At 36.4% G+C, this 72,089-nt stretch overlaps 1 pseudogene; it reads left to right on the top strand.

Moving 5' to 3' along the window:
* Positions 1 to 42,652: 42,652 nt before the first annotated feature.
* LOC101123525 (palmitoyltransferase ZDHHC16-like) lies at positions 42,653 to 44,315 on the top strand (annotated as a pseudogene).
* Positions 44,316 to 72,089: the final 27,774 nt, after the last annotated feature.

The raw sequence follows: 72,089 nt of genomic DNA, 5'->3' as shown, positions 1-72,089 counted from the left end.
GTTTACAAACACACACAAATGCACACAAATATTGTATTGCCAGTATCAGTACTTGGCACTTATCATAAGAAAATGGAATGCCTTTAACAAAACAATTTTTGGTATCTCAAGAATGGATAATAAAATAATTTTTACTATGTTAACAGAAGAATTATGTATTTAGAAGACAATTTTATATGGAGATTTTAAGTCCCATTTTAATTATTAATTATCTATAATATTAAGCAATTCAGACTCTAGAAGAGCTCCTTTATTGGCAAAATGAGTATGCTGAGTGAGGAAGAAACAGATTAATTAAAATTAGTATAGGGTAACTGCCTAATTATTTTTAAGAAAATAAACCTGTACAACAAAGTTATTCTCTCTTTAAATTCTAAGTGCTTAAGGATTTAACTGTATATATCAAAACCATTAAAAAAAACTATAAGTTTATTTTATTTTAGTTGCTTATTTTAGAATTCTGGAAAACATAACAGAACTCAAAAGCCACACAACAAAAATATAGTTGATAAATTTTAAGTATCCAACTTCTAGCAAAATACAAACAATTATAAAGGCCACAGAATAAATTAGATAAAATATACAGAAAACAATGTGAGCGATAAATGGGTAATGTCCTTAATGTACCAAAATTTCTTTAAATCAATAAAAATTTAAAACAATAAAAATTAAAACAAGATTAATAAAAGTTCAGAGAGAGGAAGAAAAGTGTGTTAAAAAGATGCTTTTCTGATTTCTGGATATGAATCATTTGGCAAAAATCTTGCCCATAAAAGCATCTGAAAATTGAAGATAAAATTGTAGAATTATAACTTAGTTTATAAGGTAGAAACAAAGGAGGGAGGAGGAGGAGGTGGGGCAGGTGGGAAGAGGACAAAGAGAGAAAGAAAACAGAAAAGTAGAATGGTAAGAACGAAAGCAGATAAATTAGAGGATTAGCTTTTAACTTCACAAGGATAGAGAACTAGGCCATAAATCTGTGAAAGGTCAAGAATTAGAAATGTAGCCAACTCTTGAAAAGTTCCCAAGTCAAAGAACAGTTGGATTAAAAAGAAATACACAGACGGGAAAGGAGACACCAAAGAACCTTGTTTCTTTTTGTTGGAAATCCAAAAACCTGTACCTCTGTGAATGCTACTTACAGAGAGGGGATAAAATTTCATAATAATTTGCGTTGCCTGAAAATTCCAAGCTAAGAAATCAATGTAAAATTCTAGTCAGATGGTGATGACTAATTTCATGTGTCAACTTGATTAAGCACCCAAATGTCTTGGTACCCAGATATTTAAACAAATTTCACAAAAGACTCTGAAGGTATATTTCGAGTGGGGTTAACATTTTAGTCTTTGAGTAGAGACGATTGCCTACCATGATGTGAGTGGGCCTATCCAATCAGTTGGAGACCTCTAAAAAAAGAATGGCATCTCTTAAAGAAGAAATAAATCTGTCCATAGCCTACCTTAGGTCTTGAACTGCAGCAACTCTTTCCAGAGTCTCTAGCCTGATGGCCTATCCTGGATATTCTGGCCTTACCAGTTTCCACTATCTCATTCCTTAAAATAAACTCTCTGTATATGCACATCTTATTGGTTCTGTTTCTCTGGAGAACCCTCATACAGCAGGTGAAATATTTGGAAATACTACAAGACAGAACCACTCTGAGGGATGCACCATGATCAAGGCCAGAGATACAGAAGATAAAACAACCAAATAATAAAAGTCCTCTAAGAACTCAGTTTACCCACACACACAAAAAATAAAACACACTAGCTTACAAAAACCCACTTTGAGGTACATAAAAAGTCAGTCTCATAGTAATGTTTTTCCATTCCATATAACATTATATTGAATACTAAGATGAAACAGAACATAAAATAGGTATATTAGCATTAATATATATATAATATATTATTATTCAGTCATGAAAGAATGACTGAATGATAAGGAAGGTAAAAACTATCAGGCAGATTTGAGACAGACCCAAATATACAATTAAAAATGAAAGCATATAGACAGTAAAGTTAAAAAATGTAAAATTGCTAATATCTATAGATTAGGAATAGTTGGAGAGAGGACTGGAGAACTGGGTCACTGCGTTCATTAGCTATAATGCAGAGAAGAGAGATGAAAAAATATGAGAGTAGTGAAGAGACAGTGAGGCTAAAATGAGAGAATATAACATACAGTTGAGTTCTCAAAGTAAAGTATGAAAGCGAGGTAACTTTTGAAGATTCCATGAGGATATGCACATCCCTTGTTTACATCATATGTCTTGTCACATCATGGTAAAACTGCTGCTGCTGCTGCTAAGTCGCTTCAGTAGTGTCCGACTCTGTGAGACCTCATAGATGGCAGCTCACCAGGCTCTGCCATCCCTGGGATTCTCCAGGCAAGAACACTGGAGTGGGTTGTCATTTCCTTCTCCAATGCATGAAAGTGAAAAGTGACAGTGAAGTTGCTCAGTCATGTCTGACTCTTAGCGACCCCATGGACTGTAGCTTACCCATCTCCTCAATCCACGGGATTTTCTAGGCAAGAGTACTGGAGTGGGGTGCCATTGCCTTCTCCAATGGTAACACTACATAATCATAAAACAAAAAATACTGAAGCCACTAGAGAGGAAGATAGCTTATTTGCAAAGGAACCTTGGACTCAAACTTGAATTCTCAGTCCTAGCATTCAAAGAACATGACAAATGAAAATAACTTCAACATTTTGAATGAAAGTGCATATAAATCTAGAAGGCTATATTCTGGCAAATTACTACTGAAACTTAAGTTGAGAGTTCTAATGGAAACTGAACAGTTTCTGCTGTTTCTGGATCCTGGCCTATTATTCAGCTAGTATTCATCAGAATAGCCACAGGAGTTGTTAGAATATTGAGATAATTCCATCAGTTGGAAAACAGCTGATGCTCTAAGACTTCTGATTGTCTCTCTGAATAACAGAGTGGAATAACAGAAACAATGGTAGTCAGACAAATCACTAAGCATTTGGTTAAAAATAAGGCAAGAAATGACAGCATAAAATAGGACAATTATACCAACTAATATTTAAATTACAAAAATAAGATGGAATTAAAATGCTGTAAGATGGAAGGAAATGTATTTTCAGTAACAGAATTGGTCAATAATAATTGAAAATATCAATAGTAGTATGCCATTTGAAAATCAAATCATTAGCTAAATATCTTCGATCTTCCTAATCCACATTTGAAAAATACATTTCAAAAATATCTAGGCCCAATTATTTATAAGATAATATATTAATTTTTTAAACACAGGTATTTGTCTTATTCAAACTATTTGCATTAGGGGCAAAAGGAATAATATGCCAAATAATTGTAGCTCTGAGATAAAAAACTAAGTAAGGACCTAGGAGTAAAATTGTGTTTCACTTAAAATATAAGTGTAAAAATTCTAAAACGTAATTTTAAATGAGTAAAATATTCACAAAGCATCAAGTCACAATTATTTAAAGGATATAAAATTCAAGATTTATATTTAAAATCTTTATAAGGAAAAGAACTAACTCAATAGGTGAAGAAAAGCTATTTTATAACACTATTTTAATAAAAAGTAACACAAACTTCAGAAGAATATACATAAATGAATTACCATTTTTCATATCTAGTGCTGATAAGAACTCAGAAGAGGAATAAATTGCTGTGTTCTTTGTGACTATTACTTACTAGAATCTATAAAATAGTGCATACTCTGACTTAACAATCCTTCCTCTAGTAATCTATACTAAAGGAATGATTCAAACACTAATCAACTTCTGTGAAGAAGAATGTTCATTTTGCATTATCCATAATAGCAAATGCTGGAAACAACCTAAATCAAAAAGTGATTATTTAAGTAAATTATGGTTTAGCAATGCAATCATATTATGTAGCTCTGGAATGAGATAATTCTCTAAGGACCAGCATAGAGTGCAACCATGATATAGTGCTGAGTGAGAAAGTAAGTACCAGAACCATATGAATAGTGTAAAGCAATATGTATTTTTAAAAAATCTATCTGTTTATGTATTCATAGAAAAACATCTAGAAGGATAGACACAAAACTATTTATAGTGGCTACCTCTGGGATATGGGATTGGAGTGAGTTTTTATGTGAATTTGTTTATTATGCCACACAGACCTTTGCATTGTTGCATTTTAAGCACCAATATTACTTTTAAATAATATTAGAATAAATGATCATTAAACGATTAAATTTACACCTGGGAAATAGATCACAAAACTTTAACTCTCTGCTCCTTTCATATTCATTTATTAAAACCTCATCTCTAGTTAAATAACCCTGTTTATTCCACACTTGCTCCCTATACCTGAACATGGCTAGAGAGAAACAATCCATCCTGGTGACCATTCTGACTTTAAGTTCATAATCACGAACATCAAGTGTGGTCTTTACTGATGCCAATAAATCAAAATTCATTTCCAAAATTCAGTCAATATCCCCATGCTCCCAAGAAAGCTATTTTCTTTCTTCTTTCTTTTTCAAACTTTTAACTCTATCTTCATGTCCTTGCTTTCTATTTGAATAAGGAAAAAAAATAAAAAAGAGAGAGCAATCAGGAAAGCCTTGCCACCAGCTGTAACTAAACTCCCTAACCCATCCATGACCCTTCCCTTCTGTTACTATGGATGAGTTATGTTCTAAAATTAATATTCCTCAAGTGCATTGCATTTTCTTCTTTCTCATCTACATGGAAACACAGCTTCTGCATTTCTCTTACTATGTCTAGTACCACACCAATGATAATTTCTCCCATTTTCAAAACAAAAAATCAAAATAAAAATTTCTTATATCCATCTCTTCTCCTGACAGTGATTTATTTCCCTGCCCTATTTTTACAACAAACATTTCAATATTTTGTTCCCTAACTACTTCTCTACTGCCCTGCCTCCATTTACTTTTGAACTCACTGCATTCAGCAGTGATACTGCTAGCGCTTTACTCAAGATTGCTCTTACCAAAATCAGCTATCAATAGTGAATCCTCATTTGCCATCTAACTTGGCATATCTAGACATATTCTTAACTTTGCTTCCATATTATCCTTCTAGTTTCTTCCTACCTTACTAGCTATTTCTTCCCATTACTATTCTTGGTTATCCTTTCCCATTCTCTTGTCTTGCCTATTTCAAGGGCCTTAGGGATTAGTTCTTCTCTGTCTTCACTCATCTCCTTGGTTGTACATTCAGTCCCATTGACTTAGGATCTGTTTCCATGCTGACAACTCCCAGATATGTATCCCTAGTTCAGACCTCTCCTCTGAACTCCATATTAAATGCTATAGTTGCCAATTCGATATTTTTTTAGAAGTCCCATAGTCTTCTCACACTTTCCCTTCCACATTTTCCTCCTCCAGTCTTTAACTGATTAAGCTAAAATCCTGTGGTCACATCCCACAGCCAGTCTGTCAGAAAATACTACTCTCTTTACTTTTAAGCATGCTCAGAAACTGATCACTGCACACTCTCTCTATCATGAACACCCCGGTTCCCACTATCATTATTATTTATCTAGATTATTTCAATAGATTCCAACTTAAATTTCTGTTTTTCTTTTCTCCCCTACTGCCTATTCTCAACACAGTTCAGTGTTCTTTAAAAATAGGTCAGATCATATTATTATTTTTTTTTGCCCCAAATCCCCCAATCACTTCCCATTTCACTTACAGTAAAAGTGAAGGTTCTTACAATGACCTAGGGGACCCTACATGATCTGTTTTTCTTTTTATTACTTTTCCGACCCTCATCACCTTCTATCTTCCCCCTCATTCAGTTCATGCCCTGCTACTTACTGAACATGCTAGACAAATTCCCTCCTGAGTGCGTTTGTGCTTGCTTTTTCTTCTGCCTGAAATATTTTTCCACTACATAGGCACAAAAATGGTTGTTTTCTTATCTACCAGCATTTTGTATAAATTCTACCTTTTGATTGGCAATTTCTTTGGCAGCCTCATTTAACGTTGTAAAGCTGTCTCTCACCCTAGTATTTCCTATTCTTCTCTGCTTTATCTCTCTCCAAGGCATTTATCACCATGAGAAATATTTATTTGCATGTTTATTTATTATAATGTGCCCAAAAACCCTTTTATAATATTTGTTGTTTAGTTGCTAAGTTGTGTCCAACTGTTTGCAACCCCATGAGATGTAACACACCAGGCTTCCCAGTCCTTCAATGTCTCCTGGAGTTTGCTTTGACTCATACCCATTGAGCCAGTGATGCCATCTATTTCATCTTTATAATATTAAGAAATTTTAAATTTATTGTATATGCTCAGCATCTAGGATATGCTTAGAAACAAAAGTTTTTCAAATATTTCAAATGAATGGATGAATGCTCCTGGTCTATCAGTCTCAAAACAAATTTTTTGAAATGCATTAAAGGACAGAAAATTAAATGACTTAAAAATCAATGTAAAGAAAGTTATAAATCCATTTGCTAAAATTTCCAATAAAATAATACCAGTTATTCTAAAAGTTGGTTACCTATTAAAATCAAACATTTAAAGTTCATAGCATTATTTCTTTTCAGTTAATAGCTCAATACAAAGAAATAGAGGAAGACTATAGAATGGAAAAGACTAGAGATCTCTTCACAGAGAAGGCAATGGCAACCCACTCCAGTACTCCTGCCTAGAAAATCCATGGACAGAAGAACCTGGTAGGCGCAGTCTATGGGGTCACGAAGAATCGGACACAACTGAGTGACTTCACTTTCACTTTTCACTTTCATGCATTGGAGATGGAAATGGAAACCCACTCCAGTGTTCTCGCCTGGAGAATCTCAGGGACAGTGGAGCCGGGTGGGCTGCCGTCTATGGGGTCGCAGAGTCGGACATGACTGAAGCGACAGCTGCAGCATCCAGCAGGATGATCACTCATCTATAGCTTCCTGGAATGTGATATCAACCTTAGGAAGCATCACCAAAGCTAGAGAATGGAATTCAGTTGAATTTCAAGATGGGTGAAATGCTGCACTAATATGCCAGCACTCAGCAACAGGACTGGTCAGTAAGGCACCTAAAACTAGACAGCAGCAAAGAATATTTCAAGAAGAGATATTGAGCAGAGGAAGAACACACTGAATCAACAAGAGTTCAGAAAAATATCTTCACTATAAAGCCAGATAAATTCAGAGATGAGTGTCTGATCAGAATTCTCATCAGGATACATGGAGACTGGACATCCTGTATATGTGATATGCAGAGTGGACACTTAGAAGACAGGATCAAACTGCCGGAAACAAGAGCTGAGAGGAGAGGAATGGAATTCCAGTTGAGCAATTTCAAATCCTAAAAGATGATGCTGTGAAAATGCTGCACTCAATATGCCAGCAAATTTGGAAAACTCAGCAGTGGCCACAGGACTGGAAAAAGTCACTTTTCATTCCAATCCCAAAGTAAGGCAATGCCAAGGAATGCTCAAACTACTGCACATTTGCACTCATCTCACACACTAGCAAAGCAATGCTCAAAATTCTCCAAGCCAGGCTTCAGCAATACGTGAACCATGAACTTCCAGATATTCAAGCTGGATTTAGAAGAGACAGAGGAACCAGAGTTCAGTTTGCCAACATCCACTGGATCATCAAAAAAAGCAAGAGTTCCAGAAAAATATCTACTTCTGCTTTATTGACTATGCTAAAGCCTTTGATTATGTGCACCACAACAAACTCTGGCAAATTCTTAAAGAGATGAGAATCGCAGACCACCTGACCTGCCTCCCGAGAATTCTGTATGCAGGTCAGGAAGCAACAATTAGAATTGGACACGGAACAACAGACTGATTCCAAATAGGGAAAGGAGTACATCAAGGCTGTATATTGTCACCCTGCTTATTTAACATATGCAGAGTACATCATGAGAAACACTGGGCTGGAAGAAGCACAAGTTGGAATCAAACTGCCGGAAGAAATATCAATAACCGGATAATAGCAGATGACAATAACTCTCAAGCTATGCTGGACATCAGAAAGAGACAGAAGAAAACTAAAGAGCCTCTTGATGAAAATGAAACAGGGAGTGGAAAAGTTGGCTTAAAACTCAACATTCAGAAACTAAGATCATGGCATCTGGTTCCATCATTTCAATGCAAATAAATGGGGATACATTTAAAACAGTGACAGACTTATTTTGGGGGGACTCCAAAATCACTGCAGATGGTGATGGCAGCCATGAAATTAAAAGAAATTTGCTCCTTGGAAGAAAAGTTATGACCAACCTAGAAAGCATATTAAAAAACAGAGATACTACTTTGCCAACAAAGGTCTGTCTAGTCAAAGCTATGGTTTTTCCAGTAGTCATGTATGGATGTGATAGCTGGACTATAAAGAAAGCCAAGTGTTGAGGAATTGATACTTTTGAACTGTGGTGTTGGAGGAGACTCTTGAGAGTCCCTTGGACTGCAAGGAAATCCAACTTGTCCATCCTAAAGGAAATCAGCCCTGAATATTCATTGGAAGAACTGATACTGAAGCTGAAACTCCAATACTTTGGCCACCTGATGTGAAGAAATGACTCATTAGAAAAGACCCTGATGCTGGAAAAGATTGAAGGCAGCATGAGAAGTGGATGACAGAGGAGGAGATGGTTGGATGGCATCACCAACAAATGGACATGAGTCAGTAAACTCCAGGAATTGGTGATGGAAGGGGAAGCCTGAGTGCTGCAGTCCATGTGGTCACAAGGAGTCAGAAACAGCTGAGTGACTGAACTGAACTGACTAATGCAAAAGGACTAATTTTATTCTTAAGACTAGATACTTTTGCTATATTATTAGATCAACATTTAATGAGAATTGCAACATGAAAATTCATAGATTTATGAAATTGAAAGTGGCTCAGTCATGTACAACTCTTTACAACCCCATGGACTATACAATCCATGGAACTCTGGTCCAGAACCCCATAGTGGGTAGCCTTTTCCTTCTCCACAGCATCTTCCCAACCCAAGGATCGAACCCAGGTCCCCTGCATTACAGGCAGATTTTTACCAGCTGAACCCCAAGGGAAGCCCTATGATCAATCATTTCAAGTCCAAAGCATAAATTTTCTCAGCTAATGGCAAATGGGCTAATTTTATTATTAAGACTAGATACTTTTGCTGTAGTTTTAAATCATTATTTAATGAGAGTTGCAACATGAATTTGTCTTTGACTGAAACACAAAATGCATTGAAGAAAATGATGTATGCAGTAAATATTTCTATCAGCATCTGACTGCAACACTATAACTTAAAAAGAAGACATTTTCTTATTTTTAGTTATCTAGAAATATGTCTTCTAGAAAAAGTTGTTTCCTGGTCAGAAACCTTTGCAAATCTCTATAGGTATATCCTCCTATCAGAATGTAGGCAAACCATCACATAGTAGACATGGAGAGTCAATATTAAAGTAGCCTATTTAACTGCATTTAACTGATGATTTTGTAAACTTACTTGAGCATCCATCCCTTTTTTCATAAAACACAAATTAATATGCTAAGAAACTAAAAGGCCATAAAGCACATACGGATATATTGTTTCATTTGGTATCCTGAGCTCTTTATAATCATTTTTTTTCCTCAACTGAGTATGGTTTTTGAGAAACAAATCTTTGAGAAAATTGTTTTAGTTGAATATATAATCAGTATCATATTCATAAAATGATGATCTGTAATATTTAGCATTTTATCATGAAGATTTTTCAATATCATGTTATTTATATGTTCCTAAATAATTTCTTAGAGGCTTAATACATCATTTCTGAATGGATGTGCATCCAATAAATCTATGCTCACACATATATGCATAAAAAGAATATATTAACTTACTTTTAAGTATTTAACATGTCAATAGAAGAACAAATGTAGTTTTCCAGACATCTTTTCTATAACCAAATAATATCTGAATGATCAAATATAATTTACTGATTAATATCTTAAAGGGTGGGACTGATAAGACTTTTTAAATAATAAGAGAAGATTCAGATATTTGAAAAAATGAAGAACCATTACTAACTTACTATAGACAAAATCAGAAATGAAGACAACTCTAACTATGGAAACCAAACTATGTTATAAAGAAACAGTTCCCCCAGGTCATGTCTATTCGGATGAATGCTGTGAATATCTTTTTCTGAGAGTAGTACCCCAGATAAGCCAAGGACCTGTTCAAACTGCAGTGATCTGCTGACTATACTCAGAATAGGGCAGTTTCATTTGTGAGGAATATTAATAAAATGGTGATTATAGTATAATGGAATTGATTTGCTTATGCACATCTAAGTTATTTTGATTAAAAATTGTTTGAAAAATAATATTCTGTTTTCTTTCCAACAGTAAATAAGGGTATTTAAATTAACATATTTCTCAACCCAAATCTTCTAGGTTTAGAATCATACTTTTTACATTCATGTACAATATCTATCTCCACTCACAGTCACTTCTCTTTTTAAAGCCTAAAGTTGAATTTGTAAATCCCCAGAGGCTTTAAATGATTCCCTAGCAAACTTGTAGATATCACAGTAAAATTATAATGTGGCAACAGCAACATTTCTCAAACAGGACCATCTCTAAACTAAGTCACAGAGAATTCACAGGTTCTATATCATGTTTTAAAATATTTTGTTTTCATTTTGACAGCATCTAAAACACTCAATATACCTGGACTATCTGAATCACCTGCCCTAAAACCAAGATCTGACAAAGGAATTCATTCCTTGTTTGTTTTTAAATTCACATTGACATCACTTTAAGCTATTTTAATTTGCAGGGTAACAAATGAAAGAATAATGGTGACTCAATATGATAAAGATACATTCACCCAAAGAAAATGAAAACACTAATTCAAAAAGATATATATCCCCATGTTCATTGTAGCAATATTTACAATAGTCAAGCTATGAAAACAATCTAAGCCATGAAAATTAATATCAATTGATAAAAATACATTTTAATTCAAATATATATATGTTCATTGTAATATTACGTAAGTATGTTCTAAGTGTCCATTCATGTGTGAGCATACATGTGTGAAGCTTAAAATTGAGAAATCACTACATTCATACTTGCACATACTTAAGTAGTAACCGTACAATAAATATAAAGCCAAAAAATAAAAAATAAAAATGGTTTGTCCATAATGGAAGACTCCTGACAATGTCTTTTAAAATGAACCTGGCAATGTCTTTTAAAATGAACTCTACATTACTCAGGGATTCCCTGGTGGCTCAGATAGTAAAGCGTCTGCCTGCAATGCCGGAGACCCGGGTTCGATCCGCAGGTCGGGAAGATCCCCTGGAGAAGGAAATGGCAACCCACTCCGGTGGTGGGCTACAGTCCATAGGCTCGCAAAGAGTCGCACACCACTGAGCGACTTCATTTTCACTTTCACTACATTACTCAAGGACCATGTCCTGCAACAGTCTAACTTTAGAAGTAAACCATCTGATAAAGTGACCACTCCCATCATGTGTCTGTGGCATGTGAAATGTGACTCCTCTGCACTGAGATGCAATGTAAGTATAGGTAACATTTCAAACTTTAATGACATTTTTTATATGTAAAATATTTCATTAATAATTTTATACCAATGCCATGTTCAAATGAAAATATCTGTAAAATGTCAGATGAATAAAACTTTAGTAAAACTGATTTTACCATTTCCTTTTACTATTTGAATATGGCTTCCCTAAAACTTATTATATATGTGGCCTGCATCATATTTCTATTGGGTTCTTGACAAGGTTACCTGCTTCCTTATGTCATGGGCACACTTGCTGTAGACACTTCTAGATTATCTTGAACATACTACTGCTTTTTATTCTTCTATATCTTTGCATATGATATTACTTCTTTTTGGATTGCCCTTCTTATGTTTCTGTTTTTTAAGAATTCATAATAACTCTTTGCTACTTAATTCAGGCTAATACCTCTGAAACCTTCTCTGATTTTTCTGTCAGATTTTTTTTTCCTCTCCTGAGCTCTTCTAGCCCTGCACATATCTATATTTTAGCACCTATCACATATTACAACTGTTTTTCTTCATGTTTGTTTCCCTGTGAGATCTTGTGTGTCAGGGTATTGCTTTAACTAGCTTTTAATTCACAACCATTAGGCCAGCATCTAGTGAATGCTCTGTACACAGTGAATGTTCAGTAGATAATAGTCAAATGAATTATTAAATGAATGAAAGATGAATGATTATAGTGGAAGCTGAAAATGTATACTTTAGATTCCTGTATAACTACCTCTTATGTTAATTGGCTTATCTTTGCCCTACCGTACTATCCAAAGTAAACTAAAGCCAAAGAAATTTAAAGTCTTCATTACAGCTGTGAATTTATCACCAAAGTTTCTGAGCTCTTGTTTTGTATAATTTATTTCATCTATGGATTGTCTCTCCTGTCCATAGATGCTATTTCTATCCCTCACTTTATCCACTCATATATGGAATTAGGTCATTTTCTAAATACCCCAAAATCACACAAAGAATTGTGTGTAGAATAGATCTTACTTAGGACTTGCTTTGGTAAAAAGAGTTTTGTTTACAATAATAAAACAATTTCAGAAGAAGCATCACACAGAACTACTTAAAAAGTTTTTCCTAGATTGTCCAACACTGGATTTTTTTTTTCTCCAGAAGGGATAGCAAACACATTTTTTTTGTTTTTTGTTTGTTTGTTTGTTTGTTTGCCTCCCTTATGTCTTCCCTTTAAAACTCCTGTCCTCTCTGTCATTCTTGAATGTCCAAGAGGTCTCCTATACATATTAGACACTTAACTTATTTCTCCTGACCTTACTTTCAGACTCAGCTTCAGATGTATTCCAGAGCTATCAAGAGAATCAGAAGGATAAAAAGATCTCTATTTGCTCATATATATGTCATGATTATACATTTATACTGGAAAATACAGTTTTATCCTCAAAAACACATAAAAAATACCACCACAAATATAATTATGTTTTTGCTATTGGATTTAGAACCATTGAAATAAATTCAATATTTGTGAAAATAAACATCTAGAAAAAGATTGTAATTTTTGTATTGTATTTTATGGTTTCTAAAACTAATTTGTTATATCCAATTTAATACATTTTGGGGATAAATATGAATTACCCCAGGTTTGGAATCTTTTGTTAGTCTGCAATATAGTCAACATTTTTTAAACTATCAAATGTATGAATATATAGTAAGCAAAGTCTGATAAATTAATCAGCAACAAGGTAAAATAAGAACTATCTTCTTAAAGTAACTGGCATTAAAAATTCCAGAACCACAATACATAAGTAAGTCTGCTACTTCAGCAGAAAATAACCAAGAGCTTAAAAAAATAAACATGAATATTTTGATAAAGTCCATTTAGTGTTAAGTCGGAGAAGGCAATGGCACCCCACTCCAGTACTCCTGCCTGGAAAATCGCATGGATGGAGAAGCCTGGAAGGCTGCAGTCCATGGGATAGCTGAGGGTCAGACACTACTGAGCAACTTCACTTTCACTTTTCACTTTCATGCTTTGAAGAAGGAAATGGCAACCCACTCCAGTGTTCTTGCCTGGAGAATCCCAGGGACGGAGGAGCCTGGTGAGCTGCTGTCTATGGGGTCACACAGAGTCGGACATGACTGAAGTTACTTAGCAGCAGCAGTGTTAAGTACTCCTTTGGGCTTCCTGGTGGCTCAGATAATAAACAGTCTGCCTGCAATGTGGGAAAATTGGGTTCGATCCCTTGGTTGGGAAGATCCCCTGGAGAAGGAAATAGCAATCCACTCCAGTATTCTTCCCTGGAAAATCCCATGGATGAAGGAGCCTGGAGGGCTACAGTCAGTGGGGTGTCAAAGAGTCAGACATGATTGAGCAAATAACACTTTAACTATAATCACACATTTAAGACAGATAAATATACAAATGTATTGAAAACAATTTTTTATTCAACTACAAAGTAATTTGAACAAACAAACAAACAAAAGTTCAGTTTTAAAGAGCAATTTACCCTCCCACTCCAGGCTTTCTATTCAGCATCAGCTCAATTTTAAGGTTGGTGTCTTACTATTGCCTTCTAGTAATAACAGGGGTCTAAACTAAATCAAGAACAGGAACCAAAGTGTTGAGGAAAAAAAAGAAGAAAATATTCCAAGTTATATTTAGAATGGAGAGTCAATAAGGTATAAAATGAATTGGATGTGGTAGTTGAAGGAGTAATATAGGAAGAGTCTCACCTTTTGAGATTCATGCAAATAAAAGACACACTGATACACAGGAGTGGCAGGAAACCAGAAAGTCTTCTTGGTGATCTCTATTTTATGTGAAAATTAGAAAGTAATTAAGAGATAAAAATAATACAACTTAAGGAAAAGAATGTGAAATCAGAATTGATCTGCTAGATTACAGAGAGAATGAAGGGATAAAGGTCCAGGGCATTTCCACACAGCTAAAGAAGAAGTGTGTATTGTTTTTACACCTAAACTTATTTATTTATCCTGATACAAAAACACAAGTTTTCTGGATCAAAACACAAACTGATTATTTACTCGCATGTCAATCATAGTGCTAATTTTCTATGCCCTAATTCCCCAGGTGGAATGCAGCACGAGTCAAATATATACTTCTTGTCCTTCTCATCAATACTACAGGAGAGCATCTCTAAAATTATGCATCTTAGAACTTAACAGAGGTCAGCTGGCCAATTTAACCCTCAACGTCTCTGGAGAGAGAATGACTTTTGGTTTGGAAAGCAAAATCACCCTATTTGGGAAAAGGAGGTAATGGTTACTAGATTTATTCTCATTTGATATGTAAATTAATGGTCCACTGGAGTTGTCTAAATCTCTCTCTCTGTAAGTCTTGTAGGCAGAGCAATATTTTTTCCCTACTATCTTGAGGTCTCAGGCTGAACTTGAGAATTAAGTTGACATAGACAGATTAATGGTTCCAAATAGGAAAAGGAGTACATCGAGGCTGTATATTGTCACCCTGCTTATTTAACTTATATGCAGAGTACATCATGAGAAATGCTAGGCTGGAAGAAACACAAGCTGGAATCAAGATTCCTGGGAGAAATATCAATAACCTCAGATATGCAGATGACACCACCCTTATGGCAGAAAGTGAAGAGGAACTACAAAGCCTCTTGATGAAAGTGAAAGAGGAGAGTGAAAAAGTTGGCTTAAAGCTCAACATTCAGAAAATGAAGATCATAGCATCCGGTCCCATCACTTCATGGGAAATAGATAGGGAAACAGTGGAAACAGTGTCAGACTTTATTTTGGGGGGCTCCAAAATCACTGCAGATGGTGATTGCAGCCATGAGATTAAAAGACTTACTCCTTGGAAGGAAAGTTATGACCAACCTAGATAGCATATTCAAAAGCAGAGACATTACTTGGCCCACTAAGGTCCGTCTCGTCAAGGCTATGGTTTTCCAGTAGTCATGTATGGATGTTGAGAGTTGGACTGTGAAGAAAGCTGAGCTCTGAAGAATTGATGCTTTTGAACTATAATGTTGGAGAAGACTCTTGAGAGTCCCATGGACGCAAGGAGATCCAACCAGTCCATTCTAAAGGAGATCAGTCCTGGGTGTTCTTTGGAAGGACTGATGCTAAAGCTGAAACTCCAATACTTTGGCCACCTTATGCGAAGAGTTGACTCATTGGAAAAGACTCTGATGCTGGGAGGGATTGGGAGTGGGAGGGATTGGGAGCAAGAGGAAAAGGGGACGACAGAGGATGAGATGGCTGGATGGCATCACCGACTCGATGGATGTGAGTTTGAGGGAATTCTGGGAGCTGGTAATGGACAAGGAGGCCTAATGTGCTGCGGTTCACGGGGTCGCAGCAAGTCAGACATGACTGAGCGACTGAATTGAACTGAACTAAACTGAGACAGATTAATAGGAGAAAAGCATACACAGTTTATTTTTACATGTACCTGGAAGACTTCACAGGAAAATGAAGACCCAAACAGCGCTTAGGTCCCCCAAGTTCTGATATACTAGATTGAAGAAAAAATAGTAATTGTGAAAAAAGTAAAATATTTAGGAAGACCGAAGGAGGATAAGGGTCATTTAACAAGATGTGTTTGTACAGCTGCTTCTCAGCCTCAACTCCCCTTCTCTGGTGATGAGAATGTCCTTTTCCTCCAGGTTCAGGGATAGCATCTTTTGGATAGGAATTATATCTCTTGTTTCAAGAAGAAACGTGAAGGTCAGATGCCTCTTTTGGTACCTGCTGCTTTTCTAAGTACCTTTAGATCAAAAAAGTCAATATATCAAATTGGCCTATTTTGTAATGGCGTGTTCTGAACACTTTCATTCTGTCTTTAACTTTCAAGACTTGTTTTCCACTCAAACCCTTCTTTAATCAAGGATCCAGCAATCTTTGTTCCAAAAGCCCCATTGGTGCAGAAACATGGAAATATTCATGAAGCATTGTTTTCTGACAATGGAGTAGTAATGTGGGTCAAGATGAATAATGCAGTTTATGGATCAGGTTCTTCAAGCAATGACTGAGGATGAGAAAAATTAGGGAGCTAGGTGGATTAACCCCACAGACTTCCTATATCTCATAAGAACAGAAATCAAAGATTTTCAAAGCCCTTTAAAACCTGTTGGAATGCCCTAGTATAAAGGAGTGTAGCATGTGTAGAGGCTATGAATCACAAAGAAAGAGGGCACTTTATAATCAGGCAAGAAATAGTTGAAAGCCCATAGAATTTTGATCACCATTCACTTTTGAATCACTGGAAAATAAGTAGCTTTTAAAAAAAAAAAAAAGAACCAAAATAAAAAATGCTATAGAGAGAGCTGGGTTTGAATTGAAGCAAAATGAGGCTGCATCTATTCTGTGATGCAGCTGAGTAAATATTGTTTACCACAAAACTAGCATTTCAGAGACCTCAGGAGAAGGGAAAGAGAAGAAAGCATCTTTAGGACAAGAAGTCAAGGTAGATAAATGGGAGAACCTCCTGTTTTCTTTATTCTACTACCCTTCACTTCTGACACCAGACATGTTGTTTTTTTCAAACCAAGCAATTTTTCCAGTTCTCTGTAGATACTAACTGGTGTCCCCAGTTCTGACACTGTTTGGAGTTAGGAAAGACTCCACAGTTGAAGGACTCAGTATCATAGTGAGGCAAGTAGTGGATGGGCCCCCCAGTGTAAAATAACTAGAGATCCATTCTCTGTGGACCAAAACTCCAAGACTAGAATAGCAGAACAATTGAGAGAGGAGGTTGGGTCCTCTCCAGATCACATATTTCTCCTTCTCCAAGCCAGGAGACTTCCCCAATCACACATGCACAGAAAGTCTCCTTGGAGGTCAAAGGGAAGTGATGCCAAGGGATGCTCTACCCATATGCCTTTTTGGTAGAACCCATCTTGGCTAAGAGATGCATGCGCATACATGGGAATATCCTAAGATATGGACTCTGAACCAGGCAAATCAACATGATTGGCCAAAGGAAACCCAGAAAAGTTGCCACATGAAAGTACTTCAAACTGCTATGAGGGTGCAACTCAGTAACTCTCTCTCTGAACCCACCTATGTGTCTATCCAAACATATTGTACCCTTTTCCTCCTAATAAATACTTTACTTGCTCCACTACTTTTTTATTATGTTTCCCCATTACTTTATGCTAATGTAAGCAAAGCTGAAAAGCCAGGGCCCTTGCCACTAACTACTGATCTAGTGGTTAGGACCTGTGCTCTCACCACTGTGACCTGTCTTCAGTCTCATGCCAGGGAACTGAAACCCTGCTTTAAGCCACTGCAGGCCAGCAGAGGCCACCTGATATCAGTAAGACTGCCCTACCCCAACCTCAGACACCAATCACAATTTTTAGGTTTCATCTGTATTTCTGATCAAGCAATTATAAATTGGAAGTTCCCACAACCCCTCTCCTGAGGTCCAATAATTTGCTGGAATGGCTCACTGAACTCAGGAAAGCACTTTACTTGGTATTAGAGATGTATAACCAAGAATATATTACAGGATAAAAATGAACAGGCAGGTAAAGAGATACATATGATAAGGTATGTAGGAAGGAGTGACTTGTTTTTATACCATCCCTGGCCAAGCAACTCTTCTCACATCTCCATCTGTACATCAACCCAGAAACTCCCTAAATCCCTTTGATGAGGGTTTTTAAATTGAGGTTTCATTATATCGGCATGGTTGATTAAATCATTGTCCATTAGTGATCACACTTAGGGGCTTTCAAAGAGTCTTATTGACATAAACTGAGGTCTGCATTGGTATTTGCTATGAATAACAAAAATATGTATTTCATGTCTATTTTCCTAGAGCTGCTTCAGGAACTCAAGACAGAAACCAAATATTTTGATAAAAGTACTTCCATTGCTCTTAGAAAATTAGGAAATTACAATTAGAAGTCATTTAGGAAATTACAAGAGTTTTAGAAACTCTGGTCAAGACCCCCAAGAGGGTAAAGCAACTAGAGATTCATTCCCCATAAACCAAAACTCCAAGATAAGAATCAGTTCAGTTCAGTCGATCAGTCATGTCTGACTCGTTGCGACCCCATGAATTGCAGCACGCCAGGCCTCCCTGTCCATCACCAACTCCCGGAGTTCACTCAGACTCACGTCCATCGAGTCAGTGATGCCATCCAGCCATCTCATCCTCTGTCGTCCCCTTCTCCTCCTGCCCCCATTCCCTCCCAGCATCAGAGTCTTTTCCAATGAGTCAACTCTTCGCATGAGGTGGCCAAAGTACTGGAGATAAAAATAGCAGGATAATTAAGGGAGTAAGCTGGGTCCTCCCAAGACCATGTATTTCTCATTCTCAGAGTCAGGAGACCTCCCGGACCACACAGGCATAGACAGGCTCCCTGGAGGTCAAAAGGGGGGTGATCTCAAGGGATGCTCTATGCATATGCCTTTTCAGTAGAATTCATCTTGGCTAAGATATGTGTGTACACACAAGTACACACCTGAGAGGATTCTGCTGCTGCTGCTGCTGCTAAGTCACTTCAGTCGTGTCCGACTCTGCACCACCCCATAGACGGCAGCCCACCAGGCTCCCCCGTCCCTGGGATTCTCCAGGCAAGAACACTGGAGTGGGTTGCCAATTCTTTCTCCAATGCATGAAAGTGAAAAGTGAAAGTGAAGTCGCTCAGTCATGTCTGACTCTTAGCGACCCCGTGGACTGCAGCCCACCATGCTCCTCCGTCCATGGGATTCTCCCGGCAAGAGTACTGGAGAGGATTCTAGGATGTACCAAATATGGATTGTGAACCAGACAAATAAAAATGACTGGCTAATTGAAACCTGGAAGAGATGCCTATAAAAGTAATTCAAATTGCCATGAGGGTGTGACTCAGTGACTCTGAGTCCACCCCTGTGTCTATCCACATGTACTCTACTTCATCCCCCCCCCTTAATAAACACTTCACTTGCTTCACTATTTTCTGTCTTTGTGGAAATTCTCTTCTGCAAAGCCAAAGGGCCAGGGCCCTTGTCACTAACCACTGGTCTGCTGGCTAGGATCTGGTGCTCTCAGGGCCACAACTTGGCCTCAGTCTCCAGCTGGGAACTAAACCCTGCTGCAAGCCATTGTAGGCCAACTCCACTCAAGATCAGAAAGAAACTGAACATATTTGCTATTATATAGCAATTTTACAGTAGAGAAAGTTCCAACCAATGCAATAACGGATTTGAAGAAGGGCCAATGAATTAAAGGTGCTTTTTAAACAGACTGAAGACTATAGGAATATTTTATCTCAATTCCTTAGGATAAGGGTCTTTAAAAAAATTCATTTATCTTCTAACATAAACATAGTACTTGAGTTAATTTTGTTAAGCAGTTATTTGCAATGCCTGTTATTTTTTTCAACTTCCTAATTTATTTGTAACTAAGCTTGAATTTGGAGAAGGCAATGGCAACCCACTCCAGTACTTTTGCCTGGAAAATCCCATGGATGGAGAAGCCTGGTAGGCTGCAGTCCATGGCATCGCTAAGAGTCGGACATGATTGATCAACTTCACTTTTACTTTTCACGTTCCTACATTTAAGAAGTAAATGGCAACCCACTACGGTGTTCTTGCCTGGAGAATCCCAGGGACGGGGGAGCCTGGTGGGCTGCCGTCTATGGGGTGGCACAGAGTCAGCCATGACTGAAGCGATTCAGCTGCAGCAGCAGCAGCAATCTTGAATTTATTGTTCACAAAGATGAAATAATGGTAGAAATTAGGTGTGAAGAGAATGTGGAAGCATCTCCACACGGTGATGTGTATGTGGCAGGGTGTACATAAAGGTTCTGAGAGAAACCATGCCCTACATGCCTGGAGGTGGAGAGTAAAGGAGCAGGGAGTTCTCAGATCAGCCTGAAATAGATACTAACAAAAAACAAAGGAAGCTTTGTAGAGATAAATCACCACTATTTATACCTTCTTCCTATTTCTCCCTCAATCTTCACTTGCTCTTTTTTTTCCCTTATTTTTTTTTCTTCTTACCTATCACTCTTTACCTGCTTGTTTCTCCTCATATCATCACCTTTCCACTCTTTTTCTTCTTCTTCCAACTTTTCCTTCATAGTCTTTGGGGTTAACATATACACACTACTATAAATAAAGTAGATAATCATAATGACCTACTATAGCACAGGAAACTTTTTACTCAATATGATAAGCTTTATGGGAAAATACTCTGAAAAAAAAAGATGTATATGTGTATATAAGAGAATCACTTTGCTGTACCCCTGAAATTAACACATTATAAATCAACTGCACCCCAATATAAAATATAAATAATTAAATAACATCTGCATTTCAATAACTGCTTATTTGTTTTAAATCATGTGACTCTATTGTGAGATATTAGTCAGTAGGTGAAAGAACACTAAATTGTCACGATCTGGCCTATACTTTATTACTCAGACCCAGCTAAAGAGAAATGTACTGCGAGTGCCAGTGTTAGAAAAATAATAATGATAGCTGCATTTTTCTGAGAATGCAAGGACATGTGGGAGGTATGATGCATCTAGAGTGTTTATCTGTGACTCTTATACTTTTGAGGATGCAATTTCTGACAATGTGTATCCTTAAAACACTTTCCTTTTCATTAATATTCTTCCCTACACTTTAATCCATACTGCACAATGCTGGGGCTAAGTTGCTTCAGTCGTGTCCGACTCTGTGTGACCCCATAGACGGCAGCCCACTAGGCTCCTCTGTCCCTGGGATTCTCTAGGCAAGAATACTGGAGTGCGTTGCCATTTCCTTCTCCAATGCATAAAAGTGAAAAGTGAAAGTGAAGTTGTTCAGTCACGCCCAACTCTTAGCGACCCCATGGACTGGAGTCTACCAGGCTCCTCCATCCATGGGATTTTCAGGCAAGAGTACTGGAGTGGGGGTGCCATTGCCTTCTCCAATACTGCTCAATGGACAGCTATAAATTTATTCAGTTTATTGAGTATTGTTGTTGTTTAGTCATTAAGTCATGTCTGACTCTTTGTGACTCCATGGACTACAGCATGTCAAACTGCCCTTCACTATCTCCCAAAGTTTGCTCATATTCATGTCCATTGAGTTGATGATGCCATACAACCATCTCATTGTCTGTCGCCCTCTCCTCCTTCTGCCTTCAATCTTTCAAAGCATCAGGGTCTTTTCCAGTGAGCCTGCTCTGGCATCAGGTGGCCAAAGCATTGGAGCTTCAGCTGCAGCATCAGTCTTTCCAATGAATATTCAGGGTCCATTTCCTTTAGGATTGACTGGTTTGATCTCCTTGTTGTCCAAGGGATGCTCAAGAGTCTTCTCTGGCACCACAATTCAAAAGCATCAATTGTTTGGTGTTCAGCTTTCCTTAAGGTCCAACCCTCACATCTGCACATGACTACTGGGAAAAAAACAAAAACAAAAACAAAAACACAGCTCTGATTGTACGGAACTTTGTCAGAAAAATGATGTCTCTGCTTCTTAGTATACTGTCTAGGTTTGTCATAACTTTCTTTCCAAGGAGTAAGTGTCTTTTAATTTCATGGCTGCAGTCACCATCTGCAGTGATTTTGGAGGCCGAGAAAATAAAATCTGTCATTATTTTCACCTTTTCCCTTTCTATTTGCCATGAAGTGATGAGACTGGATCCCAGGATCTTAGTTTTATGAATGGTGAATTTTAAGCCAGCATTTTCACTCTTCTCTTTCACCCTCCTTCAAGAGGCTCTATTTGGTTATTTTTATTTCAGAATTTCTTTTTTAACTTAATCAAGAAATAAGGTGATCCCGATCTTTCATTATAAAAACAGGACATGTGAAATTAGAAGGAAAAAAAAAAAAGAGATTTGGCAAAGTATTTTAACTTCTTTCAGAGTCATTTGAGTTCAAGCTTTGGGCAAAGATTCAGGCTAGTTCTTATTTTATCCAAACTAGTGCATTCCTAATCACAATGCTAGCAGCCAGCTGTGTTGATTCACTTGTTTCTAGTACATGTTTTTTTGTCCTACAGAGAAAAAGATCATTTCATTTTGTGCTCAGGCAAGGGTATTTTATCAAAAACATAAGACCGTATCTTATATTTGCTACATTCCACATGATATTTGTGAATAAGAACACATAAAAATTATTTTTTAAGTTAATATATGACTAATTTTAAGAAAACATTTTGCTTTCCTTGGATATAAAAATAGAAACACTTAATCTAATGTTTATTATATAGTCACTTATAATACAGAGTTAACAGTCTCTACTTAAAGTCCCTGGTTAATGGAATATGCCGAAAGATACCCCAAACCTCATCAGATGTTAATATAAAGCTGTCTGTCCTGTTATTTTTTTATTTATGTACATTCAAGAAAAGGTAGTATAAATATGGGTATTGGCAATGCCCTTACATATTATATTTGTTCACGTATATAAATGTATACATATAGGAATATTATTCAGCATTAATTTAGTATCAATTTGTTCCCATACTACTGTAAAGGGAAGTCACTTTTAAATTCACTTCAAGAATAAATTCAGCTGAATTTATGTCTTTATTTTTAAATGAATCAAAGTGTAGTGTGACTGAAAACTGCTAATATCCTAGAACATTATGCATTAGAATGCTATTTTAAGATACTATTTTTAAAATATCTAAGATCATGGACAAATTACCTGCTCGATTAAGTGTTCCATATAAAAATCATATGTAATCCTGATTATAATTACATTGTATTTTTCAAGTACTCTAAGATTGAAAATTACATAAAATATATCTAAAAGTAAATGCAAGTCATATTTATACACAGATGATTGCTATGCTCTGATATAAATGATCTGAAAAACATTAAGTTAGAACATATAATCTGTAGTAAACTCAAAAATCATCTACATTATATTTATAACAAAACGATTTCAATTACCTTGATATGTTAAACTACACTCCACAGAATATTTCAGTATTCCTCTAGAATTGTTTTACTTAAATACATTTCTGAAACATTGGAAACCTACATCTTATTTTTATAACAAAAGACATATTTGAATAATGTATGTGTGCTTAGTTGTTCAGTCCTGTCCGACTTTTTGCGACCCTATGGGACTGTGTCCATGTGGATTCTCCAGGCAAAAATACTGGAATGGGTTGCCATACCCTCCTCCAGGGGATCTTACCAACCCAGAGATAGAACCCAGATCTCCCGCTGTTGCAGGCAGACTCTTTCCCATCTGAGCCACTAGGGAAGCCTAAGTAATGTGTGGTTCAGCACTTTAATACAAAATAACACTATTTCTACTGAGCCCAATGATATGATTGGGCTTAGTAACTGAGAAAAATGTAAAATAATAAAGAGCAAAACAATGCATCCTGTTACTGAACAATCTAAACTGATGCTCGAATAAAATTACCTTTCTCATTTTTATAAGTACCATCCTATTAAATAAATCAGCAAAATTAAAACAGTATTGTCAGAGCTTGTACATAATTCCAGTTCCCCTTCTCTCATTTTTCATCAAGTCTCTGTCCCAGAAATTTGCGGTCAGTGAAGGGCAATTCCAGTAGGTGGAGTAATAGTAAAGCAAATACTATGTGTTGTACTATAACTTTCTGCTTCTATTATCATTTTGGGCAGAAAATAGCATAAATCAGATGAGGTTAATTTAGAAATAGAATATATAAGTATAGATATATGTATTACTGTTTAGAGTAAGTGTATTGCTATAGAACAAAAACATATTCACTTTAGTCTTCAATATTCTCTTTATTTTTCCTTTTCACTTTCAAAATTTCCTAGGGAACCTGTTTAATACAAAAGCCTGCTTATTATTAATAGCCTCAAATTTGACAGACAGCTCCTGAATAACGTATTGGGGAAAATCAGAGAGGACAGACTCAGGCGACGTCAAAGTTAATATCTGGGTATTTAGATTTTAGATAATTTTCTAATAAGCTCATAGCTTTTCCATCCCCCACATCTCTAGCCTGGTCAGGGCCTTCACTGTCCTGAGCAGAAGAATGGCAGAGAGATCTTTGCCAAGTGCAAAGAGAGACAGAGAGAGAAGGCAGATGTTGAGGTTCTCCATGCGTTTATCTATATTTCTCCTGGGGATTAAACTGCTGCTATGGGATCTCTCTCCTAGGGATGAAAGCTCAATATGTCTATCAAATATGACTACAGTCATCCACCAAATATGTATAAGTGAAGGAAAATAAATTCAACTTGCTGTATCTCCATATTTATACTGATATGTGTATCGCTATACATAAACTGGAAGAAAAAATGAATGTTTGTACTTTATTACCATCTCTCATGGGCTTCCCTGGTGGCTCAGAGGCTAAAGTGTCTGCCTGGAATGCAGGAGACCTGGGTTCAATCCCTGGGTCGGGAAGAACCCCTGGAGAAGGCAATGGCAACCCACTCCAGTACTCTTGCCTGGAGAATCCCATGGAGGGAGGAGCCTGGTGGGCTGCCGTCTATGGGGTCGCACAGAGTCGGACACGACCGAGCGATTTCACTTCACTTCACTTCACTTCACCATATTTTATAATTTATAATACAGGTCTTTCTCCCCCCTCCCCTGACTCTGGTCATAAATCCTGGGAAAAGCTCTACTTGAACAGTAAAAATGTCCCTGGTATCCAAAGGAAGGCCCTAGGTTTGCTTTCTGAATGGACATCAGTTCATAATGTCCCTACTGAGTGTTTTTCATCTTGCGTGGATTAATTTAGAGTCTATTTCAGGATGCCATGCTAGTCTAGTTTAGAATCTTGTCAACTGGAATTTGTTAGCCAATGCCTTGAAATCTAAGTAACATATAATATTGCCGTGATATACAGAAACATATAGCATCTTCAATGTTTTTTTTTTTTTTTACTTTATTTTACTTTACAATACACCTGTGGCTGATTCAATGTTTTTCTTATGTTCAAAGTAGTACAAATAAGCAATTAAAAACAATTCAAATAGGGATATATTTACTTGATCTATAACATTTGTTTTTGTTATATCTATCCTTGTTTTATCAACTGAATAGATAGTATTTTATCAAATGCTGAATGAGAAAATAGTAATATAAGCTATGAATTCCATATTCTACTGTATCATTTCCTATCAAACATTCTTCCTTAGTATAGTTTAATAACATTATAATTACATATTATCATAAAATTTAAAAAAATGAATCAAAGTTACTCAAACAAAACACATGTATTTAGATTCATCTTCTCATTTGTATTCCTTTTATATGTACTTAGCTTGGTTAATTTAGGAAAAATCTACAGAATGTGATCTGTACAGTTCTACATTCTATCTGAATTTGCCTTAGTGTGAATCATTAGATAATTGAGCACAAAATTCCAAAATTCTGAAAGTACTCCATAATAGGAATTTTTACTAACAAAATTAAATAGCATGGAAGTTAATAAAAAATAATATCTAAAATTAAGTGAATCTTTAGTCAAGACTAATCTTGATTCTTTTTTACAAATGTTAAACAGAGAGAAAAATCAGTACTCTCATGTAAATATTTTCCACCTAATAATCAACTCAATTTTTTATCATTTATCTTGTCCCTAGAAATCCATGGCCCTCATAAGTAGGTAACCATTTTTTTTCCTGCCTCACCGCTACAGAATCCCAGAGGACATGTTGACATTTTTCATTCATTTTGAGGGGATAAAAAATTAATGAGTCACTACTAGAGGGATAAAAGTATCTTATCAGGGAATAGTCAACCAATTAAGTGCAACAAATTTTATTAGAATATGTTATGTTAGTGGGAACACTCCTTGTCTCTGATGTCACATTTTCATATGAAGCTGCTGGTGTTAGAATACTTCTCTTTGGTATACTCCTCATCTTTTATATCTCTTCAGAATATGCTGTCAATAACTATCTGGTTCATATTTCTTGGCTTTGTAGAAATAAAGCTTTGAAAGTTTTAATTTCTAAACACTTGCTTTAATTCTCCCCTACCACAACCAGCGAGAGAGTTGAAACAAGCTGCTTTGTATTTAATAAACACAGCCTTTTCCTGGGATGGGTGCTTCCAAGGCATTTACAATTTAGGAAGAGGTGGTTGTGTGGAAGACGAAAAGAAAAGAACACATTTTAGATACAAATTGAAACTGAATTTTGTACTTTTTTCTAATAACAATTTTTATATCTCCTGTATCTTAGTTTTCACTCTGTTTCTAATTGAGGAAGGACAGAAAAGAGTGCTATATATTGACATCCTTAATCCCTAAAGATAGGTTTGACATTATGAGAACCTCTTAGCTGAATATAATTCAGTGTGAAATAAGGAGCAACAACAGCAACAACAACTATGGTCTGTTATTGTTTAGTTGCTAAGTCACGTTCCACTCTTTTGTGGCTCCATAGACTGTAGCCCACCAGGTTCCTCTGTCTATAGGATTTCCCAGGCAAGAATACTGGAATGGGTTGCCATTTCATTCTTCAGGAGATCTTCCCCATCCAGGGATCAAACCCACATTTCCTGCTTGGCAGGTGGATTTTTTTTTACCATTGAGCCATCCGAGAAGCCCGCTAAATATGGTGCCAACTTTGAAATATCTTAGACTTTATCTGAAAAGAGGATATCATATCAGAGAAATTTTGTATAATATCATATAATCATTAGTGTCTTCTGGGCTTCCCTGGTGACTCAGCTGGTAAAGAACCCACCTGTCGATGCAAGAGACACAAGAGATGTGAGTTCCATGCCTGGGTCAGGAAGGTTGCCTGGAGAAGGAAATGGCAACCTACTCCAATATTTTTGCCTGGAAAATTCCACGGACAGAGGAGCCTGGTAGGCTACATAGTTCATGGGGCTGCAAAGAATTTGACAGGACTAAGCGTATGCACACACACTGTCTTCTGAAATTACTTATGCCCAGGAGACAGTCATAAAATAACAATACACTCTGCTGAGGATATCATACTTTGTTCCTTGGTAAATGAGATTCTTAAATGTTTAGGCCTTCACTTAAACCTCTGTAACATTAACATAATATATTGGATATTTCCTATTAAGTTTTAGTTACTGAATCATGAAACGTACCACTTATATATAAGTGGAGGCTATGCAAATAGCAGAGTTCATTATGTCAGTATATATTGCCTTGCAGCTTCCTATATATGAAGCTTCAGTTTACTAACATATGTCAGTGAAAGCACAGATAACACAATATTACTTAAGAGTATGTCAACTGGACATAAGTCAAGATGATACTTTCAACAGAACTAAAAGTACTTTTTTAATAACTCGGTCAAACTTCTGCAATGTCTTTCACTTTAAACTGACATGAAACATAGATTATAGTATAATTTCCTTGAGAGAAAAATATGCAATTCCTATTAATTTTATAATTTTCATCTAAAGGCAACATCAGTTATCTTGAAGTTGAGGCAGAAATTAAAACAGGAAGAATAATTTGACCATATTGTCCTATTAATATATGAAGGCACAAAATCCAGGAGAAACAGATTAACAATAAAGCAAAAAAAAAAAAAAAAAAAGTCTTTATGCCGGCTATTGTTCAAGGACATAAAGTAGACTTTTTCCATAAAAATGTAAAAGATTAATGGATTTGTGGATAGGAATGTATTTTTAGAGACTCATTCCTAATCTCCCTGACATACAGACACAGACTTGTATGACTTTAAAGGCATTACATGATTTAAAGTAGAATATTATATATGGTACATTGTGACTCGAAAATGATGTTTCCAGTGTGAATGTAATATTAGCACAAAGAAGGTACACCCTGAAGAAGGAAAAAATAATTATGTGGTAAGTTCCATCTCATCTAGATGGCAAAAGAGGTCATGCCAGTTATAAAGGACAATTCCAAACTATTGCAGCTGAGCAAAATTCCATTATAAATCATTTCAATATACATAGATTCAATTTTACAAAGTCATCAAATCATGACCTCATTTTGCTGGTGATATATACCATAACTATAGAGCTAGTTTCGTTACTAACTAGTTGTGCAACTGCAGATCGACACTTCTCTTGTTTGAGGATTATTCTCTCCATCTATAAAATAAGAGGATTAGAACAGATGATCTCTAAGGGCCCCTGTAGAGTGAACATTCTGTATTTGCTTCCCTAAAAACACAGAAAATGTAGCAAGAATACTATTCTTGCTTCTCAGTGTCAAGACTCTGACGAGATTATCTTGCATTTTAAATGAACAAAAGAGTTTCAGGTTCAGTTAAGTTAGATGCATCAATTCCCCAGAAATGTGAGTGAATTCTTCACCAGCTCAGGGGAGAAGAGTCACCCATCATTGATTTGCTTATTATAAGGCGAATGTTTCTTGATATTTGGGAACTTTCCGATTCAGTTCTATATGAAGGACTAGTTCTCATTACACACACACACACACACACACACACACACACACACACACATTACATACTAAAAATATAGATACATAATGAAGAATGTAACATCCCCAATAGTAATACTTCAGCAGTCTCAAACTGTTAAATGTTTTAAATTAGAAAAGGAAGTTATATATTCATGAAATAGTCTATTGCAGGGTTTTTCAACTTCAGCACTATTTATATACTCGACTAGATAATTCTTTGGTATGGGGGCTGTTCTGTGAAAAGTAGGATATTTAACAACATACTTGGCTTCTAGATATTAATATAGAATTTTCCCAACAAATTGCAACAACCAGCTGTTTCCTGGGAGAAAGTGTTCTCTGATTGAGAACCACTGGCTCAATAGAATGCTATATATGTATGTATACTACCTTTAAAAAATCTAATTGTTCTCCAAGATGTTCTGATTTCAATACTTCAGGATGAATTATTTCATTTAGGTTTAAACATGTAGTAGTACATTTAGTGTGGACTTCTAGAAATATAAAAGTTAAGAAACAAAGATTATTTTAGCTTAGCTTTTCTAAAACTTAAAAATTATAGTGAAATTACATAGAAACCCAAAGAAGTTTCACAGTAGTCAAGATACTGATATAATCTAAATGTTCTCCATGGGATGAATGGATAGAGAAAATGTGTACATATAAAATGGAATATTATTCAGCAATAAAAATAGAAAATCCTGTTATTTGTGACAATATGGATGAAACTGGAGAGCATTATGGCTAAGTAAAATAAGCCAAACAGAGAAAGCTAAATATTGCATGGCATTGCTTATATATAAACAATGCTTCTTTGCTGGCTCACTGGTAAAGAGTTTTCCTGCAATGCAGGAGACACAAGAAACGCAGCACTGGGATGATCCAGAGGGATGGTATGGGGAGGGAAGTGGGAGGAGTTTATGATGGGGAACATGTGTACACCTGCAGCGGATTCATTTTGATGTATGGCAAAACCAATACAGTATTGTAAAGTAATTAGCCTCCAATTAAAATAAATAAATTTAAATTAAAAAAAAAAAAGAAATGCAGGTTTGATTCCTGGGTCTGGAAGATTCCTTGCAGAGGAAATGACAATCTGCTACAGTATTCTTGCCTAGAAAATTCCATGGACAGAAGAGCCTGGTGGGTTACAGTCCATGAGGTCACAAAGAATCAGACCTGACTGGGCACACACACACACAAACACACACACACACACACACACACACACACACACACACACACATGAATGACAACAGCAAGAAAAAGCCAAGTAATAGAAACTGAGAATAGAATAGATTGCCGGGAGATTGGAAGAGGGAGAAATGGGGAGATATAGCTTAAATGGCACAATCCTTCAGTTCTAAGAACAGTAAGTACTGAGGACCTAGTATATAGTATGGTGACTACTGCTAATAATATGCTATTATATACTTGAGAGAGGCTGAGAATAAACCTTAAGTATTCTCACCACAAAAAGAGAGATTTAACTGTGTGAGCTGATGGATATGTTAATTTTCTTGAGCCTGGTAATCATTCCACAGTGTATATGTATGTCAAATCATCGCAGTGTATGCTTTAAATATATATGATTATATTTGTCAATTATTCTTCAATAAAGTTGGGTGAAAAACACAAATGAGGCTTCTGCTGGGGAAATCAAGATCTGAAAACCTGCTTCTTTTAGCAAAGAATCTCATTACTGGCCATATACCCTAAGTTCCTGTGTGCTCTATGAGTAAGGAGCAGCTGATTGAATTCCGTGCCCTGTTCCATGACCTCTATGCTCAAAACGCTGTATTATGCTCACAAAAACAAAAATTCCCCTTAACGTTACTGGTCTTGAGCCAACAAGTTTGTTAGTTCCTAATGAAAAATCTTTATCGACTAAGAAGTGTGTTTTCGTTTTCCTTCTTTGTGGCTCTGTGACAATCCTATTATTATTCATTTGCATACATTGAGAATTATTTAATATTTTTAATATTTTAATAGTAGGCATGATTCAAGTCCCATGTATCTATGCTCTGGGGTATTCCACTGAGGCAAAATCACAACTGGCATTAAACCTAGAGAGAATTATGCATGGCCACAGAGAGAATGTTATTCACTTAGAGCACGGCCACATAGTGACTTCAATCAAGTTTGCTTTTCAAGTGTTAAATGGACTGAGTGACTCTAAAGGTTTTTGGACACTTTCCAAAATTGGAGTAGTGCAGTTTTTGTTTTAAGTTCAAGTTCTGTGGTTAAATTGGGAGAATCTTTAATATGAAGCAAATAAGTAGGATTCCAAAGAGAAAACGCATTCAGAAAAATGAGGTTCTAATTTATTGATATGCTAATTAGTAAAACATCATGCAAATCCGAAGAAGGCCATGGAGATTTTTCCTTCTAAGCATAAAAAATACATCTAATGTTACTTAAGCTGCAGTCAATTACAGTAGTGTGAGAGACTCAACCACATAGAGTCTAACTTCCTTAACAGAAATGATCCTTTTTCATCACTATTTGCTTATTACAAGTCTACTAATAAGTCTCCAAATAATATATTTTATTATCAAATACCTAAAACTTCTAGTGCATAAATTTACTTTCCATATTCACTCTTATAGGAAAAATCATAAAAATATAAAGAATATATATATTTTTTGCAAGAAAGATATTCCATGAAGAGAAGCAGCCTTATTAGCTCATCTAATACTGATAGTGAAAACCTATGCTTGAAGAGATATGAATTTTATGAGATGAGCTCAAGGGAACCTTAAAAATAATCTACTTGGTTTTAAATAAGAAGGAAGAAGGCCAAGATCACATGGTCAGATACCCAAAAAGTGAGGACCAAAATACTACCCTCCCTTCTTGTATGTATGTATGTGTGTATGTGATGTCACTCAGTCGTGTCCAACTCTTTGTGACCCATGGACTGTAGCTTACCACACTCCTTCGTCCATGGGATTTTATTTTTTCACAAAATAATCTGAGCTTCCAAAGCTATGTTCCTTTGAGTCACTGGGACTTTCATGCAAACAGCCTACCTTTCAGCATAACAGACATATTCCCTTAGTGTCACATATAGATGTATGGGCCATTTAAAATCTTTGCTGGTAATAACAGTGAGATATAAACACTCTGGCTGGTTTAATTCTCGAATCTAAAATCCACTGACAAGTAAAACTAGAGGTATCACAGTGTACAAAGCGTATTTTTTGTTTTTGTTTGGTAGAGCTCTATCAGTAGCCAATAATTTGCAAGTGCAGAGACTATATTTTGTGTATACACCACATTGATAAAGCAAATAGGATCATTTTTTTACACAATATGAACTTATCAGAGCAAATTAACACAAGTTTTCATGATCTTATTATTTTTTTTTCTTGACACCCTAGAACCAGATTCTTTAATAACTTGCATCAGAGTTAATCAGGGTAAAAAAAATTTCCTGTAGATATTTTCCTGTTGTTGTTGTTTTTTAGTTTTCCTAGGTTATTTTTGCAGAATTCAATTACCACTCTCTATGTTTAGTATAGGGCTTCCCTGATAGCTCAGTTGGTAAAGAATCCACCTGCAATGCAGGAAACATCGGTTTGATTCCAGGGTTGGGAAGATGTGCTGGAGAAGGGATAGGCTACCCACTCCAGTACTCATGAGCTTCTCTTGTGGCTTAGCTGGTCTTAATATAAGGTATACAGCAGAGGTTTTGTTGTCATTGTAGTTGTCAAACTAAGCATAGACTAATTCTGATAATTTGACCACGGTTTTGGTTCAATATGAATACACTGAATCTACAGTTACTTTTGGAAAATTTTACCCTAAAGCAAAGCAAAACAAAACAAAACTAAAGGCTGGCTGAGTGAGGACTATTGAGCAAACAAGAAGAAAGCCACATCAAAGTGGGTTGGGGAGGCTGGGACATAATTATGCCATAAATCCTACCCACAGCACAGAGACCCACGACTGGAAGAAGCTCAAAACCCAGAGCTATCTCTAAGAAGCAAAGCGTTCAAACTCTACATGGGAACTTCACCGGAGAGAAAAGCCACCAAAATATCCAATTTTGAAAACCAAAAGGGCTCACAAGATAGTGGCCATCTGGGAGATAGCTCTTAAAGGGTCCTTGCAATGCTCAGAGTAAGCTATCCCAGAGTGCAACTCAGACAACTAGACTTTAAGTGAAGGACGATGACCTGCTTATAAGTAAAGCATCAGCCAAGGGCAGGCATCTAATTTCACACACACATCTAGGAATCTGTTGAAACATTATCTAGGCATGGAGATATTTTCATGAGGATTGCATCTTCATGTGTTTACCTTCTTGTGCTCCAAAGCACCAGTATCTCCTGGGAGGGAGCTGTCCCATGTGTCTCGTGCTCTGAGCTCCATGGTTCCCATGCAGAGAATACCTCTTGGCTGCCTGACTATGGAGACCAGGGGGATTTTGGCCGCTGGTTCCAAGGGACTGTAATAATTAGTGTCACTCAGAAAGAAGCTCATATGCCTGTCTGGCACCCTAATTTTAGTGACTCTCTCAGGGGATACCTCTACATTACCTGGCTCTGTCGGCTAGTGGGGCTTCCATTTGTGAGTCCTACATGACTATAACAGAGAAAAAGTTTTTAAATAGCTACCACCCCCGAGGCACAACAAAAGGCAACAAATTCAGGGGCCCAGTCTTTCTGTGAATGAAGCCTATTAGCTAATCGTCATGGCTGTGGCCTGAGAGGAAGGACTCTAGCAGTTGGCTATCATCCTTTCCAGACACCTGTCTTTGTGCTCTTCCTATACTGTGATCCAAAGCATAGTGTGTCATGGAAGAGAGCTGTACATATAGCTGGTAACCTAGCTCTTATGTCAGGTTCCCCAGTTTGGGCAGCTGCCACCCAGAGGATGACTCTTGATAGCCTGGCACTGGTGGCCATAGCATTTGCATTCCTAGGTCCCAGCAGACTGTGGCTGCATCACCACCCCGCACACACACACAATACTTAGGTATTGCATAAACTAAGGCAAAGCCCCAGTCTTTCTCTGAAGGAAACTCCTTTATTTGTCCTGGAGCTCTGGCCTGAGAAAAGACTTCAGGTTTGACACACATTTAGTAGGCTATGAAGCTGCTCTCAAAAAGTGTAAGCTGTGGGCACCATCTTGACACTCTCCATTTGTCTCACTCCAGCTTTCTCTTATATCCCAGAAAAAAAAAAAAAATTTGATATGTTCATCTGGAGCCCTATTTTTTTGTGACTGCTCCTCAAGGGACACTGCCTGATCCTTTGGACAGTGCGGCTTATACTTACAGTCCCTGTACTAAGTTGCTTTACTTATGCCTGACTCTTTGTGACCTGATGGACTTAAAGCCCACCAGGTTCCTCTGTCCATGGGATTCTCCAGGCAAGAATACTGGAATGGGTTGTTGTGCCCTCCTCCAGGGGATTTCCCTGACCCAGGGATCAAACCCACATCACTTATGTCTCTTGCATTAGCATGCAGGTTTTTTACCACTAGCACCACCTGAGAAGCCCCATACTTGTAGTCCCACCTGGCTATAACTACTTGCATACTTTAAAAAGCTACTGCCTGAGAATCTGGTTTCCAAACCTGAATCTAAGTGCTGAGATCTCTTTTAGGGACACTGGTGGGCCTTCACACTTCCTCAACTATTGAAAGCTATTAAAAATATAATAGACTACATGGACAAGCATGAAGGTTTGAGAGATAATAAAGGGCTGAAGCAGGCTTGAATGGCAATGTTCATCTTCTGCACCAGGCCAGTCCTTTAAGACTGAGAGAGATGATTGTTTCGTCTACTGTCTAGAAACTAACAGAGATCAAGCAAAATGAAGAAATAGAGGACTGTGTTCCAACCGGAAGAACAAGATAAAACCTCAGTAAAAGCCTTAATGAAATGAAGATAAGTAATTCACACTATAAGCACTCAAAGTAATAGTCATAAAAGATGCTTACCAAACTGAGGAGGGAAGTGGGTGAACACAGTGAGAATTTCAGTGAAGAGATGAAAATACAAGAGTGCCAAACGGAAGAAAAATAACAAAAAGTGAAGACAGCATAAAAGATTTAAGGGTCATCAAACAAATTAACATTTGCATTATAAGGCCCCCAGAAGGAGAAGGGAGAAAGAAACAAGTATCTTATTAGAATGCATAATAGCTAAAACCTTCCCTAACCTGGGACTGAAAATAGACATCCAGAACAGGAAACCAAGAGAGCCCTAAATAACAATGATTCAGAGACTGACAACAAGATATATCATAATTAAAATGTCAAAACTTAAAGACAAGAAGAGAATATTAAAATCATTAACATTTTAATGATTTTACTACCTAACACTATCAGCAGAGTTTTCAACAGAAAGTTTGAAGATCAAAAGGGAGGGGTATGATATATTGAAAGGGAAAACAAAAATTCCAGCCAAGAATACTCTACTTGGCCAAGTTATCATTCTGAAATAAAGGAGAGAGAAAGATTTTTGTTTTCTTTTTTTTAAGATAAGCAAAATCTAAAGGAGTTTATCACAATTAAACCAGCCTTACAAAAAATGTTGATGTAAACTCTTTAAGCTGAAACAAAAGGATCCTAATTGGTAACAAGGAAAAGAATGAAAAAATAAATCTCATTAAACAGTTAAAAATATATTAAAAGCAATGAAATATTCTTTATGATATTAATATTAAGGTTACAAGAAAAGATAAGTAAAAGTAAGTATAATTATAATAATTAGTGAAGGGACACACAATGATAAAATGTGAAATGTAACATCAAAAACATAAAATATAGAGAGTAAAGTAAAAATACTGACTCTTAAAATAAGATCAAGCTTAAGTTGTCCTCAATTTAAAGCAGATTGATAGAGATGTAAATTGCTATTTGTAAGCCTCATAGTAACCACAAACAAACAAAAAACTGTACTAAACACATATAAGGGGCTTTCCTTGTGGCTCAGCTGGTAAACAATTCGCCTGCAATGAGCGAGGCCTGGGTTTGTTTCCTAGGTTATGAAGATCCCCTGGAGAAGGGAAGGGCTACCCACTCCAATATTCCAGCCTGGAGAATTCCATGGACTGTATTGTTCATGGGGTCAGAAAAAGTTGGGCACGATCGAGCAACTTTCTCTTCACAAATTTATATAAGAGAAAGGAATCTAAGCATACCACTAAAGAAAGTTATCAAACAACAAAGGAAAAAAAAAAAAAGAAGAAGAAGAAGAGGAGAGGAACTACAAAGACGCTGGATAAACAATTACCAAAATAATATGCATGCCTGCGTGCATGCTAATCTCCTCAGTTGTGGAGGACTCTTTGCAACCTTATGGACTGTAGCCCACCAGGTTCCCCTGTCCATAGGATTTTCCAGGCCAGAATACTAGAGTGGGTTGCCATGCCCTATTCCAGGGGATCTTCCTAACCCAGGGATTGAATCTAAATCTCATGTCTCCTGCATTGGCAGGCAGGTTCTTACCACTAGTGCCACCTGGGAAACTATAAACTGACATACCTATTAATAATTATCTAATTGTAAATAAATTCCTCAAAAGATTCAATAGATTAAGGGAAAAAAAAAAAACACCTCTATCCTGTGTAAAATAGACTCACTTTAGATATCACAGCCTTGGTGTGGCAAAGGGACTTAGGAAATGAAATGAAGCTATGAGACATGCCTTGTAGGGCCAACCAAGATGGACGGGTCATAGTGAAGAGTTCTGACACAGTGTGGTCCACTGGAGAAGGAAATTGCAATCCACTACAGGATTCTCGCCACTAGAACCCCATGAACAGTATGAAAAAAAAAGCAAAAAGGCATAACCTTGGCGATGAGCTCCTCAAGATGGCAGGTGTCCAATATACTATTAAGAAAGAAAAGAGAGTAATTACTAATAGCTCCAGAAAGAATGAAGTGACTGGGCTAAAGCAGAAATAGCACTCAGTTGTAGATGTGCCTGATGGTGAATGCATATTTCAATGCTGTAAAGAACACTACTGCATAGGAACCTGGTATTTAGGTCCATGAATCAAGGTAAATTGGATGTGGTCAAGCAGCAGATGGCAAGAGTGAATGCTAATGTTTTAGGAATCAGTGAACTAAAATGGATGGGAATGGGTGAATCTAATTCAGATGACCATTAAATCTATTACTGTGGACAAAATCCATTACAAGAAATGTAGTAACGCTCATAGTCAACAAAAGAGTCTGAAATGCAGTACTTGGGAGCAATCTCAAAAATGACACAATGACCTCGGTTCTTTCCAAGACAAACCATTCAACATCACATTGAAAATATGCCTCACCCACTAATGCCAAAGAAGTGGAAATTGGTGAGTGGAATGGGAAATCTGTGAAGACCGACAACACTTTCTAGAGTAAACACCAAAAAAAAAAAAAAAAAAAAAAAGGACTCCTTTTCCTCATAAGTAATTGGAATACAAAAGTAGGAAGTCAAGATATACCTGGAATAATAGGGAAGTTTGACCTAAGAGTTCGAAATGAAGCAGGGCATAGGCAAACAGACTTTTGGCAAGTGAACACACTGGTCATAGCAAACACCCCTTTTCAACAATGCAAGAGAGAATGCTATACCTGGACATTATCAGATGGTCAATACTGAAATCAAATTTCTTATGTTCCTTGCAGCCAAACATGAAGAAACTCTATACAGTCAGCAAAAATAAGACCTGGAGCTGACTGTGGCTCAGATCATCAGCTCTTATTGCAAAATTCAGGTTTAAATTGAAGACAGTAGGGAAAACCACCAGGCCATTCAGCTATAACCTAAGCCAAATTCCTAGTGATTATACAATGAAGGTGACAATTAGATTAAAGGGATTAGTTCTGTTAGACACAGTACCTGAAGATCTATGGATGGAGGTTTGTAACATAGCACAGGAGACAGTGGCCAAAAATATCCCAAAGAAAAAGAAATACAAGAAGGCAAAGTGGTTGTCTGAAGAGACTTTACAAATAGCTGAGGAAAGAAGAGAAGAGAAAGCAAGGGAGAAAAAGAAAGATACACCAAACTAAAGTCAGATTTCCAGAGAATAGTAAAGAGATATAAGGAGGATTTCTTCAGTGAACAATGCAAAGAAATAGAGGAAAACAATAGAATGGGAAAGTCTAGAGATCTCTTCAAGAAAACTGGAGATATCAAGGGAAACTTTCATGCAAAGATAGGCATGATAAAGACAAAAATGGTAAGGACGTAACAAAGGCTGAAAAGATTAAAACAAGGTGGTGAGAATACACAGAACTATACAATAACCAAGATAACCACAATGGTATGGTTACTCACCTAAAGCCAGATATCTTGTAGTGTTAAATCAAGTGGGCCTTAGGAAGCATTACTATGAATAAAGCTAGTGGAGGTGACAAGATTACAGCTGAGCTGTTTCAGATCCTAAAAGGTGATGCTGCTAAAGTGCTGTACTAAATATGCCAGCAAATTTGGAAAACTCAGCAGTGGCCACAGAACAGGAAAAGGTCAATTTTTATTTCAATCCCAAAGAAGGAAAGTGCTCCAAAATGATCAAACTACCACACAATCGCACGCATTTCACAAGCTAGCAGTTTTTGCTCAAAATCCTTCAAGCTAGGTTTCAACAGTATGTGAAACAAGAACTTTCAGATATATAAGCTGGATTTAGAAAAGGCAAAGGAACCACAAATCAAATTGTCAACCTTCGTTGGAACATAGACAGAGCAAAGGAATTCCAGGAAAACATCTACTTCTGCTTCATTGAATATGATAAAGCCTTTGACTCTGTGGATCATAACTAACTGTGGAAAATTCTTAAGTAGACTGGAATACAAGACCACCTTATGTGTGTCTCATGAGAAACCTGTTATGTGGGTCAAGAAGCAACAGAATCAGACATGGAACAAGTGACTGGTTCAAGTTTGGGAAAGGAGTATGAGGGCTGTATATTGTCACCCTGATTATTTAACTTCTATGCAGAGTACTTCATGCAAAATGCTGGGCTGGATGAATTACAAGCTAGAATCAAGATTTCTATGGGGAGATATATATATATATATATATATATATATATATATATATATATATAAAAACTCAAATATGCGATGATACCACTCTAATGGCAGGAACCAAAGAGGAACTAAAGAACTTCTTGATGAGGATGAAAGAGATAAGTGAAAAAGCTGGCTTGAAACTCAACATTCAAAAAATAAAATCATGCCATCTGGTCCCATCACTTCATGGCAAATAGCAGAGGAAATGTAAGCAGTGACAGATTTACTGTTCTTGGGCTCCAAAATCACTGCAGACAGTGATTGCAACATGAAATTAAAAGATGCCTGGTCTTGGAAGGGAAGCTATGAGTAACCTAGAGAGCTTATTAAAAAACAGAGACATCAATTTGCCAACTAAGATCTGTGTAGTGAAAGCTATGGGCTTTTCCAGTAGTCATGTACAGACGCAAGAGTTGGACCATAAATAAGGCTGAGCACAAAAGAACTGATGCTTTCAAACTGTGGTGCTGGAGAAGACTTGAGAATTAAATGGACAGCAAGGAGATCGAACCAGTCAATCCTAAAGGAAATAAACTCTGAATATTCGTTGGAAGGACTGATGCTGAAGCTCCAATGCTTTGGCCACCTGATGCAAAGAGCCAATTCAGTGGGAAAGATCCTGATGTTGGGGAAGATTGAGGGAAGGAGGAGAAGGGGGTGATAGAGGATGAGATGGCTAGATGACATCATCAACCCGATGGACGTGAGTTAGAGTAAACTCTAGGAGATAGAGAAAGAAAAGAAAGTCTGGCTTGCTGCAGTCCATGGGGTCACAAAGAGTCAGACACAACTGTACAACTGAAAGACAACAAAGAACCATTATATAGCAAAATTTGATAACATAGGATAAATAAATTAATTCTTAGAAACCTACAATTTAACAAGACTGAATCAACACAAAACAGAAAATCTTATTAGCAGACTGATTTTGAGTAGGTATAGTGAATCAGTACTCAAAAACCTCTAAAAAAAAATTCAGTGCCATATGCTTCACAGGTAATAATAATACCAAACATTCAAAGGAAAGTTAATACCAATCCTTTTCAAATTCTTCTGAAACACTGAGGAGTAGGGAAACCTTTTTGTAGGTCAAGAAGCAACACTTAGAACTGAACATGAAACAACAGACTGGTCCCAAATCGGGAAAGGAGTATGTCAAGGCTGTATATTGTCACCCTGCTTATTTAACTTCTATGCAGAGTGCATCATGAGAAATGCTGGGCTGGAAGAAGCACAAGCTGGAATCAAGATTGCTAGGAGAAATATCAATAACCTCAGATATGCAGGTGACACCACCCTTATGGCAGAAAGTGAAGAGGAATTAAAAGCCTCTTGATGAAAGTGAAAAAGGAGAGTGAAAAAGTTGGCTTAAAATTCAATATTCAGAAAACTAAGATCATGGCCTCCATTCCCATCACTTCATGGCAAATAGATAGAGAAACAATGGAAACAGTGAGAGACTATTTTTTTTTTGGGGGGGGTCCAAAGTCACTGCAGATGGTGACAGCACTCATAAAATTAAAAGATGCTTGCTGCTTAGAAGAAAAGCTATGACCAACATAGATAGCAGATTAAAAAGCAGAGACATTACTTTGCCGACAAAGGCCCTCTACTCAAAGCTATGGTTTTTCCAGTAGTCGTGTATGAATGTCAGAGTTGGACTATTAAAAACCTGAGTGTGGAAGAATTGATGCTTTTGAACTGTGGTGTTGGAGAAGACTCTTGAGAGTCCCTTGGACTGCAAAGAGATCCAACCAGTCCATCCTAAAGGAAATCAGGCCTGAATATTCCTTGGAGGGACTGAACCTGAAGCTGAAACTTCAATACTCTGTCCACTTGTTGCAAAGAACTGACTCATTTGAAAAGACTCTGATGATGCGAAAGATCAGGCAGGAGATGGGCATGACAGAGGATGAGATGGTTGGGTGACATCACTGACTTGATGGATATGAGTCTTAGTGAGGTCTGGAAGTTGGTTGACAGGGAAGCCTGGCATGCTGCAGTCCTTGGTGTCACAAAGAGTATGACACAACTCTTTTTACTCTCCTCTTTCACTGTCATCAAGAGGCTCTTTAGTTCTTTGCTTTCTGCCATAAGCACTTTCTCTTGATATACTCTGCATATAGGTTAAATAAGCAGGGTGACAGTATACAGCCTTGACATACTCCTTTCCCAATTTTGAAACTGTCTGTTGTTCCATGTCCAGTTCTAACTGTTGCTTCTTGACCTGCATACAGATTTCTCAGAAGGCAAGTCAGGTGGTCTGATATTACCATCTCTTTACGAATTTTCCACAGTCTGTTGTGATCCACACAGTCAAAAGCTTTGGCATAGTCAATAAAGCAAAAGCAGATGTTTTCTGGAACTCTCTTGCTTTTTTGATGTTCCAACAGATGTTGGCAATTTGAACTCTGGTTCCTCTGCTTTTTCTAAATCCAGCTTGAACATCTGAAGTTCATGGTTCATGTACTGTTGAAGCCTGGCTTGGAGAATTTTGAGCATTACTCTACTGGCATGTGAGATGAGTGCAATTGTGCGGTAGCTTGAGCATTCCTTGGCATTGCCTTTCTTTGGGATTGGAGTGAAACTGACCTTTTCCAGTCCTGTGGCCACTGCTGAGTTTTCCAAATTTGCTGGCATATTGAGTGCAGCACTTTCACAGAATCATTTTTTAGGATTTGAAATAGCTCAACTGGAATTCCATTACCTCCACTAGCTTTGTTTGTAGTGATGCTTCCTAAGGCCCTCTTGAGTTCACATTCCAGGATGCCTGGCTCTAGGTGTGTGGTCACACCATCGTGGTTATCTGGGTCATTAAGATCTTTTTCGTATAGTTCCTCTGTGTATTTTTGCCACCTCTTCTTAATATCTTCTGTTTCTGTTAGGTCCATATCATTTCTGTCTTTTATTGTACCTGTCTTTGCAAACAGTATTATAAAGGGCTACAGATTCTAAAGTCAGCTGTTTACTTTTGTCTTCTCACCTCTATTTTATAGCTCTTGATAATGTGCAATTTAAATTTAAGTTTCTTTTCCTCTATATCTCTATACATAGGATTATCATTTAAATTAAATTACAGAGTACATATAGAGCATTTTGAATAATCATAGCAAGCATTCAATAAGCATTAGCCCTTATCACTATGCAGTTCCTAGTTGATACAAATTATATAACTACTAATACATCTTCACGGAGAAGGCAATGGCAACCCACTCCAGTACTCTTGCCTGGGAAATCCCATGGACAGAGGATCCTGGTAGGCCATAGTCCATGGGATCGCTAAGAGTCAGACAGGACTGAACGACTTCGCTTTCACTTTTCACTTTCATGCATTGGAGAAGGAAATTGCAACCCACTCCATTGTTCTTGCCTGGAGAATCCCAGGGACAGGAGCCTGGTGGGCTGCTGTCTATGGGGTCACACAGATTCAGACACAACTGACATGACTTAGCAGTAGCAGTAGCAATACATCTTCAAACATGGATGTGTGCTGCACTTAGTCACTCAATCCTGTCCAATTCTTTACACCCCCATGGACTGTTGCCCACCAGGTTTCTCTGTCCATGGATTCTCTAGTCAAGAATACTGGAGTGCATTGTCATGCCCTCCTTCAGGAGATCTTCCCAACCCAGGGATTGAACCCAGGTCTCCCACACTTCAGGTAGATTCTTTACTGTCTGAGTCAACACAGATGAAACGTTAGAGCGATGGGCTGACAGTGGGTCCAGGTCTGCAGGCTGGCCCTATGGGTGGCGGGCTATGGGTCGGGCCCTGTTCCCAGGTCTTGTGAGCTGGAGTTCCTGCTCTGCACAGCCATGCCCTCAAACCAGACAGAGCACACCATCTGGGCTGCCCTGAGGTGTGGAGCTGGAAGGTCAGCTCAGCCAACTTGCCCATTTCATAGATTTGGAAATTCATCTCCAGGGATAGGATTCGACTTGTACCGTATCTCTGAGATACTTCAAGATAGAGACCAAATGGGACAGATGGACATTTGACCAGCCTTTCCACTTCATCCCTCCAGTTTGTTCATTCAGCAAGTATTTATTAAGTACTTCCATAATCCAGGAGGCCTGGGTTAGATCCCTGGATTGGGAAGATTCCCTGGAGGAAAGCATGGTAGCCAACTCCAGTATTCTTGCCTGGAGAATCCCCAGGGACAGAGGAGCTTGGTGGGCTACAGTCCTTGTGGTCACAAACAGTCGGACATGGGTGAGCAACTAAGCACAGCACAGGGCAGGCAGGAGATCCTGGATACCTCTGCTACAGTGGCCGGGCCCACGGCCATGTGGATAGCTTTGTGCACATTGGTTGGGTTCCATCCAGTGGTCTGTCCACACAGACAATTCCAGAGACCCTGCTTGAGCTTGGAGCTGCCTCCCTATTTCCCACAGCTGGTGACTGGCCCAGAGGTCCTCAGCCTTAGGTCTCTGCATCTAAGCTGTCCACTTGTGGGGCACGGAGGGTCAGGATCCAGGCTGGCCCCTCACGTTCCTGCATTTTCCTAGGAGCCATGTGGGGCCAGAGGAGCCTGTGCTGGGCCCTGCCTGCCTCTGCCTGTGCCTGCTTCTGCTTCTGGGTTACAGGTGCCACTGCCCACTTCTGCTCCACGGCCTGATGCAGTGCCAGGACTGTGGCAAGCTCCTCCTGCGCTCCCTGCTCTACAGCTCCTTCGGGGGCAGTGACACCACCATGGACGCTGCCTTTGAGCCTATCTACTGGCTGGTGGACAACATGATCCGCTGGTATGGGGTGGTGTTTGTGGTGCTGGTGATCGTGCTGACCAGCTCCATTGTGGCCATCGCCTATCTGTGTGTCCTGCCTCTCATCCTCCACATCTACTCCGTGCTCTGGCTCTGCTGGCATTTCTTCTATAGTCACTGGAATCTGATTCTCATAGTTTTCCATTACTACCAGGCTATCACCACCCCACCTGGATACCCACCCCAGGGCAGGATGATAGGATAACAATCTCCATCTTTAAGAAGTGCATTAACCCCATGCCAGCCTGAACATACCACTGCAGCATCTGCAATAGCTGTGGAAGCTGGGACCTTTTCCGGGAGGCTTATGCTGCCATCTAGACTTGCCACCAGACTCCACCACCCATTCTCTCCTTCCAAGAAAGAGTGACTCACAAGAGTATTGTCTACCTCTGGTTCCTGTGCAGTTCTGTGGCACTTGCCCTGGGTGCCCTAACTGTATGGCAGGCTGTGCTCATCAGTCGAGGTGAGATTAGCGTTGAAAGGCACATCAACAAGAAGGAGCGTCGGTGGCTGCAGGCCAAGAGCAATTTTTAGGAATCATTACAACTATGGCTGCTTGGACAACTGGAAGGTATTCCTGGGTGTGGACACAGGAAGGCACTGGCTTACTCTGGTGTTGTTACCTTCCAGTCACTTGTCCCATGGGAACGGAATGAGCTGGGATCCCCTGCCCTGGGTGACTGCTCACTCAGCCTCTGTGATGACAGTGTGAGCATGTGAGCTGGAGTGTGTCAGCCACAACTTGAGCACCAACATGCTTCTGGCATTGCCTCAAGGGCCTCCAAGGATAGCTTCATGAGATCCTTGAGTCAAAAGAGCCAGTGGGCCTGCCCCAGGGTACCATGCGGAGACAGCTCAAGGACCAGTCTCCTGGCCATTGCAGAAGCAAGGCACGACGTGGAGAAATCCTAGGACTGATGTCACTTTACTCAGGCAAACAGAAGTTCCAGCCCCAGACTGGAGATCAGGCAGCTAGCAACCTTGCCAGGTTGACCCTGATCTCCTCCAGGTTACAGCACTGGGGTTGGCCACCACCTCTTCCACTTGCGGTCTGAGGAAACAGCTGAATGGTCAAGATGAGATTCTGGCTTCTCAACAGGGCAAAGATACCAGGCCTACTGCTGAGGTCACGGCCACTTCTCATGTGCTGCTGAAGGGAGCAAAAATAAAGGTATTTGATTTTATGAGAAAAAAAAAAAAGTTACATAAGGAAGGATCATGCATAGTGTTGTGAATTTCATGTATAAAATATGTATATCTTATTTATTTCAATAAAACTCTTCTATTAGTAGTTTTCTTCTACAAAGAGTAAAAATTCTAGAAATAAAAAGAATGATTCTAGTTTGGCTTTTAAAATATGTTCATAAAATATGAAGATAAAGTTTCAAGACCGCTTCTATAAATAAATATCTATCCACATCTAATTAATATACATTAATTGTTGCTTGCACCTTTTGTATTGCTTGCTTGGCATTTTGTAGATATTTTCTAATTTAATCCTCCTAATGACCTTGTGATTTAGGTTTTACTACTCTAATTTATCATATGAAGCAATTGAATCCACAGGTTCTAGTGGATCTGTTATTCCAAGTCAAGTGTTACTGCCTGAGTGAAATGATAGACTTGAACTTCTAGAAATTCTCTCACTTGAATGCAAGTATTTGCTTGAAAACTCGATTTTTGGAAAGAAGACAGGAAAAGAAATTATAATAAAAAGTAATTATCCCCAATTTTCCCACCACATAGAAGCAAAGTAGAATTAGCCCGGGGTGACACTGATTCTGTTTCACCTATTTTTAACTCACTACTCTATTTCTCAGTCTCTAAATTATTCTTTTCTCAAAGGAAAATGTGTGTGGCAGGGGAGGTCAATGAAATCTTTGGAAGTAGCTGAGGTATGTGCCGGGGACTGTGCTTGGGATATCATAACCACCTAACACAAGAAAACGTTGCGGGTAGTAGGAGGACTTAGGGAGAAGAGAGGTGGGAACTTAAAAAAATGAGAAAATTGGCCCAAAGGCATTTCAAGTTGAGTTGTCTTAACTCCAAAACTTATACTTGGAAATGAGAATTTGTTCCTTCCATTTAACCAAGTCAAGGAGTTTCTTTTCTATGAAATATCTTTGCCTAGTTCAAATTTGCTTAATTTAGTGTTAGTTACTTAGATAGTAAACTTTATGAAAGCATAGGATTTTTTTTTTCCATTAACTTTCTGGCCCTATAGACCCTTATTTTAAAACAAATGATGAACAAAACTAATTTTGATTATTATTTGTAATTTATAGCCACATCCCTTCATTAAACGTTAGCAGAATAAATACATTAATTTCTGAGTTAAACTCTGGTGTCCTAAATGAACACTAAAATGTATTAAATATTTTTTTACACTATCTGCCTAGTTAATATATTTTGTCATTAAATTTAACTTAAATACATTAATATGTATGTGTATTAAACATATTCAATGATTGTTTATAAATTTAATGAAAAAATAGATTAAAACTCATTGCTAAGAGTAATCCTTCATAACTAGCCAAGATATCACAAAAGATGAAGTGTTACTTCTAAAGAAGATCAACTAAAATATTATCAATGAAACAAATTCTCTGTAAGAACAGCTTACAATGGAAGTTTAGGATTAAATTGTCCTCATTATAAAGGATTTGCAGTAGGAAGCTGAGTTATTTCTAAACTGAGTACAATAGGGATGCAGCAGGACATGAACCCATAAGCAGCAGCCAAAATGAGTATGGATAAGGGTTAACTTTGTTGCAGTAATTTACAACTACAAGACCGATATTTAAAGGATGGCATTGAATTCTCTTTATCGTACTTCTTGCTTCTGAAAAAATCTAAGTAAATGAGAGCTTAAAACTGTAGTACACCATTATATATGGGTTTACAACTATTTCCCCCATTATACGTTTTAAAATAATACTTAAAAAAAAAAAAAACTATCATTTCCTTTCCTCCCCTAACTTCAAGTGATTCTCATTATATTTTTGGCTCATTTCTTCTAGATGTCAAGAAAAATTCAAAAAAGGGGTAGATTGATGACCTACATTATTACCTTAATACATATTTGTAGAATAAGTGAATGAACAAAGTGGTACTAGGACTTTTAGGATAATAATTTTAAATAGAGATATTATTTTCAAAATGAAATTTGAGCTGCAAATCTGTAACTATTTTAATATTTAAAATACTTGGCTCAGCAAAGTATCCGCCTGCAATGCAGGATATGCAGGTTCAATCCCTGGGTTGGGAAAATCCCCCGGCAGAGGTCATGGCAGCCCACTCCAGTATTCTTCCTAGAAGAATCACATGGATGGAGGAGCCTGGCAGACTACAGTCCATAGGGTCACAAAGAGTCAGACACAACTGAAGTGACTGAGTACACATGCACGCTGTTATTTTCAAGGTAAAATCTGAGCTACAAATCTGTGAATATGTTAATATTTAAAATACTTATTCCTATAACATCAATATCGCATGTTATCACAACTTTTTTCCCAAGAGAAGAAATAAAGTCGTTAGACTTAATAAGCCAAAAATAGTGAAGAAACGTGTGTATGCTCATAGAAAGAGGAACCATCTCTTTTTTGTTATTATTTTTCATTTATTTGTTTTACTATTGGAGTATAATTGCTTTACAATATTGTATCAGTTTCTACTGTACAACAAAGTGAATAAGCTATATGTATACATATATCCTACCCCTCTTGAACCTCCCCCCTACCCCCCCATGCCACCCCTCTAGGTCATCACAGGGCACTGAGCTCCTGCTGTACACAGCAGCTCCCCACTGGCTAGCTTTTTACACATGGTAGTGTATATATGTCAGCACTACTCTCTCAACTCTTCCCATCCTCCCCTTTTCTCACTGTGTCCACAAGCCCTTTCTCTACATACTTCCCTGAAAACAGGTTCATCAGCAATCCCACTACTGAACATATACCCTGAGAAAACCATAGTTCAAAAAGATACATGTACCCCAGTGTTCACTTCAGCACTATTTACATAAGCTAGGACATGGAAGCAAACTAAAGCCCATCAACCAATGAATGGATGCAGATGTTGACATACACACAATTGGAATATTACTCAACCATAGAAAAGGAACAAAATTGGATCATTTGTAATGATGTGGATGAACTTACAGTTTGTCACACAGAATGAAGTAAGTCAGAAAAAGAAAAGCAAATATCATATATTGATCTCTTTTCATTTTTTAACATTTTTTTTCCCCTTTACCTGGCTGTCTATGTAAGATGACTTAGCACTTATACAAACTTTGGAGAAAGTTCAGCAATTTTTAGTTTAAAAAAATGAGGGAGAAAAAAATGCATTCTTATATAAAATCATCTTTGTTCTTCCCAAAATGATTTTATTATTTTACATAAATGAATTTTTAAATGCCACATAGATTTCCTTTTACCTAAAATCAGCAAGATTCATCCTCCTTGAGGAAAAATCTTTTCCATTTGGAAAATTTGTGTTTTAATAGTACTGAATAAAACTAATCCGAGATAAATTCTTAGAAATAGGACCCGTAATATACGTGAAACAACATAAGTAAGTTATGATAAAATTGTAAGAGACTATTGATAAAAAGAAACACAAAAGAAAGAACATAAAAGCAGCACTAAAAATGAAATGATAGACCAACAGATTAATTTTGGATGTTTTGACACTAATGGAAGCCAGAGATTGAATGGAAAGGAAAAATAGGCATCAACCTAAATTTGCTTACATAGCAAAACTATATATTAATAATGAGTAAAATAGTGCTATATTTAACAAACAACAGTGTTATCCACAAATAATTTTCCCCTATAGAAATATTTAAAGTATATGTTTCAGGAAGGAAAAAATATTATTCCAGAAGAATGGTCTAAGATGTATGAAAGTATAATGATAAAAAAGTGGTTTGGGTAAAATGAAATAAAAGTGCCATGTGAACAGGAAGACACCATCTGAAAGCCAAGGAGAGAGGTTAGAACAGATTTTTCCTTTAAGAGCTCTCCAAACGAAAGAGCTATTGACAACCCTAATGACATTTTGATTTTGGATATCTTGCTTTCAAGACCATGTGCTAAGTCACTTCAGTCATGTCAACTTTTTGTAGCCCTCTGGACCACAGCCTGCCAGGCTCCTCTGTCCATGGGATTCTCCAGGCATGAATATTGGAGTGGTTTTCTGTGCCCTCCTCCTGTGGATATTCCTGACCCAGGGATCCAACCCATGTCTCTTACGTCTCCTGCATTAGAAGGTGGGTTCTTTATCACTAGCGCCAAAACTGTGAGACAACAAATTTTTGTTCGTTAAACCAGCCAGATATTATAAATTTATTAAAATCTAAATAAAAGTTATCTGTATAATAATAATAACATCAAATGTATTGGGCTACAAAACAGAAGGTAAAATCATGAACAGAATAATCTATAAAAACAGATTAGAGTTGAAACAGTGAAAGAGTCCCAAGGTGAAAGAAATATTTTCAACTGTTATATAAAATTAAAGGAGGGATAAAGTTCTTAAAAAGTGGAGCAATGATTAAACACTAAGTAAGTTGAAGAAATAAGTCAAAAATATCAGTCATCAAAGGACTAAACTTGTTGGTTAAACAAAAGCATGGAAAACCCAAATGGAAAATCAAATAACATCCCACAGTATGCTATTTACAAATAACATACACAAAACATAAACAGCCTCAAATTTTCAAATGTATATAAATAGGAAAGTGAGAGTCACTACACAATGTTCCATTAATTAAGGTTATGTAGCAATTGTGTGCTTGTTTACACCTAACAAAAGTCTTAGATTAAGTACGGCTACATGTGCCACATAATCTAAAATAGGGATGGCTGAAGTAGTCCCCCCTTTATACACTTAAACTTCCAATTCTGATATTAAATAATTTTCCTTCAAATTTTTCTGGGACCAGGATTCTTCTTCTTCATCTCTCAGTCCCACTTATATACAGTCCTCATCTTTCCTCCAAGAAAGTGACATTTTGTGTCTCATGCTGTAAGCTAGGAAAGGGACAAACAGGGCAAAATTTCTAACCAACTATAGGGAACAACTGACAAACATTCAGAAAACTAAGATTATGGCATCAGGTCCCATCACTTCATGCCAAATAGAAGGGGAAACAGTGGAAACAGTGGTTGACAATTTTGGGGGGCTCCAAAATAACTGCAGATGGTGATTGCAGCCATGAAATTAAAAGATGCTTTCTCCTTGGAAGGAAAGTTATGACCAACCTAGATAGCATATTAAAAAGCAGAGACATTACTTTGTCAACAAAGTCTGTCTAGTCAAGGCTATGGTTTTTCCAGTGGTCATATATGGATGTGACAGTTGGACTATAAAGAAAGCTGAGCACCGAAGAATTGATGGTTTTGAACTGTGGTGTTGGAGAAGACTCTTGAGAGTCCCTTAGACTGCAAGGAGGTCCAATCAGTCCATCCTAAATGAGATCAGTCCTGGGTGTTCATTGGAAGGACTGATGTTGAAGCTGAAACTCCAATACTTTGGCCACCTGATGAGAACAGCTGACTCATTAGAAAAGACCCTGATGCTGGGAAAGATTGAGGGCAGGAGGAGAAGGGGAAGACAGAGGATGAGATGGTTGGATGGCATCACTGACTCAATGGACATGGGTTTGTGTATACTCTGGGAGTTGGTGACAGACAGGGAGGCCTGGCGTTCTGCGGTTCATGGAGTCACAAAGAGTTGGACACGACTGAGTGACTGAATTATAACTGAATTATAGTGAGATTTTTCATCATTCATTTCTCAAAATCTGAGAAGCTAAGACAACAAAAATAGGTTTACTTTTATAAATAAATATATATTTAAAGATTTGAACAAAAGAATTACCAAACTAAGTTAAAAGACATATATATCACTCTGAAACCAACAATTGAGGACTATTATTAAGAGCATAGAGCATATCTACACAAATTGGCCACCCATGAAGATTTAAACAAGCTACCCAGAAAATTTTAAGAAGTCAGTGTCAGTTGAATCTTACATAAAATGCAAATAAACATAATGATAAATGTATTAAATAATATAAATGCATATACTTATAGATGAATCTCTTTTAAATATCTAATATAACAAAAAGGATCATTATAGAAATGGAAATAGTAAGAAATCAGTGTATGTATATGTGTATATATAGGGCTTCCCTGGTGGCTCAGACAGTAAAGAATCTGCCTACAATGAGGGAGACTTGCATTCGATCCCTGGGGTTAGGAAGATCCCCTGGAGAAGGAAATGGCTACCCACCCCTGTATTCTTGCCTGGAGAATCCCAGTGACCACAGGAACCTGGAGGGCTACAGTCCATGGGGTCGCAGAATCAGACATGACTGAGCGGCTAAGCATAACACTCATTTATATATCAGTCTTTGATGAAAAAGTGAAAGTTTATCTGCTAGTGAGGAAAAAAAAAAGTGCACATTCTTAGAAAATCTGTATAACCAATCTTAAATTAGGAAGAAATGAACTTCAACCACTCCTTAGACAGATAAGTAAGCTAATTGAATCAGTTTTTTCAAATGTTCCAAAAAGCAAATTCCAGGACAAATATGTTTTATGAGTAATTTCTTTTAAATTCTAAGAAGAGACAATTAAAATGAAGAAATACTCTCCAATTTGTTCTGTGAGGTTGTATATCTTCATTATTATTTCTAGATAAGAAGATGATGGAAGGGTAAAGTATAGGGTACTTCTTTATAAATATAGATGCAAAACTCCTAAACAAAATATTAGTTAACTTAATCTAGCAGTGTATATGTAGGTGCTATAGCATAACTATGGTTGATTTATTCAGAGTTGCAAGGGTGGTCTATCACTAAAAATCTATAGATGTGATTACAAATGAGTAATTCAATAAATACAGGCATATCAAGTTATTACTTCAAATTTTATCCATGAAAACAACTATTAGTAAACTAGAATTATCTTTAATTTAATAAAAAATAACCCACAGGAAAATAATTTTTAGTGTTGAAAGTTTAAAACTGTTCTATTTAAAATCATAGGCAACATAAGGATAACAACACAATCTTTTAACTTTGTATTGAAAAACATTCCCAATGCAATAAGATAAGAAAAAAATAACTTTATAAGGAGTAGAAGGAAAGAAATGAATTGGCATTATTCAAATATGATACAATTGTGTAGAAGCTACAAAAATATTCATAAAATATTAACATTGAAAGAGGTATTAAGAAAGTTGCTGAGTGTAGCATTAAGGTAAAAATATTTATTGCATTTTTGGAAAACTAAAATATTGACAGAACACATTCAAACAGAATATTGATACGTCAGACATCATTTGCAATGGTGATTAAAATGTCATCTCTGTCAATCTAAAGTACAGAAATATATTTTCACAGAAAATTACAAAGTTCATTATGAAGCGTAAACAGAGAACACACGTTTTTCTCAATACCGATCTATTTAATTTGTTATAACATTTTTATCAGAATTTTTGTAAAATCTGTATGGAATTACAAGGCCCAAGAGCAACTGAAAAGTTCCTGAAAAAGAAGAGCAAGTTTGCATGATCTTTATCAAATACCAGGGTTTATTAGAAAACTAATATAGTTTTCTAATCTATATTAGAAAACTTAATATATTTAAGTTAATGTGGTCCTGAAACAGGAATAGACAAACTAGATTTAACACATCCATTAATTGAAGAACATGAAATATATGACAGAAGACACATGGCAGTCATTAATAAATAATTGAGGAAAGAAGAGACTAGTTAATTAATGGTTCTGGGACAATTAGTCATTCATATATATATATATATATATGTATATATATATATATATACCAATGAAATTAGCTCATGCGATCTGTAACAGTCAATTTCAAATAAAGACTTAAGGAAACAAAAACTCCAAAACCTTTACAAGAAAAAATAATTTCTTATTGGCTTTGGGAAACAAATGGTATTCAAACCAAAGAAGAGTTTATTTAGACCATGAACCAAACAAGAAAAGCAAATGAAAGATCCTCATTACTAATTAGGAATATGCCAAATTAAGACTAAAGTAAGAAACTTTCTTATTCATAAGACTAGCAATGTCTGACAATACCAAAAATGGTGGGAATATAGAACATAGGGAACTGTGTATATTTTCTAGTGGAAAATCCTGATGCAATTATATTGAAGCAAATTTGGTATGATCTTATAAAATGATATGTGCAAATATTAAAAACCAGAGACTCTGTTTCTAGACTAAACTTTTGCAAATATACCATAGAAAACACATATAAGAATATTCAAAATAACATTATATCAACAAAAATGTAAATTGCCCCAAAATATAGGAAAATATATAAATAAATCTGTATTTGTATTGAAATAATATTATATAAGAGTGGTAACAAATTTTAAAAACTTCATAGCATAACATGGATAAAATTTAGAAATACAATGTTGAATGATAAATGAAAATATCAAAAACTTTTTAAAGTATTAAAACACTTTTAAAAATCACAAAGTAAATAAAATTAATGTACCTTGTATAAGAATTCATGCATATAATAATTACATACTTATTGCATATGAGTGAAACTCCAAATTTTAAAAACAATTCAAAAAATTAATTCTCAATACAGTGAGAATTAATTCTTATTGATTTATTCTCACTACAGTGACGATGGAATGGGGAAAAGTAAGGTAGCAGTAATGGTTGTGGTTTCATTGATAACTGTTTTACTCTACTTTTAACTTACAAATTTGTTACATGCATTTTTATGGATCAAATAATACATGATTGTTCTTATATTTCCAAAAGCAAAACAAAACCTGGTATCAATTATAGCTGCTATTTTTTTAATCACAGCGATCTATTACTGAGCTATATTCAGAAAACAATGGTTAGCAAAATGATATTATATTGTGCAATTAGTAACAGGTGATAGTTCATTTATTTTGTAAGAATTATAGATTTATTTAAGATTAATAGAATGTACCACGTAAATGGAGAGAAAGAGAGACAGTAAGACAAGCTGAGACTGCTTTTCAGTTAAATTTCAGCTTCAAATTATAATCCCCACATTAATGTCCTGTGTCACTTGGTCAAAGTTGCTGATTCTGACTACTGAGTTAGAAGCAAAAAGAATGTTCCTTTCCAAACAAAATTTTCCCGAGTGTCAGCAAAATGTCCAAATCATCTATTTCATATTGATGTGTTTTTAAAACTTTTGAAATCAAGGTCACTTCATACGGATGGCTAACAAACACATGAAAAGATGCTCAACATCACTCATTATTAGAGAAATGCAAATCAAAACCACAATGAGGTACCACTTCACACCAGTCAGAATGGCTGCGATCCAAAAATCTGCAAGAAATAAATGCTGGAGAGGGTGTGGAGAAAAGGGAACCCTCCTACACTGTTGGTGGGAATGCAAACTAGTACAGCCACTATGGAGAACAGTGTGGAGATTCCTTAAAAAATTGCAAATAGAACTACCTTATGACCCAGCAATCCCAGTGCTGGGCATACACACCGAGGAAACCAGAATTGAAAGAGACACATGTACCCCAATGTTCATCGCAGCACTGTTTATAATAGCCAGGACATGGAAACAACCTAGATGTCCATCAGCAGATGAATGGATAGGCAAGCTGTGGTACATATACACGATGGAGTATTACTCAGCCGTAAAAAAGAATTCATTTGAATCAGTTCTGATGAGATGGATGAAACTGGAGCCGATTATACAGAGTGAAGTAAGCCAGAAAGAAAAACACCAATACAGTATACTAACACATATATATGGAATTTAGGAAGATGGCAATGACGACCCTGTATGCAAGACAGGGAAAGAGACACAGATGTGTATAACGGACTTTTGGACTCAGAGGGAGAGGGAGAGGGTGGGATGATTTGGGAGAATGACATTCTAACATGTATACTATCATGTAAGAATTGAATCGCCAGTCTATGTCTGACGCAGGATGCAGCATGCTTGAGGCTGGTGCATGGGGATGACCCAGAGAGATGTTACGGGGAGGGAGGTGGGAGGGGGGTTCATGTTTGGGAACGCATGTAAGAATTAAAGAAAAAAAACAATAAAAAATAAATTCCATATAAAAAAACTAATAATAATAAAATAAAAAAATAAAGAGCTGATGAAATATATTCTAATAGATTCATGTCATAAATCTCTAGTGTCTAAGTCGGCCTGAAGAAACATCTATCTGTCCTGGTCAGTATCTCCAGAGGCTATTATATTCCCATTAAAAAAAAAAGATGTCATCTGTGTAGAGCCCATCTCAGTCTCTAGCTTGTCAGTTCAAGAACATTAGAATGCCTATTTAGCTTTGCTCATTAAGATGTATGTCTTTTATGCCCCGTGATAACTATTAATATTCAAAAAACATAGGGAAAAACATAGGGAAAAACATAAGGCAAGTGCTTAAACTAGAGAATACAACTATTCCAAACATTTGGAGCTTCCCAATTACTACTGTACCCTATTTCCATCTGGCAACTCAGGGTTATATGACAGCATAATGCCATTTTGAGACTCAAGTAAGCAGCGTCAATCTGCTATTTGCAGGATGACTTTGTAGTCCTAGAGGATTGCAAGATGCAGATGATTGCTCCTTAGAGGAATAACTGTTGACAGGGCTGGTGAAACAACTCACGAATGATGAACTGAGAATGTGCCCAAGTGTTCACGCAGACCTGTAAAAATGCCACAGCACAACCTTAGGAAGGATTACAGCAATTTCCCCACGTCCTATTATTTTCCTCTGACCGAAAATGACAGAGATGCACAGTATCACTAGACATCGTCTACGTGTACATTAAACACATCCTGATCCTTTAACATCATTGACTTTAAGAAATGTCATCAGAGTTATCAAAATCCTGAAGCTCTCCATTATACCTTGAACAGGGATCAATTTCCTGTTACAAAATTAATGACTAAAAACAACTCTAGTAATGTTTAAAATGAACGAAGAACTTGGCAAGAGTTCAACACTGTATTAATACTTCTGTCTAACCTTCTATTCCCAAGGCTGATGGCATGCACAAAGACTTTGATTAGGACTTGCAACACACACACAAAATCTATCTGACCATCTGTGTGAATTTATGTAAACATAAGCATATAATAGGCATACCTTGAGTAGCTTTAATCATAGAAAATCTTTTACATAATAATCTACAAATAATATATTGTTAAAAAAGAAAATAATTCATTCTTCTGCAGGTAGTACTCTCCCTGGTAATGATAGTGACAGCATTTACAAAAGGGAAAATATGATGCAATTGAGAAAAAGAATTAATATACACTCAAGAATGGGATCATTTACTATTTAACAGAGCATTCCCATTCTATTTATGTCTTTGACATATTACCACTATAAACTGTTCATTATATTTGCTCAAATACCATGCCATATACCTTAGTAGTTTAAAATTCGGCAGTTAAATAACATAATCAGTATATGAGCAAACTTTTCTTTCCCTCCTTGTCCTACATATTGTGCCATCTGTCTCATTTACTTTTCATGTGCTGCTCATCTATTTTTTGGCCATTAATAGGTTACTTTATTCATCCATGTGTATCACTCATTGGCTACTCCTTCTATGATTATTATCATTATTGTTGTTGTAAGAGCACTTAACATGATATCTGTTCTCTTAATACATTTTTAAGTGCATAATAGAGTATGTTAACTATGGACACAATGTTGTATAGCAGATCTCTAGAACTCATTCATCTTGTATATTAAAACATTAATGTCTGTCAAACAGCAACTCTCCATTACTCTTCTACATCCCACTTTGTCTTCACTGTTTCCCAAATCATAGTGATATCCTGGTGTTTACCACGTTCTTTGTTCTTTTCTCCATTTTGTCTATCCTGCTTCTTAGAAAATATATTGATTTTTATCTTATTTTTATTCTCAAATTCCAGATAAAAGAATTTCAATTCTATATGTGGATAGTCAAAAAAGAAAATAAAATCATTATCTAGTAAAAAGATTTTATTAATGCCCATTAGAAAAACACTTCACAGTATCAATATTTTAGGAGTACCTCTCTGCTAAAGAAGAACAAATTTATTATGCTATCTAATAACGTTCTTATAATCCAGCCTGTCAAATTAGGTTTTATATCTAAACTAAGTTTCTGCTTGTTGTTTTTATTGATTTTAGTGTCATCTTAATCCCTCTTGTTATTTAAATCTTTTAAACAAAATGAAACAATGATGTTTAATAACCAGTAAGACCCTAAGAAAATTTAACATTTGGATGAAGAAGACCTAGTCTCCAGCAGGATGAGATAATAGAACAAGAATGACCACAGATACACCTCAATGGGAAAAATTTCAATGTTCTTTTATTTTGTTTTGATTCTTTTTAATTTAAAAAAATGGTATTTTATTATTTGCTACACCTTGTGGCAAGTAGGAATGTTAGTTCCCTGACCAGGGATACTTGTGTTCCCCGCAATGGAAATGTGGAACTCTAACCACTGGACCACCAAGTGAAAATGAAAATCGCTCAGTCATGTCCAACTCTTTATGACCCCATGAACTATACAGTCCATGGAATTCTCCAGGCCAGAACACTGGAGTCGGCAGCCTTTCCCTTCTCCTCTGGACCACTAGGGAAGTCTTTTGCTTTGATTCTTAACCAAAATTTCAAATGACAGTGAACGCTAGTTCTGTATTATTGATATGTTGATGATGGTTTTACTAAATATAATTCATTAAAATTCAACCTAAAGTTGTTTTTCAGCAAGTTTTATGTGAGAATGCATATTCAGCTATATTTATGTAAGTGCATTTGAAACATTTTAAAAAGCATATAGCTTAAAAGTATGGAACATTCAAGAACTTAATACAGAAATTTTTACTTATTTTCAAAAGGAAACATAATTCTTATTACTATATAATCCCTTGGGTAAAAAATTAAAATGTATTACAAATACCCTTCTGTTCCAATTTGAGAGAAAGACTGAATCAAACACATTTGAAAATCAATACAATATTGTAAAGTAATTAACCTCCAAATAAAATAAAAAAAAATTATGTTTAACAAAATTTTAAAAAAAGAAAAGAAAGGACCTTAGTCGAGACAGACATTATTTCTTTTAAAATATTTCTTAAAACACAACCTAGGTGATTACATTTAAGAAATTTCTTCTTTTTCCTGATACAGTATTTTGATGTACTCTTCTAAGAAAATAGGGTATTCAGATGAAGTTTCTTATTTGGAGAATGATTTATGATGAAAATATATATGTCCACACATATTTACATACATGGATTATGTTCTAACATCTCCAGTTAGAAATCCATGTTCATCAGTGTGAGTGAAAGTGTTAGTCACTCAATCGTGTTCGACTCTTTGTGACCCCATGAACTGTAGCCTGCCAGGTTCCTCTGTCCATGGAATTTTCTAGGCAAGAATACTGGAGTGTGTTGCCATTTCTTTCTCCAGAGCATCTTCCTGACCCAGCAATTGAACAGTGGTCTCCTGCATTATAGGCAGATTCTTTATCATTTGAGCCACCGAGGGAACTGTTTTATATTATTAAATATAAAACATTTACTGCTTGAGCCACCGGGGAAGCTGTGTTATATTATTAAATTATTAAACATATATTTCTCAATCAACTATAATTTAATGATATATTTATTTATTACTAGTGACAGGACCGACTTTACTTAATCATGCTCAAGTATTCAATTAGTAAATTCACATTTACTAATTACACATTTATTAGAACAATATATTTATTAGAACAATATGTTTAACCATAAATACTTTTCTCTGTAACTTTCTATGTTTGGGATTACTGTATATGCTTCCAGCAAACATAAAGGGACAAACTTATCTTGCTTATATGCTTATTCTTATGTCTGTTATAATAACAATAATCTATGTTTGGGGTTACTATATATGCTTCCAGCAAACATAAAGGGACAAACTTATCTTGCTTGTATGCTTATTCTTATGTCTGTTATAATAACAATAATCTTTAAAATATTCAACTAAATGCATTTATTATGTGTGTTATAATTTAGCACATGATAAGTTTTCTATAATTATTATGTACATATAATTGAAATAAAACTGACAGTAATAAACAAACTCCTCGTTTGTGATCCTCGTTTCGCTTGTGAAAATTTAGTTGGTCATGATAGCACTAATTTATTATGACTATAAACTATTTATCAGCAAAATTAAAATTAAGTAGATGAAACACTTTTATTGTTGAATGTAGGAAATACATTCCTGTAATACTGCCAAAAGTATACTTGCAAGGCCTGAATTTTGGGGCCAGAGAGGCATCTTTTTAAACTTTGCATCTACTACTTACATATACTGCAATTTTAAGTCAAAGTGGGAATTTCAACATCCTTGCAATCAGTCAAAGTATGTAGTGTAGATTAATATGAAAATTATATGAAAAAAATCTACATAAAGGACCAAGAACGTAACTGGTCAAGAGTGATATAACCACAAATATTAACAAAACTTCCTTTTTTTGCCCTAACTGTAAGTATTCAGTGATCTAGATAGATATTTTTCCTTATTCTTAAATATTTTGATAAATATTCATAACATAAAATTTACCAATTTAAACATTTCTAAGTGTACAGTTAGGCGGCATTAAGTATATTCACATTGTTATGCAATAATCATCACTACTAATGTGCATAACTTTCATCATCCCAAGCTGAAACTGTACCCATTAAATGACTCCCTATTCTTCTGCCTCTTGTATGGTTTCCAACACTATTCTATATCTCTATAGTGGTGATGGTTTAGTCGCTAATTTGTAACTGACTCTTTGCAGTCCCATGGACTGTAGTCTGCCAGGCTCCTCTGTCCATGGGATTTCACAGGCAAGAGAGTTGGCTGCCGTTTTCTTCTCCAGGGGATCTTTCCAACCAAGGGCCCAATCTGCATCTCCTGCATTGCAGGAGCATTCTTTATGACTAAGGCTCCAGGGAAGCCTCTGTATCTCTCTGGGTTGTTTTATTAACCACATAAAAGTAGACAGACAGAATGAACTCTATTCATTTCCAAGGCAAATCATTCAATATCACAGTATTCCAAGTCTATGACCCAACCACTAATGCCAAAGAAACTGAAGCTGAATGGCTCTATGAAGATGTACAAGACCTTCTAGAACTAACACCAAAAAAAGATGTCCTTTTCATCATAGGGGACTAAAATGCAAAAGTAGGAAGTCAAGAGATACCTGGAGTAACAGGCAAGTTCGACCTTGGAGTACAAAATGAAGCAGGACAAAGAAAGTTTTGGACTAACAAAGTTTTTCCAAGAGAACACACTGGTCAGAGCAAATACTCTCTTCCAACAACACAAAAAAAGATTCTACACATGGACATCACCAGATGGTCAATACCGAAATCAAATTGATTATATTCTTTGCATCTGAAGATCGAGAAGTTCTATGTAGTCAGCAAAAACAAGACTGGGAGCTGACTGTGGCTGAGAACATGAACACCATACTGCCAAATTCATACTTAAATTGAAGAAAGTAGGGAAAACCATTCATGTAAGACCTAAATCAAACCCCTTATGAGTATATATTGGAGGTGGCAAATAGACTCAAGGGATTAGATTTTGATAGAGTGCCTGAAAAACTATGGACAGAGGTTTGTAGCATTGTACAGTGATAAAAAAACAAAAAGGCAAAATGGTTGTCTGAGGAGGCCTTACAAATAGCAGAGAAAAGAAGAGAAGCAAAAGGCAAAGGAGAAAAGGAAAGATGTATCCATCTGAATCCAGAGTTCCAAAGAAGAGCAAGGAGAGATAAGAAAGCCTTCCTCAGTGAGCAATGAAAAGAACTAGCGGAAAACAATAGAATGGGAAAGACTAGAGATCTCTTCAAGAAAATCAGAGATACCAAGGGAATATTTCATGCAAAGATGGGCTCAATAAAGGACAGAGACATCATGGACCTAAGAGAAACATAAGATATTAAGAAGAAGAGGCAAGAATACACAAAGGAACTGTACAGAAAAAAACCTTAGTGACCCAGATAACCATGATGATGTGATCACTCACCTAGAGTCAGATGTCTTAGTGTGTAAAGTCAAGTGGGCCCTTGAAAGCATCACTATGAACAATGCTAGTGGAGGTGATGGAATTCCAGTTGAGCTATATCAAATCCTAAAAGATAATGCTATGAGAGTTCTGCACTCAATATGCCAGCAAATTTGGAAAACTCGGCAGTGGCCACAGGATTGGAAAATTTCAATTTTCATTCCAATCCTAAAGAAAGGCAATGCTAAAGAATGTTCAAACTACCACACAATTGCACCCATTTCACACGCTAGCAAAGTAATGCTCAACATACTCCAAGCTAGGCTTCAAAACAGTACATGAACTAAGAACTTCCAGATGTACAGGATGGATTTAGAAAAGGCAGAGGAACCAGAAATGAAATTGCCAACATCAATTGGATCATAGAAAAGGCAAGAGAATTTCAGAAAATCTACCTTCATTGACTACACTAAAGCCTTTGATTGCATGGATCACCACAAACTGTGGAAAATTCCTAAGGAGATGGGAATACCAGACCACCTGATCTGCCTCCTGAGAAATCTATGCAGGTCAAGAAGCAACAGTTAGAACCAAACATGGAACAACGGACTGGTTTCAAATTAGGAAAAGAGTATGTCAAGGCTGTATATTGTCACCCTGCTTATTTAACTTAACAGAGTTTATCATGTGAAATACAGGCTGGATGAAGCACAAGTTGGAATCAATACCAATATCAATACCCTCTGATATGCAGATGACATCACCCTTACGGGTAGAAAGTGAAGAGTCAGAAACAGTCTCTTGATGAAAGTGAAAGATGAGAGTGAAAAAGCTATCTGAAAAGTCAACATTCAAAAAATGAAGATCATGGCATCTGCTCCCATCACTTTATGGCAAATAGATGGGGAAACAATGGAAACAGTGACAAGATTTTATTTTCTTGGTCTCCAGATCACTGGAGATGGTGACTGCAGCCATGAAATTAAAAGATTCTTGCTCCTAGGAAGAAAAGCTATAGCAAACCTAGACAGCCTGCTAAAAACAGAGACATTACTTTGCTGATGAATGTCCGTATAGTCAAAGCTCTGGTTTTTCCAGGAGTCGTGTATGGATGTGAGAGTTGGACCATAAAGAACGCTGAGCACTGAAGAACTGATGCTTTTGAACTGTGGTGTTGGACAAGACTCTTTATAGAGTCCCTTGGACTGCACAAAGATATAAAACAGTCAATTCTAAAGGAAACCAATCCTGAATATTCATTGAAAGGGCTGATGCTGAAGTTGAAGCTCCAATGTTTTGGCCAGCTGCTGGGAAGTGCTAACTCATTAGAAAAGACCCTGATGCTATGAAAGATTGAAGGCAGGAGGAGAAGGGGACAACAGAGGATGAGATGGTTGGATGGCATCTTTGACTCGATGGACATGAGTCTGAGCAAATTCTGGGAGATGGTGAAGGACAGGGACGCCTGGCATGCAGCAATCCATGGGGTTGCAAAGAATCAGACATGACTGAGTGACCAAACAACAACAGCAATATACAAGTAGAATCATACAACATCCATTCTTTTATCTCTGGCCTATTTCAGTCAGCATGTTTTAAAGTTTCATCCGCGTAGTAGCATATATCAAAATTTCATTCTTCACAAAGGCTGAATTATATTCCATTGTATGTATATGCCACATTTTGTTTATCCAGTCAACCTTCGGTGAACATTTGGGTTAGTCTCACCTATTCAATATTGTGGGAAATACTGCTATGAATAAGGTGTGCAAATATCTGTTTGATAATTGCATTCAACTCTTTGAATCTCTCTGGGGTTTATACTTATACTTGGAATTGCTAGGTCCTATGGTCATTCTGTTTAATTTTTTTGAAGAAATACCATACCTTTTTCCACCAGACTTTCATCACTTTAAATTCCCACCAGCAGTGCATAAGGGTTCCAATTTCCTCAGGTCTTTTCATACACTATTATTTCCCAGGATTTGTTTTGACAATAGCCATTATAATGAATATGAAGTGGTCTCTCATTTAGGTTGAGATTTGCATTTTGCTAGTGATTAGTGGTATTGATTAGTAATGTTCCTCTTCTCTTATGTGTATTGGCTTTGTAAATCTTCTTTGAAGAAATGTCTGTTCAAATCCTTTGTCCATTTTTTAATGCTGCCCATTATTATTTGGATATATTATTTGGAAAAATTTTCTCCAAATTTGTGGGTTGCATTTTCACTCCAATGCACTTTGATATAAGTTTTTCGTTTTTTAAAGTTCATTTATTTTTTTCTTTTGATGCCTATGCTTTTAATGTCACATTCAATAAATCACTACCAAATCTAATGAATCTTTCACCATATGTTTTCTTTTAATGCTTAGCTTTTTTGTTTTAGGGCTTCTCAGATGGCACAAGTGGTAAAGAATTATCTTGCCAATGTAGGAGACACAAGAGACACGAGTTTGATCCCTAGAAAAGGAAGATTCCCTGGAGAAAGAAATGGCAACCTACTCCAGTATTTCTTGCCTGGAAAATTCCATGGGCAGAGGAGGCTGGCGGGCTCAGCCCAAGGGGTTTAAAGAGTCAGACACGTCAGAGTGCACAGATGCTAGATACTTATGATTTCGCTTTTATGTTTAGGTCTTTGACCTGTTGGGGTTATTTTTTATATATGACATGAGATAAGAATTCAAAACTATTCTTTTCCAAAGGGATATCCAGTTTTTCCAGGACCATTTGTTGAAATACTGACCTTTCCCTGTTGAATGGTATTGATACTTTGTTGGACATATTTGATCATATATGTAAGTTTACTTTTTCAGTTCTCTTTTCTTTTTTTTTTAATATAGATTTATCAGTTCTCTTTTCTATCCCATTGTCTATATGTCTTCCTTTATGGCAATACCACAATCTTTTTTGAGTACAGCAGATTCTAAGCAAGTCTCATGATCAGATCATGTGAGTTCTTCAACTTTGTTCTTTTTCAGGATTATTTTGTCTATTTGCAGTCCTTCAAGGCATGGAATTCAGGATTTTTTTTCTTTTTTCTGTTTCCTCAAAAAGATATTTGAACTTTGAAAGGGATTGCATTGAATATTCAATGTGGGTTGCTTCTGATGGTATTTACATCTTAACCATATCATTTGTTCCACAGACATAATATTAACATTTTAACAATGTTATGTCAGTCCATAAACACAGATGTCTTCCAATTTATTTATGACTAATTTCTTTCAGCAGCATTTTGTAGATTCAGCGTACCAGTAGAACTCCCTTGGCTAAGTTATCCCTAAGTGTTTTATTCTTTTTGATGCTTTTGTAAATGGATTGTTTTCTCAATTTCCTTTTTGAATTGTTCACTGTTAGTGTATAAAAACAAGACATTTTCTGAATTGAATTTTTATACTGAAATGCTGCTGACTTTATTTATTCACTGAAATGCGTGTGTGTGGGGGGTTGTTAGTGCTTTCTACATGCAATTTCATGTTGTCTGCAGAGAAAACTGTACTTTTTCCTTTCTTTGGTGCTCTTACTTAATTACTTAACTCCTCCCTTCTGCCATTGCTTAATCACTCTGGCTGGAACTTCAAAACTATATTGTATAGAAGTGGTAAAAGCCATTATATCTTATACTATATCTTAACTCATCACTTACCAACTATGTGTCTTTGAAGTCATATAACTCTGAGCCTCACTGTTTTCAAATAGGAATAACTGTGTCCACTACATTTGATAATTTTACATACTTAATGACACAGTTTATTTCAAAACTTTCAGCATGAAAGTGAAAATGAAGTTGTTCAGTCGTGTCTAACTCTTTGCCACCCCATGGACTGTAGCCTACCAGGTTCCACCATCCATGGGATTTTCCAGGCAAGAATACTGGAGTGGGTTGCCATTTCCTTCTCCAGGAGATCTTCTCTCCCCAGGTATTGAACCTGGGTCTCCTGCATTGTAGGCAGATGCTTTTACTGTCTGAGCCACCAGGAAACAAATAGAGGATGTATCCAAAAATTAGTTAGAGTTCATTCCTTTCATTTTTTTAATAACTTGAATTAAATAAGGATTAAAATCACCTTTAAATTAAAAAAGGAAATAAGATATATGGTAACTTTATCTTTTTATTTCATTTTAATAGTCTATCTTCATATATATATAATAAGTAACTCTAAATAATTATACATTGATATGTAAAGGGTAGTATTTTAAATAATTAGTTGATTTTTACCCTTTAGCAATTTTTCAGACACAAAAACATATGCATTTTTAAGGTTGAATGTTCCTTGACTAACTAAATATATAAATGAATACATATTTATAGCTAAATATGTAAATTAACACATATTAAATACATATTTAATGGCTAAATGTGTAAATTAATACATATTTTCTTTTACATTACCAAAAATAAGCATTTAAAGTATTCCCACAATGTTCACTTGGAAACACACAACTATATAAATTCAGTGAAATTTCTTTCATCATTACACTCATGTCTTCATTTGTTTCTAACTCAGGATAAACCCAGAATGCTGAAGAGTAAGTTAATTTTAGCTATTTGGTCGTTTAATCTAATTTTCAATTGGGTTTAAACTCAAATCTTACACAGGACAGTTTGTGAAAGGACTTTCTTCTTCAAAAGAAGAAGAAATAAAGGTGTATTTAATTAACGTACAGGATATAATCATGTTATTTAACTGAGAGACTAAAAGAAAATAAACCACATCTTTACAAGTAAAGGATAAGTTTGTTTATAAAGTATTGATATTAACTTGAAAAAAATGATAGAAATAGAGGTTACCTTAAGAGGCTCAAATTAGTCTTTTAGATAAATTTAATATTTTTAAATGCTAGTGACAATAATGAAGGTGTTACAAGGGGCAGCTGAAATGTAATTCAAGACAGTGAATAGAACTTACTGTCACAACACATGCTGATACCATGCAGGGCAAAACCTTAGCTGCTATTTTATTTTCTTTCTGTGTTTCTGACATACTCCTATAAAATTGTTCTCAAAATAGGAGATATTCTGATACCTCCTGGTCATAAAAACAAATGCAACCCAGCTATGAGACTGATTATATTTTAAGATGAGTATCTATTCTTGTGAATAGAATAAAACTCCATCATTGAAATATTGTCTTCACAAGTGAAATCCATTGCTTGTAGAAGGTGCTTTTAGGAAAAGGGAAAGAGTGAACTTAGCGTCTTGAGTAGCAGGATATCAGCCTTATTGTATGTTTGTTAATTACTTGTATAAGAAGTGAAGTGAAGTGTTAGTTGCTCAGTAGTGTTCAACTCTTGGCGACCCCATCGACTGTAGCCTGCCAGGCTGCTCTGTCCATGGAATTCTCCAGGCAAGAGTACTGGAGTGGGTTGCTATGGCCTTCTCCAGGGGATCTTTCTAACCCAGAGATCAGATCCGGGTCTCATGCATTGCAGGCAGATCCTTTACTGTCTGAGCCACCAGGAAAGTATACTTGATATAAACATATATCTGATATAAATGGTTATTATATCTTCTATAAAAATGATATATCAATTTTATATTTATATATATCATAAAATAATTGTTCAGGTCTGAAAAGTTAAGAATATTAAATAGAAAGGTTATGAACACTTTTGATAATGCAACTCTGAAGCTAGTCACCCTTCATTACCCTTACAATACCCTTACAAATATTTGCAAATTTTACAGATCATATATATTTCTTCTGTTTACTTATGGTCTGATTTTCACCTTTGACTAGATTTTCACTTCCCACTTTCTGTTTAGTAGCTGCTGTAGACTACTTTTTCCTATCTTTGCATGACACATTTTAGACATCTGTGGAAACTCTCATATTCTGTTCATTAAACATGTATCTATTTATGTTCAAAAACTTACTTGATTCATATATTAGACAAGTAGTATTCTGTATAGAGCATGCTCTCTCTCTTTCTCTCTGTCTCTATATATATATAAAATAAAATAAAAGCTAAGATAATGCTTTGCTCTCCATAATTCTTCCTCCTAAAAAACTCTCAGAATACAGTAAACTTATAATAAGAGAAATAAAATATTTATCCTAAATAAACTTAGTAATATGTGGTACCAGATTCCTCTTTTAGAATTTAACAATCTAGTTAACAAAACCTTGACCATGGCTTCTAATTAAATATTTCTAATATTTTAGTAAATGTATTTACTGAGTATAAAAATTAACATAGTAAACATATGCTTTTCTATTACTTGTACAATCAAATTTCTTTAATTTTAATTTTTTCCCCAGGAATATACAAAATCCTAATGGTATTGGTTCGTCTTGGTAGGTCGTAGGACTATTCTTAGAATATATCTAAAGCAGAATTCTCATAAATGTGCCATAGTTTATATGCAAAAGTGTTTACATACATTTTATTGCCCTCTTTGGAATGTACTACCTCACTGTGTTTTCTTAGTTCCTGTTTGTCTTGTGAATTTTACCTGAAATGTCTCTTCTTATACAACATTTCCTCTAATATTCCCCTAGCTGTAACTACCTTTTGTCATATTAGAAGGTGATCATCGGTTGCAGGAATTGTGTCTTATTTCTTTGCCCCAATGCTTAGCTTAGTACATGGTAGATGGTAGACAAAAAAGTTGAAGAGTGAGGTAATTGTTCAAATCTCATACATTTTCCTTTTTCCCGCCTTTGATTTTTTACATATTTATTAATTTACTGAGCTCAATGCTAAAGCTGATTCAAAATATTGCCCATAGTTCTTGCTACATATAAATTATTAAAGGATATTAAAAGGAAAAGGAGGAAGATGATGGATTTCCTTAATTTTTGTTATAGTCAACATTATGGTGGTTCTTGGCACAGAGATAGAAAATTTGCTGAGTTTCCTGCAAAGTCACATTTTGAGGCAGCACCTTATTATATTCTTTTTTTTTTTTTTTTCCAAAATCCAACCTCATTCGTGGAATTTAGCTTTCAGTGTTTGAACAATAAATATTTTTAATTGAACATTGGCAGGCTTTCAAGAAATAAATATATGCATTTACAGTTTGTACTCATATTTTCCATGTATTTGGTTTGGCTATGACCACAGACACATCCTCAGAATAATCCTTCTTGACATTAGGAAAGCCCTGTGTAGCTAAGAGAAACTATACATTTCACTACCGCTATCACATAATGTCTATGAAAAAACATGCATTTAATAAATAATGTCACAATTAATAAGACTAGATTCCATGCCCCATAGCTCTATGTGAACAAATAAGGCCTTAATTTCCCTAGGAGAAAGTTAAACTCTCAAGACATATTTCAAAGCCACTTTCAAAGTCCAAGGGACTCTCATGAGTCTTCTCCAACATGACAGCTCAAAAGCATCAATTCTTTGGCATCCAGCTTTCTTTATGGTCCACCTCTCGCATCCATACATGACCACTGGAAAAACCATAGCCTTGACTAGATGGACCTTTATGGATAAAGTAATGTCTCTGCTTTTTAATATGCCGTCTAGGTTGGTCACAACTTTCTTTACAAGGAGTAAGCATCTTTTAATTTCATGCCTGCAATCACCATCTGCAGTGATTTTGGAGCCCCCCAAAATAAAGGCAGCCACTGCTTCCACTGTTTCCCCATCTATTTGCTATGAAGTGATGGGACCAATGCCATGATCTTCGTTTTCTGAATGTTGAGCTTTAAGCCAACTTTTTCACTCTCCTCTTTCACTTTCATCAAGAGGCTCTTTAGTTCTTCACTTTCTGCCATAAGGGTGATGTCATCTGCATATATGAGGTTATTGATATTTCTCCTGGCAGTCTTGATTCCAGCTTGTACATACTCCAGCCCAGCATTCCTCATGATATACTCTGCATATAAGTTAAATAAGCAGGGTGACAATATACAGCCTTGACGTACCTTTTTTCCTATTTGGAACCAGTTTGTTGTTCCATGTCCAGTTCTAACTGTTGCTTTCTGACCTGCATACAGCCTTCTCAAGAGGCAGGTCAGATGGTCTGTATTCCCATCTCTTTCAGAATTTTCCACACTTTATTGTGGTCCACACAGTCAAACGCTTTGGCATAGTCAATAAGCAGAAATAGATGTTTGTTTCTTTGTTTGTTTGTTTTCTGAAACTCTTGCTTTTTCAATGATCCAGCGGATGTTGGTAATTTGATCTCTGGTTCCTTTCTCTTTTCTAAAACCAGTTTGAACATTTGGAAGTTCATGGTTCAGGTATTGCTGAAGCCTGGCTTGGAGAATTTCGAGCATTACTTTGGTAGCATGTGAGATGAGTGCAATTGTGTGGTAGTTTGAGCATTCGTTGGTATTGCCTTCTTTGGGATTGGAATGAAACTGACCTTTTCCAGTCCTGTGGCCACTGCTGAGTTTTCCAAATTTGCTGACATATTGAGTGCAGCACTTTCATAACATCATCTTTTAGGATTTGAAATAGTTCAACTGGAATTCCATCACTTCAGCTTTGTTGCTAGTGATACTTCCTAAGGCCCTCTTGGCTTCACATTCCAGGATGTATGGCTCCAGGTAAGTGTGAGTGATCACAGCATCATGATTATCTGGGTCATGAAAATCTTTTTTGTACAATTCTTCTGTGTATTCTTGCCACTTCTTCTTAATATCTTCTGCTTCTGTTAGGTCCATAACATTTCTGTCCTTTATTGAGCACATCTTTGCATGAAATGTTCCCTTGGTATCTCTAATTTTCTTGAGATCTCTAGTTTTTCCCATTCTGTTGTTTTCCTCTATTTCTTTGCATTGATTGCTGAGGAATTCTTTCTTATCACTCCTTCTCTTCTATAGATATCTTTAAAAATCAAAAATTTCAAAGCATATTTCAAATGCTTATTCCCTTCTTACTTATTCTTCTATGTGTGAAGGTTCTAGAGTTCCTGGAATCATAGGTTCTTAAACTACAGTGTGCATTAACATCACTGTAGTCTCTCCATCCCCAGAGACTCCATATCAGTAGGGAAATAATGAGACCCTGGATATGACATTGTCAGCAATCTCACTGGATGAATCTGATACTGTTAACCTTAGATCACACTCTGAGATTCACCATTTTATTGTGTGAAACTCCAGGTTCAGAATTCATAGTAAACAGAGAAATTTCTGAGACCACCCTGCACTGTGTTTTAGGTATTCATAACATTGCGTATGAAGACAATTAATGATAAATTGACTATGATTCCTAATTTGAAGTAAGTAAGAATAGAGATCCTCCAAATAAGGCTTATGTAAAAGAATAACTAGAAAAACTAAGGGGTCACACATTTTTACAATGAAAATGCTCTTAAGTGGTGAAGGAGTAAGAAGATCTTTAGATACAAATGTAGCCAGAGACATCATTCTTAGTTACAATCAGATCAAACAGAACTTAAAATTAAACAAATGAAAAAAGGAGGGGACATAGAAAGTCACTGTAATTAAACACATTTTTGTGTCAATAATGAATATGGATATAATATGAATATTAACTCAAATACCATGTGAACTGTGATTAAACTTAATTTTATAGTGAAAAAATAAAACATCTTTTAAACCTGTATCCTACCAGATCCTATCATGAGCAAGCCTACAAAAACTATGTTGTGATTAACTGTATTGTTTTAACTGCATTGCTCATCTAAACTGAGCAAATGCATTCACTGAAAAGAAAGACACTGGTAAACTGTCTTCTGACAAAATGATGACATATTCTTAATTGCTATAGTTTAGATGATCAAACCAGAGAAACAGAGAATGATAGCCCTGTGAGGGAGATGAGAGATATCATGACATCCTGATCAGTCACTTTACAGAGTCAGGTACAATGTGGACCTGAGCTGCAATGACAATTTTGTGTGCGTGTATGTATGTGTGTTCAGTTCTGTCTGACTGCAATCCTGCTAGATTCTTCTGCCCAAGGAATTTCCCAGGCAAGAATACTGGAATGGGTTGCCATTTCCTACTCCAAGGGATCTTCCTGACCCAGGTATCAAACCGGTGTGTCTTGCATCTCCTCCATTGGCAGCTGGATTGTTTACCAATGCGCCAACTAGAAAGCCCTATAATGATAATTAATGCATTCATGTTCCTCTTGGTATTTTGATATGCTTTAATACCATATTGTTTCTGTTAATGTTCTTTACTCCTGCTGTAGATTACAACATTTCAATAGGGAAAGATCTTGATTGCTTAAATTTTGAGATTTTCTTGATATATTCTACTATCTTGAACTACTTCACATACTGCTCTAGTCCATCCCTGAGGTGGGGTTGGTAGACTTCTACCCAGATAGGTGCTTAATAAATTAATTTAAATGTGGGTTTCATCAATAGATGAGCTGACTTCAAAACCGGGTATTATCGATGAGTAAACATCCTCTGCCCTTAGCAAGTTGTAATGTGAATCTGGATACTAAAGCCCAAGTCATTTTTTTCCCATAGAAAAACCTGTTCATATATATATAATATGTATAGTATTTTAGAGCTGTTTTAAGTTTACAATAAATGAGAAGATCAGGAGGTTATTTGCTCCTTGTATTGTACATTTTATGGCATTGGACAAATGTTCTGGAGGAGGGCATGGCAACCCACTCCAGTATTCTTGCCTGGAGAATCCCCATTGGCAGAGGAACCTGGCAGGCTACAGTCCATGGGGTCCCAAGGAGTCAGACACGACTGAGTGACCAAGCACAGCACACATAATGACATGTATCCAACATTATGAAATCATACCAAGCATTTTCACTGTCCTGAGAATCTTGTGCTTCTTTTTACTTTTTACTTTCAATTTTCTTCTTTTTACCTTCAGTTCTCAATATGAGAACATAGAGTTGATGATTAATGCTTGAAAATGGCCAATAAAAAGTCTATTTCATTTTATATCTATTTTACACATTTTTTAGTTCCTTTTGGTACCTATTCTCCAAATCTTGCCACTTTCTTATTACTAAATAATGCACAGTAAGTTACATATAGGAAGACAGAGAGAGCTACACATTTTCTTTTCTTTCTTTTTTTTATTTAAACAATTCTAAAACTCATGTTTGCATTTTTGGGCAATGTTTGTCATATTTATTATATAATTATGCTCCAACTTTCATTCGATAATTTCAAATAATTACCAAATACATATTGGATGCCAGGAAGTTTCTGGATTCTGATCAGATAGCAACATACCAAATCAGCAATAACCCTGATGTATGAAGCTTGTATTTTAATGAGGGAAGAGAGATAACAAATGTATAAAATTGTAATTTGCCAGGTGGAAATAAATGACAAATCAGAAAAATAACACATGACAGAAGGGAGAGAATGAGGTGGTGTTGCATTGTTGTACAGAACAGGCAGGAAATCTGCTCTGAAAAGCTGGTGTCTGAGCGGATGCACAGCCTACTCTACTCAGTGTGGGTCACTGTTCTCATTGT

This window comes from Ovis aries, chromosome 1 (genome assembly GCF_016772045.2).
Source record: "Ovis aries strain OAR_USU_Benz2616 breed Rambouillet chromosome 1, ARS-UI_Ramb_v3.0, whole genome shotgun sequence".
Classification (NCBI taxonomy): domain Eukaryota; kingdom Metazoa; phylum Chordata; class Mammalia; order Artiodactyla; family Bovidae; genus Ovis; species Ovis aries.
The sequence above is the reverse complement of the archived record's forward strand: the minus strand, read 5'-3'. Positions and strand labels throughout refer to the sequence as shown.